Raw genomic sequence first — 72089 nt, 5'->3', positions numbered from 1 at the left:
AGGTGTGTGTTTTCACACTTCCATATATTTTTCCTGATGGGAAAGGGAAGAAGAGGGAATGGCCAGGATGCGATATAATTGATTATGCTGTTGGCCATGTCGAGGCAGCATGAGGTATAAATTGAGTAAATAGAAGGGAGGTTGGTTTGTGTGATGGTCAGGGCTGCGTCCACAATTACTCTGCAATTTCTTGCGGACTTGGATGGAGCTGTTCCCAAACCAAGCTGTAATGCATCCCGATAAAATCCGTTCTTTGCCGTGATAACAGTGTAGGGAAGACAACACAAAGGCTAGCTTTCCTCTGGGTGGAACATTCTGGTGAATAGCAACAAACCTACATTACTTTAGGCTGGCAGGGAGAAGCCTGCTGGGTGTCCCAGCTCTGATTTATCTGCTCTCCACGGCGCCTCTAATCCTCATCCAACGCATATCATCACCTGGGAAACCCCCGCACATTTCCCTCTCTCCAACAGCATGGAGGATATTGGCTTTCACATGTCTAATAATTTGCTTCCAGCCTCATTATTGACTTGTCAGGTACAGCAGACAATTCCTGCGCCTTGCCACTGCCGTGAAATTGCCTCTTTCCATCAAGTTAATAGAACTCGACTGAGCACGAAGCCGTAAGTTGACCTCGGATACAGCCGTCGCCTTGTCTCTTAATTCTGCGCTGATCCACTGCTGTCGTGTTTGCAAGTTGCTGATTAGATGCAGTAATATATCCTCACTCGGTTTATGTGCACATGCCTATTTGCAAGCACAGACGTTAATGCCAAGTGCAATAAAGCTCTGATAATATGGCACCTTTGGGACTTTAGTAGAGCTGGGCAAGCAAGCTTTCTCAAGCTTTGGATATTACTCCTATTAATACTCAACACACATTTGATTCACATTTCGTTTTAGAACACATTTGGGGGTGGCATAGCAGCGCAGCGGTAGAGCTGTTGCCTTACAGTGTCAGAGACCGGTTCGATCCTGACTATGAGTGCTGTATGTACAGAGTTTGTACATTCTCCCCGTGACCTGGTGGGTTTTCTCCGGGTGCTCCGGTTTCCTCCCACATTCCAAAGACGTGCAGGTTTGTAGGTTAATTGGCTTTGGTAAAATTGTAAATTGTCCCTAGTGTGTAGGACAGTGTTAGTGTTAGATCGCTGGGCAGCACTGTATCTCTAAAGTCTAAAGATATCATGCATTTATAGGGTAGTAATGCCTGAATAATGGGCCCTTCAGCTCACCATATCCATTTCCATTCTATAGTCCATTAATAACAACCCCAGCAGCCTGCACTACATCCATATCTTTCTCTGCCTTGTCTATTCAAATTCCTTTCTAAATTTCTCTTAACCATAGTGATTCTACCTGATTCTACCACCTCCTCCAACAGAGCATTCCAGACTTCAACCACACGGTGTGAAAAAAATTGTCTTCTTATCCCCTAAAGTCTTCTTTAAAGTTTTTCTCTCACCTTAAACCACCGCCCTCTGGTTTTTGATACTACAACCTTGATGTAACCCTGTTGCTCTGTAGAATAATACATTTTCCAGTGGACCCAAGAAGTTTATAGGGAGCAAAGGAAATATGCCCGTTAGTTTAAAGGGAGAAGGGACATCAGGATATTGATGAGTTAAAAGGGAGTTTGCGAAATTGGTCCCAGGTGAGTTTTTTATTTCCATACCGTACTTTCTTACCACAGTCACTGCTGTCTCACAGAGCAATCCCATTCCGCCACTAGGTTTTCCTGTATCCGTTCCTCTACAAATTCCCAGCACCTCTCTGCAGATGCTACACAATCTCTACCTGCTACAAATGATCAATAGTGAATGCAATCTCGCTGCCTCTCTGCTCTGCACTGTACCACTTGGACAATAAAATATGCAAATTTGCAGGCTGCTGTTCATTGACTGCAGCTTGGCATTCAACACCGTTATCCTCTCCAATCGTATTACCAAGCTCAGGGAACTGGGTCTCCACACGTCCATTTGCAATCGGATCCTTGGCTTCCTCATCAACAGAGCACAAGCGGTACAGATAGGCAACAAGGCATCCTCCTCGATAATCAGCATGGGTGCACCTCAAGGCTGTGTGCTCAGCCCCCTGCTCTACTCACTCAATGCCTATAACTGTAGCCGGATAAAATTCCAACTCCATCTTTAAATTAATCAATGACACCACTGTTGTTGGATGAATTACGGGCAATGAAGAGTCACAGTATAGGAGTGAGTCAATCCTATGATTGAATGGTGTCAGAACAACAACCGATCTCTCAATGTCCGTAAAACCATGGAGCTCGCTGTTAACTTTAGAAGACAAAGGCTGAAGATCCACAAACCTATCTTCATTGAGGGGTTGGTGCTAGAGAGAGTCAACAAGTTCCTGGACATGCATATCTTTGAAGATCTGTCCTGGACCCATCACATTGATGCAATCATAAGAAAAGCCCATAAATGTTGCTACTTCCTTAGAATATTAAGGAGATTTGGTATGTCAATGAGTACTCTCCAACTTCTACAGGGGTATAGGCAACACGAACGCACAGGAATGAAGAAGATTGCAAAAAGTAGTGACCACTGCCCAGTTCATCACAGGTACTGACCTCCCCACCAGTCAAGGGATCTCTATGGGGCGCTGCCTCAAAAAGACAGCCAGCATGATCAGAGACCCACACCACCCTGGCCACACTCTCATTTCACTCCCGCCATCGAGAAGATGGTATAGGAGACTGAAAACTGTGACCTCCAGGTTCAGGAACAGCTTCTACTCCACGACCATTGAACAACTTCAAACAACAAGCTGCTTTCATTGTTCAAAGGATTGTAGGCTTTTGTTTTGTTTTACACTATATTGGAATTTTTTTAGTTTATTAAACATCTTTTTTGATTTATTAAGTTATCTATTGAGTGCTGTGTTTACAAACCTGTTGTGCTGTTGTAAGTAAGAATTACATCTCTCCAGAGATGCTGCCTGAACTGCATTCTTCAGTTTTGATACATATGACAATTAAACACTCTTGACTTTGGGATATGGGGGATCTCATGCACACCGGGAAACTCAAGTGTTCATAGGAAGAAGTTACAAACTCCACACAGAGTTCAGGATTAAACCAGGGACTCTGGTGCTCTGGGGCAGCAGCTCTATATCTGCACTACTTACCTTAAATAGAGTTTGAACATGGAATTGAGCCAAGTGCCAAACCATAGAGAATGCTGCATTATTGCATATCGGATCATTGGAATTTTTCAGCAGTACTTGTACATGTCAACTCCTTCAGGGTAGAGGGAGAGTGAATGTGTAGAGACCTCTCAATCTCGTTACAAATCTGCATAAAAAATTGACATTTGAATCCACTCAACCACATTTTCACAGTGTGAAGAAAGCATTGGGATAAACCCTGACTACTGCAGGAGAATGTTAAACGAGCTGAGGAACCGGTACAGCACAATATTGTTGAATAAATAATCCTAACCGAATAGCAATCTGGAATGATTTCAGATTGATCTTGGACATTGCTGGAATGGCAAGCTACCTTAATTCATTCTGAATCTGAGATTAATAAATCAAAATATGAAATAAAACTACAACATGTAATTGAATTCAGTCGTGATGTTACATTAAATCAGAGTTTGGGTGTAGTCTGGTGTGCTCTCTATTGATCATACATTTAAATTGCCATTGATTCTGATCCAACATTCAGGCTAAAGTCCAACCAAAGTGTACAAAGCAGCCTAGGATTTGCTAAGAGTGTGCTTGCTTGAAACGTTAGGATTTTTTTTGTACTGGTGAGAGTTTCCCTTAACTCTGCTCTCTTACTTGGATGTGCCTGTACCCTTTTGTGCTAAGAATTGAAAATGCAGCAGATATAGGTTAATTGTATCTGCAATCTCTATACATTTTCAGCTCCATCCAGTTTAACCACCACCTTCTGACTTCTTCTTTCTTCCTTCTCTCAAATGCTAAAGGGCCTGTCCCACCAGCATGAGATTGCATGCGTCTAGCGCGACCAAACGTGGTGGCTTGAGGCATACGGCCTCGCGGGGCCGGTCCCACTTTGAACCGTGGAGGCGTATGGAGTTGTGCAGGGCTGGTCCCGACATCATACTCACCAATCAGCTGGGCAGGAAGCGGGCCGACTGAATTTGGACGTCGAACGGCATCGGGCGGTGACGTCATCACGCAACGGCACGCAGGGCGGTGACATCGTCGCGCAACGCCACGCGCTAGGTGTACGCCGTCGAGACGCTGCGTACGACGTCGAGACGCTGCGTATGCCCGTCGAGGCGCTGTGTACGGCCTCAATGCGGCTGCGGGCCGACAGGCCGTTGTCGCGTGGGATTTTCGGACAGTGCAAGATTTTTGAAGCCCCGCGCGATGTCAGGACCAGCCCCGCACAACTCCATACGCTTCCAGCAACCAAACTGGGACCGGCCCCGCGAGGCCGTACGCCTCAAGCGACCACGTTTGGTCGCGCTAGACGCATGCAGTCGCATGCTGGTGGGACAGGCCCTTAACTCTTCCATCAGCTGCCACCCTCCCCCTCCCCACCCCACATTACTGAACACTGACCTCACTGACAAAAAATCCACAAAATGCTGGAAAAGCTCAACAGTTCAGGCGATAACTGGAAGGAAAAATAGTTAATATTTTCAGATTAGAAACACTTCAGCAGTTCTGAACAGACAAGAGGTCTCCAGTCTGAAACCTTAACTCCACCTCTCTCCACAAGTGATTCTTTCCAGCATTTTCTGATTTCATTTCAAATTTCCAGCATCTGCAGTTTTACTTTTATTGCCGTTAATCCTTATTGCAAAAATTATGGATAAAGATTTGACCTCCATAGTTAAAGTCCCCTTTTAGAAATTACATTGTGATCGGTTGATTAAACCTACCATTTCAGAGATTGTGATTTGACCAGTTTTTAAATAATTGCCTCCAATTAAGTTAATTACCATCCCTTGATCTTTTGTAGCAACATCACTGTAGCAGAAGCTTATTATTATTTGGTTTGTAGCAACATCAGTACAGCATAAAAATTATTATTATTAAAATCCTTTATGTAATGTGTGATGTTCAGTAAAGTTCATCCACGTACTGTTTGGAGCTTGAGTTCCTGAACATCTTGTTCTTATTCTGTAACCTGTAAATGCACTCTTTACAAGTTAGCTTTGCACATCCAACTGTGGGAGAAGGTGCCAGGCAGAGGATTAGTAAAGTGTGTAATATCTCACACATACCGGCATTGGTGATGCAAAGGATCCAGTTTTCTCTTGCCTCTGGGACAAAAAATTGTACAGAATTTCAATGTAATAGACGACACCCTTCTCAGCATCCAGCGAGGCTTTTCACAATCCCTCCCGCAAAGACTGATGTTTTCATAAAGTTTGAAAATATGAACGTCAGATCACTGTTGCCAGTCACAGCATGATATACCCCATTCCATTTGCTTACCTGGTGTATAATTTGTCTGCCTTGCCTGCAATACAACAAGTGTTCAACATTGCTTCACTGCTAACCATGGGGTCCTGCCGAGGACTGAGAGCCTCTTTGCTACCTCTGGTGTTGCGGGAGTGCTGCACTGCTAGATGCATCAACTTTAAGTTGTGAAACTATTGCTCTAAATGTCCTCGTGCATGGATGCATCTTGCAGCATGTGTTGACAACAATCAGAGGAGTTATCCTCAGCACCCTGGCAAATAGTTCTCCCTTCACAGAAATGATCAAAACAAACCTCCTGACCATTCCCACATTTCTGTATTGCATCAGCTCAAGGGCAAGATCTTTAGCAACAGAGTACCTGGGCTGCTTTCATGATCAGCATGGCACAATATAAACACCACCTTTCTTGTCTCTCAACTTCATGGATGGAAGTTAAACATGGATTAGTAAACCAGCTCAGCAAAAGGCTTGCAGTGCCCCAGTGCATGTTTCCAGCACCCATATGTGCTCACCAGCTAGAGACATCACAAGCCTGTTTCCATGCACTATGACTATAATTCCCTTCACTAGCTTATGCCCTGACCAAGAAGAGATTTGAATGTTGTGCAGACGGCACTTTGATTGCTTCCCCAGCGCCTACCACTGGGGTCTGTCTGTGTGACGCACACCACAATGCCATCAACCTATCAACCCAGTGGGAATCCAGAGGAACAACCCAACTCACTCTATACAAAGGTTGCCCTTTGGATCTTCTGTCTTGGGAATACTTCTTCACCTTCTCTCACAACAGCAGAATGCTCATGATGATCGGCACACTGCCTAATCTTTGGAGGTGATTGGAATCCTACCTAATGACAACAGAGCACCCATCTGCAGACCGGGGAATACTTTGCTCCAGGGTTTAAATGAGCTTTAAATCCCCTCTCTCCAATCTGGTGAGATGCGGGGAAGTTGTTCTGTTGCGCACAGTCACATTGGTGATTGCTGTGTTGCATCTCTCACTGGAAAGTCAAATATTGCAGATGCTGGAAATTTGAAACAAGTACAGAAAATGCCGGAAACTCTCAGCAGGTCAGGCAGCATCTGTGGGGAGAGAAACAGAGCTGACGTTTCAGTTCAGAGACCTTTTATCAGGTTGAGGTTGGATCGAGATGTGTTTGATTCAAGACAAAATAAAACATACATAGGCAAGAAAGATAGTTCAGGATTGTGCAGGAAGCTGAATTATTTCCGCTTTCAACTGTTGCGGCTGTTTTAATGTTCTCCTACCAGGTGGCAGTACAACTTCTTCAAACACTCACGTGGAAAAGATCATCATTTTGCAACAGCTCAGTATCTTTTCAATAAGCTCCACATCTCCCCTTGCCACCTGAGAGCCACGGGCCAATGGTTAGACACCAGCGAATCCCACAATACCATTCATTGATCCGTCTAGTCATTCATTTTGCAGGTGTAGCCTCTGGTCTCGACCCAAAAGGTCACCTATTCCTTCTCTCCAGAGATGCTGTCTGACCCGCTGGGTTACTCCAGCTTTTTGTGTCTCTACTCTGACAGAAGCTGTTCCAGGGAACAGTTGATCTAGTTTTGGTCAAAGAGCAACCTTTAGTCAAAATGCCGGAGGGAGCTACCTTCTTGCAGCTAATGGAGAAAAGTGGCTCATCATGTGCAGCTGACTGATTGGGATGGGGAGTTCCATATCTTACGTTAGTTTGTGATTCCCAGATCCAGTCAGTTGGAAGGACTACAACTCCGGCATTTGGTTTACTGAGAGAATCAGGCTAGCAACCCCTACACCTGAGCATTACCTGGCGATGGATGCGCAAAAGGCATTGACCCTTCCTGCTTTGTACAGGTAAGGAACTCTCCCAAGAAACCGTCACAAGGTGTTATTTACTTTCAGTGCTGTTTTGGCGAATCACTGAAGCTGTGTTATTAAAACGACAAAGTGATCGGTCTCCGAGTGCATAGCTCCGCAACCCATAAACTCTGCACGCCTTGCACTCTGTCCTTTCAAATTTAATGACTCTCAATCAAACGCAAGAGAAAGGAGCTAATTATTAACCCCAGGATCAGGGTGGCACATGCGCCCCAGTCAGCACCAATGGCGCAGAAGTGGAGATGGTCGATAGCTTCATGTTCCTTGGTGCAAATATCACCAATAATTTGCCCTGGACAAACACCATTGAATCTGCAGCCAAGAAAGCACACCAACTCCTTTACTTCTGCAGAGGACGAAGGAGGTTCGGCAAAGCTCCAACGACTGTCGCCAAGTTAGAAGCACAGAACAAAGCATCCTATCAGCTCGGTTTGGCACAACTCTGCCCAGGAGCTGTGCGTGTGGTCCAGTCTATCACATAATCCAGCTTCCCCACCATCAACTTCATCTACACTTCACACTGCCTCAGGAATGCAGCCAACGTAATCAAGAACCATTTACACCCATTCCCTCTTCTTCACTCTCCTGTCAAGCAGAAGAATCACAGGTTTGAATGTATGTACCACTAGATTCAAGAACAGCTTCTTCCCCACTGGGCAACTCATAAACTAAGGGTGTAGTTTACCACTGGGTGGCGCTGAGATGGCAGCGTGTTATTTCGACATTTTTTTCTAGTGTGTCTAAATTGTATGTTTTAATGGTTCTCGGTTTGTCTTATGTGGGGGTGCAAGGGGGGAGGGGATTAGGGGGAAACCGTTTTCAGTCACTTACCTCGACGGAGATGGATATTTCTCCATCCCCCTCTTTGCAGCCTAACAACTGGATTAGTGCGGCCTTTCCTGGAGACCGGCCTGGAGCTTCAAGCCACAAGCGCGGCGCGGACTTTCCATCGTGGACCGGGCGATCCTTTACCGAGGATTGCCGTGGAAGTGCTCTGACCACGTGGCCTGTGGACTTTAACAACGTGAAGCCGCGGTCTCCGGTAAGAAGCGGCCGACTCGGGAACACCATGTCCATGTGGCAATAAATGTGAACTTGAACATTGAACTAGTCCCTTGCACTTTATATTATCTGCACTTTCTCTCCAACTAATGCTATCACACTATACTCTGCACCCTGGTGTTTTTCTCTTTGTACTACCTGTTGTATTTGTGTATGGCGTGATTGTACCTCCGAAGTATGATTTGACTGGATAGCATGCAAACTAAGTTTCTCACTGAATCGTGGTATATATGACAATAATAAACCAATAATTCATGCAAAATACAAGCCTGTATCAAGTGCTTCAGTTTCCTCCCACGAACCCAAGATGAGTGGATGACAGGATGATTGGCCACTCTGATCGCTTCCCATCTGTGGTACAATTTGGTGGGTGAGGGGGGAGTTGGTGGGAGTGTGGGGAGAATAAATTGGATTGGTGTAGGAGTGTAAATGGATGAGCGGTGATAGATGGTGGTGGGAAGGCCAGTTTCTCTCCTCAGTCTCTCTATGGCAGAACTACATTTGATTTTAAATATTCATTATTAACAATACTCATTTAAAAAATCTGCAATTCATCCACCACAATCATTATAATTCAAATAATAGAATCATAAAGTTGTACAGCACAGAAATGGGCATTCTGTCAATTATGTCCATGTCGACCTTCTCTCCCATCTACAGTGCATTCAGAAAGTATTCAGACCCCTTCACTTTTTCCACGTTTTGTTACGTTCCAGCCTTATTCTAAAATGGATTAAATTCTTTTTTTTTATCATCAATTATTTAATACATCAGTTCATGACGTGGATAGATCTACATCTCCGAATATAGATTTGAAAAATTCTCTTTTAAGGGGCCTTCTCTTCTATTTCTACTTTCCACCTTTTCTTTTTTCTTTTCTTTTTTATTTTTTATATACACACTTCACATTTTTCTACTCTCTACCATCTATTTTTCCACTCTTTCCCCTTTCTATTGTTTTCTTTTTCTTGTTTTGCTTACTTCCTTCTCATAACATAAAACTAGAGGTTGTACATGGAATGGATTACGGTATGACATAGTTGGCACCTAAAATTAGGTGCCACTGTATTGTTTTGTATTGTATTAACTTCTAATAAAATAAACAAAAAACAAAACAAAAAAATGTTTTTTTATTTAATACACACAATACCCCATAATAAAAAAGCAAATACAGGTGTTAGAACTTTTTGCAAAGTAATTAAAAAGAAATAACTGAAATATCACATTGACATAAGTATTCAGACATAGAAACATAGAAAATAGGTGCAGGAGGAGGCTATTCGGCCCTTCGAGCCAGCATCGCCATATAATTATTTATAATTATTTTATCTTAAATATATTTAGAATGAAACATCCTTAATTTGAACATATTTTCATTTACGGCGGTGGTTGTGGGGGGAGGGAGGTGTATTGGTGGGGGTGTGAGGACGGTGGATGTGGGGCAGGTGGGGAGTTGAGGGGGGAGGGGGTTTTGTGTGGGCTGGGGGATTGTGGGTGGATGGGGCTTGTGTGGGTGGGGAGGATGTGGGGGTCTGCGGTTGGGGAGGGGGTGTGGGGGGGAGAGGAGGGTGGTATGGGAGGTTGTGGGTGTGGGGGAGGCGGGCTGTCGGGGAGGGGGTTTGTAGTGGGCTTACTGGTTCCCGGCCCCGTCTCCGACCGCACTCCTGGCTCCAGGACCCGGCTCCAGACTCATGTTCTCCAGAGATGCTGCCTGACCCACTGAGTTACTCCAGCACTCTGTGAAACATCACCTATCCATGTTCTCCACAGATGCTGCCTGACCCACTGAGTTATTCCAGCACTCTGTGAAACGTCACCTATCCATGTTCTCCACAGATGCTGCCTGACCCGCTGAGTTACTCCAGCACTCTGTGAAACATCATCTATCCATGTTCTCCACAGATGCTGCCTGACCCGCTGAGTTACTCCAGCACTCTGTGAAACATCATCTATCCATGTTCTCCACAGATGCTGCCTGACCCGCTGAGTTACTCCAGCACTCTGTGAAACATCACCTATCCATGTTCTCCACAGATGCTGCCTGACCCAGAGTTACTCCAGCACTTTCTGTCTATTTTCCCTTCACCCATCTGCCCAAGCCCACTCTCCCCCCTCCTTTCCTATGTTCCTTTCCACCCATAAACCTCTCTCTGCCTTTACATTTCACTCCTCTTTCAAATCTGCTCTACTTATCTGTCCTGTTTTTTGTTTGTAGGGGATATGGTCTTTTTAATGTGGGGGGTAGGTGTAAACTTTATTTCTAGGTCCCTACCTGGTCGGTGTGGCAGCCTTTTCTCCGGGCTGCCCGTTGACCCGTCCTCATGGCCTACCTGCGGGCTTGGAGCGCCGTTTCCTGGCGGGAACCGCCCAGCACCTCGGCCTCGGCGGCGGCACAGCATTGGAGCGCTGGAGCGGAGCGGGCGATCCCTTGCCTGGGTCGCCGCGCTGGAGCTCTGGCGAGCTGGACCGCCAAGAGCAACAACTCCGGGCTGCGGGTCTGCGGAGCGTAGAGGCGGCAGTGTGGAGAGGCGGCGCCAACTTTATCAACGGGAGCCTGGGTGCTCCAAACCGGCGCGGCCTTGTCGGCTTCGGCAGCCGCGGGCTCCAACCAGGAAGCGGCCGTTCCAAGTGGCCCAGCCGCCAAAAGGACTCTCCCGACGCCGGGGCAAGACCACCCGGTGAGAACGGCCAGGAACATCGGGCCTCCATAGAGGCAATTGCGGTGGCCTCAATAGGCCTGACTTTGGGGTGAACATGGGGTGGGGACTGGACATTGTGCCTTCCTCCACAGTGCTATCCACTGTGGGGGGATGATTTTGTTGTCTAATTGTAGTCTTGTAGGTCTGTGTCCAAGATGGCTGCCGTGAAGATAGAGTGGACGCTGGCACGATTTGGTTGCCGCTGCTCCCTCTTCACACTGTGTTTTTGATTTTCTGTTTTTGGATTGAATCCTGTTTTTAATTTGTGTCTCTGTGATGTCTTTATTACTTGTTATATTCCGATTATATGTTATTCCGATATACTATGTAAGGTGTCCTTGAGATGTTTGAAAGGCGCCCATTAAATAAAATTTATTATTATTATTATTATTATTGTGATCATGGCAGATCGTCCCCTATCAATAATCTGTGCCTGCCATCTCCCCATATCCCTTGACTCCACTAGCCCCTAGAACTCTATCTAACTCTCTCTTAAATCCATCCAGTGATTTGGCCTCCACTGCCCTCTGTGGCAGGGAATTCCATAAATTCACAACTCTCTGGGAGAAAAAGTTTTTTCTCACCTCAGTCTTAAATGACCTCCCCTTTATTTTAAGACTGTGGCCCCTGGTTCTGGACTCGCCCAACATAGGGAACATTTTTCCTGCATCTAGCTTGTCCAGTCCATTTATAATTTTATATGTTTCTATAAGATTCCCCCCTTATCCTTCTAAACACCAGTGAATACAAGCCTAGTCATTTCAATCTTTCCTCATATGACAGTCCCGCCATCCCAGGGATCAATCTCGTGAACCTACGCTGCACTGCCTCAATCACAATGATGTCCTTCCTCAAATTAGGAGACCAAAACTGTACACAATACTCCAGATGTGGTCTCACCAGAGCCCTATACAACTGCAGAAGAATCTCTCTACTCCTATACTGAAATCCTCTTGTTAAGAAGGCCAACATTCCATTAGCTTTCTTCACTGCCTACTGTATCTGCACGCCAACTTTCAGTGACCGGTGTACAAGGACACCCAGGTCTCGCTGCACCTCCCCCTTACCTAACCTAACCCCGTTGAGATAATAATCTGCCCCCTTGTTTTTGCCGCCAATGTGGATAACCTCACATTTATTTATATTATACTGCATCTGCCACGCATGTGCCCACTCACTCAATCTGTCCAGGTCACCCTGCAACACCCTACCCCCAATACCATGTGCTCTAATTTTAGTCACCAGTCTCCCGTGCGGGACCTTATCAAAGGCTTTCTGAAAGTCTAGATACACTACATCCACTGGCACCCCTTCATCCATTTTACTTGTCACATCCTCAAAAAATTCCAGAAGATTAGTCAAGCATGATTTCCCTTTCATAAATCTATGTTGACTTGGACTAATCCTGTTACTGCTATCCAAATGCCCCATTATTATCTCTTTAATAATTGACTCCAGCATCTTTCCCACCACCGAAGTCAGTTAACTGGTCTGTATTTCCCCGTTTTCTCTCTCGCTCCTTTCTTGAAAAGTGGGATAACATTAGCTATCCTCGAACCTTTACTCAGTACTTTGTTGAGGCACCTTTGGCAGCGATTACAGCTTCAAGTCTTCTTGGTTATGATGCTACAAGCTTGGCACACCTGCATTTGGGTAATTTCTCCCATTCTACTCTGCAGATCCTCTCAAGCTATGAAAAAGTTACTTTTATAACAAATTAACAGGTTCTCTTCTTAATAAACAGACAACACAAACGTTTGGTAGACCAGTTCAAAACTTTACTTATTATCGGCCGATGGAAGGGAGGAAGAACTCTAGTCAAGTGACCAATATAAACACTTCACTGTCCTCAGTCCACTTCTCTGAACAACAGTATTACATCGTATTATATAGTGTTTTTTTGTCACCTTAGCACATTCCACAGACATTAGCCATGGTCAGAGGTACAGGAGAATAAAGGTTTCTACAGAATGCATCACATCAAAGGCATTTTGTCACAATCCCTTAGATCAATCTAGCTTCTCCTCTCTCGTCACCTCCTCCCTCATAAACATCGGACATTTGGTATCAAAGAGATCAATCTAGCTCCTTCTCTGCTCCCTCTCTCGTCACTTGGGAGACAATGTTATAGTATTTATTATCCCAATACACCGCAACCTGAGGCAGGCCTAGACTTGCCTTTCTGTATTAATCTATTGGAGAAAAGCCTAATTTGGGACTAAATATAAGCTGTAAGATAGCCCAGGAACCAATTTAATATCTTCTTATATTTTTAACTTAATTTGGCCTTATCAGCTCTGTCAGGTTGGATGGGGAGCATCGATGCACAGCTATTTTCAGAGATGTTCGATCGGGTACAAGTCCAGGCTCCGGCTGGGTCACTCAAGAACATTCACAGGCTTGTCACGAAGCCACTCCTGCGTTGTCTTGGCTGTGTGCTTAGGGTTGTTGTCCTGTTGGAAGGTGAACCTCCGCCCCAATCTGAGGTCCAGAACGCTCTGGAGCAGGTTTTCATCAAGGATCTCTCTGTACTTTGCTCCGTTCATCTTTCCCTCGATCCTAACTAGTCTCCCAGTTCCAGCCGCATAAAAACATCTCCACAGCCTGATGCTGCCACCACCATGCTTCACCATAGGTATAGTATTGGCCAGGTGATGAGCTTGTGCCTGGTTTCCTCCAGATGTGACGTTTGGCATTCAGGTTTCATCAGACCAGAGCACCAGAGAAAACAACCCCTTTGGCAAACTCCAAGCGGGCTGTCATGTGCCTTTTACTGAGGACTGGCTTCCGTCTGGCCACTCTACCATAAAGGCCTGATTGGTGGAGTTCTGCAGATATAGTTGTCCTACCGGAAGGTTCTCCCATCTCCACAGAGAAACTGTGGAGCTCTGTCAGATTGACCATCGGGTTCTTGGTTACCTCCATGATGAAGGCCCTTCTCCCCCGAATTGCTCAGTTTGAAGAGTCCTGATGATTCCAAAGTTCTTCCCTTTAAGAATGATCAAGGCCACTGTGCTCTTCGAGGCCTGCAATGCTGCAGAAATTGTTTTATACCCTTCCCCAGGTCTGTGTCTCGACACAATCCTGTCTCGGAGGTCTACGGACAATTCCTTTGTTTTCATGGCTTGGTTTTTGCTCTGACATGCACTGTCAACTATGGGACCTTATATAGACAGGTGTATACCTTTCTAAATCATGTCCAAACAATTTAATTTACCACTGGTGGACTCCAATCAAGCTGTAGAAACATCTCAAGGATAATCAATGGAAACAAGATGAACCTAAGCTCAATTTTGAGTGTCATAGCAAAGGGCCTGAATACTTATGTAAATGTGATATTTCAGTACCCTGACCCATAGTCAGGATTGAACTTGGGTCTCTGGCGCTGTATGGCAGCAATGCTACCACTGCGCCACTGTGCCTCCCAACTCTGACAGTGATCAACCTTTGGAATTCTATGTCCAGGAGGACTCTGCAAAGTTTATCAAGATAGAGATGGATAGCTTTCTGGACATGAAGAGAAATGCAGGAAAATGGTCCTATGATGTTAGTTATGCCAAGGAATGGATGAGGAAGAAGGAGAAGTCAGAAACAAACTACTGCTCTTTACTCTTATGATATCTTCTCATACAAACTTAGGTAGGATACTTAGTCGTCCTGAACAAGTTAGGGTACTCTTATGATTCTATGACTCTAATCCATCTCATTTTACCCGGACACAAAGTGCTGGAGTAACTCAGCAGGTCAGGCAGCATTTCTGGGGAACATGGAAAGGTGATGTTTTGGGTTGTGATCCTGCTTCAGACCTCATTCAATCCATTTACAGTGTATAGATACATGATAAGGGAATAACGTTTTGTGCAAGGCAAAGCCTGCAAAGTCCGATCAAGGATAGTCCAAGGGTCACCAAAGCGGCAGATAGTAGTTCAGCACTGCTCTCTGGTTGTGGTGGGATGATTCAGTTGCCTGATAACAGCTGGGAAGAAACTGTCCCTGAATCTGGTGGTGTGGATTTTCACACTTCGATACCTTTTGCCTAATGGGAGAGGGGAGAAGAGGGAATGGCCGGGGTGCGACATGTCCTTGATTATGCTGCTGGCCTTGCCGAGGCAGCTAGAGGTATAAATGGAGTCAATAGAAGGGAGGTTGGTTTGTGTGACAGCCTGGGCTGCGTCCACAATTGTCAAACGCAAAGTCTGCAGTGTGCCCAACATTGCTGTTAGGTCTTCCCACATATCTCTTCTCTATTTTACATCCACACAGTGTATAAAACCCTGTTCAAACTCCTTTCAGTAAATGCAATTTTACTCTCATGGACAGCTCCTTGTAGAACAGTCAGTAAATGCACAGTAAACATCGGTGAAGTGAATTGGGCCATAGGATAGCGATGGAATGTTACTATCTATCAATATAGTGCTGTTGTAAAGCCCAAGCAAAGACCTGAAGCATACTTGTAATGACCAGGATCACAGGCACAGGGAACTGTTGACAGACTCAGTGCCTTGGTTTGAAGGGAAATAGAATGGTTACTTTTAGAAGACTGGGTTTCAGAACTGTTTACAAACCAGTTGGCCTTGAATAGCTTAAACTCTATTTGCCCTCTGTTTAACCAGCAGTGGTAGGATATGGTCTACATAGAACACAGGAGACATTAGTGCGAGCGTTTATTGAAAGCTCTCTATTGTTGGAGTTTTCTTCATCAGACTTTTAGAGGTAATATTAGACAGGACATGGTCTGTTGCTTTCTTCTGTAACGGAGGTGGGGAGAGGAAGATGCCAGGTGGGGAACCATGGGCATGGTGCCATGGGAAGGTGGAGGTGGAATGTGCCTGGGGTGTATGAAGTGTATGAAGAGCGTGAGGCTGGAGAGGTGACTTTGCTTAGCCTTGGTCAGCTCCATTGACGGGGTCAACAGCATTGGGCCAGGAATGGGAAAGGAGAACACTGGCAGAGAGGAAGGACCCACCTGTGTGCCAAATCATGCCCGTGGATCCTGTTCCCACCATTATCCCTATTCTGTGGAGCAGGATGGAGGGGGCGGAGGTGGTAACACAAGGCTGAGGCCATTCCCCCGATCACTTTACCAATCCCTGATGTGTGGTCCCGGATCAGAGGAGGAACTGTGCTTTTAATCAGAAAACTGACACCTGTTTTCTCACCCTCTGCTATAAACACGAGTCAGGCCAACCAGTAGGACTGGTTTTCCTGTTGATACAAGGAGCTGGTTAACAATTAACCATTTGTCCTACTGCCACTGTAAAGATTTAAATAGTTAAGACATTGCACTAGCACCTGAGGCAGAGCCAGGTACATCCCTTTTATTTTAGTCTTCTATTTCCTGCACTGGAGCAATATTTATAGAAAATAAATAATTTTCTCCAGTGAAGTTTGGCGCCTGATTGTAAAAGCCCGGTGCCTTGTTTACAATGACCATGTCGAATACACCATCTGCAGTGATCAGGTAAACTAGCATTTTATGTTAAGTATAAAGGATGCAAATTAACAAGTTCCTTGTTGTTTTATTCATAACTGTGGCCAATCAAATTAAAGGAGGTGAAGGCGGGGAAACTCCCCATGGAAGGCAAAGTCCTTAAGAGGCCTCTGAATTATTTAAATTACATCTGGCCCAATTTGTCTCATCTGGTTACGCAGAAAAAGGGATAATCCGAATCGTGAAACAACCTGCTCACCCACTATTACAGGGTGCTCTGTATCCATAGGTTAATCCATTGCCCGGATGCCATTGGGGAGACACATCAGGACCTGCTTCAGGTAAGTTCCACAACCCTTCAATTGCTCACACCTTCTGCTGCACCTGTCCTGACCCAATCTTAGTAGTTTGTCTGTCAATATCCTGTTGTCTGTTCAACAGTTCAAGAAGCTTTCGAAATTTTGATTTAATAAAAGTTGGCTCAGAAGTTGGTGGAGTAACGTCTAAGTACTTCGTCAGTCAGGACAGGTAGGGATAATTCTGTGGAGCCCCTAGTGGGTCGCATCTCGGCTCCCGACCCGAAGCTGCAAATGTTCCTTTAAGAGATGCGGTCCTTCGATGTTGCATGGGGAGGTTGTGGGAAGAGTTAGCTGTTTTCTCTCTGCATAATAGGGTGGGAGCTATCTTGGAGAGGATCACAGTTAAATAGATGTTACTGGGTTCAGACTGTGAGGTGGGGGGGGTGGTGGGGGGGTGGGTGGGGGGGGTGGGGGGGGGGGGGTGGGGGGGGGGGGCAGTCTGGGGTGACAGGTGCATTCTCCTGAGACATTGTTTAAAAGGGCAACTCTGACCACTACAATTCTCAACTTTCAAGAATGTGAAGTGCATCTATGCCATGATTGATGCTGCCGGACCTGCTGAGTATTCCAACATTTTTGGTTTTTATTTATGTTTTTGACATGCAGTGATTAAAGTAGTGTATGGAGATGTAATATAAAGGGTCTTCCTGCAGGCATTTGATAAAATCCCTCGTAAGAGATGCCTGATTCTGAAGACAGGTCAATGACCTGACCAGGAAGTTGACTGTGTGACAAGAGACAGCGATTAGGAGTAAAAGGGCAGGTGTTCGGATCTGAGGGATGCGACTGGTGGGCCAGGCAAGGATCTGTGTTGGACCACAATGTACAGAATAGCTTTGGTGACAAGGACAGAAAGACCTTTGTTTCCAGTTGCACAGAATGAATTCAATGTGCAGTGTGGAGGAGAGGATTATAAATTGGGGGCAAAAGTAGCAAATTGTTTTAAATGTAGGTACACTTATGCTTTGACTTTTAAAATATTGTGAAAGTACTTTCTAAAGAGTGGAACATTGGTGATGGTGGGGCAACTGTGAGCCTTCAGGAGTAGGGTGCAGGTGAAGGAGAATGCGGAAGGGGAATCCATGACTATGAATCATTAATAAATCACGAAGTATGCATGAAATCGTTGAAAGGGGCAGGGAATGGCAATCTTTTTCCTAGACAACTGTTTGAAGGGGGTGGAAACATTGCTACAATGACACAGAGTTTTGGATAGATCACACCTGGAGTACCTGGTCTTCACATCTTCGGAGGGATAATTTGATTCCAGTTCAAGAGAAGGGTTGGTTATTATAATGCTGCCCAGACGTCAGAATATTATTTATGGAAAGAATTACAGAATCCAGGGCTGCATTTCCTGAAACTTTGGAAGGTGCTTTTTGATGCTTTTTCTATCACATAAAATGGGTAATAAATGGGATGATCGGAATAATGATTTCTGCTGTTTGGTGATTTTAGAACTAGAGGTGTAATGTAAAAAATCAGACTAGTTCTCTCTGGGATAAAGTTTGGGAATATTTCCACATGCAGAGGAGGTTTTGAATTTGTCTCCGGAAGAGACAATTGACGCTTGACAAATTATTTATTTTAAACTAAGATTGATGCATTCCCGTGGTGAAATATTTGAAGTAAAATTTGGCAAAAGGTGGCGACATGGAACAAGGTCAGAGGTCAGTCGTGATATGAGTGAAGTGTGGAGCAGACTCTAGGGGTCTCCTCAGTTTCCATCCCCCATGGTCTTACTGCCAGTTGTGTGATTTGGCTGAGCACTTGTCCCGCGCCAGCTAACAAAGGATTATATTGCCACAATCCAACTAATTGTTAACTACTGGGCACACCTTGCACGTCTGGCCTCCTCGTGCCCCAATATCGCGTCAGTGTCATCCAGCAACAATGCAATCAGAAACACTATGACCGCCCAATGCTGCCGAGAGCTCCTACTGCCGTCCCCCCCCCCAGAAGGTCGTGACTGAAAGGGGCAATGGCATCAATTTCCCCGTGGTTTAATCCAGATCCATTGATCAGTATGGCAGAAACTTGGCTAGGAAGTGAGGCAGTATGCTGAAGGGTACGCTGACACAGATATAGCTCCAAAGATGTGGCTTTGGTTTCCAATTCGCGGGTGTGCATTCACTGTCTTGGTTGATCTAGTTCTCTAGTTTGAAAATAATTTGAAAATAAGAATTTGAAAATTTGAAAATGAGAATTTGAAAATAAATTTCAGGCCAGAAAGCAAGTCTTCAGTCTGGGTTCTTGGATTCCTTTAACATAGTGGTAAGGATATCCTCTTGTTATTGAGGATCTGTTGGGCCTTTGTGGTTTGCAGTTCCTGTTCATCCAAATGCAAATACTGTCTTGTGGTTGTAACACATGAGTAGATAATACCTTTGCGATGAGCTTTTCCGTCTCACAGTTGAAGGAGGTGAAAGAGGGGAGGTGACAACTGAACAAAAAAGACCAGCTTGTTGTGTGGTGAAGGAGAGGGTCAAGCATAATATTTCTGGACTCACCTGCGGTCCTGTTCACTGCCCTGTCAATGATCTGGTAGCAAGAGTTGCTCAAGTCGTTGGGGTGAAGTTACTTCAGAGCATAAGCCAAACTCAGAGAGACCATGCCATGTTTACCCACTGTCTTTTCTTCATCTTCTTTCTCAGCCCAGCTCGGAAATCCATTCAAGAGTCAAGAGTGTTTTATTGTCATAAGTCCCAAAATGAAATTCTTACTTGCTCTGTAAACAATATAATAAATGAGAAAACAAGTTCAGTGTATATATATAGTTATATATTTATATACACACACACACATACATTCACATAAAAACAAATAACCAAACAATAATATTGCAAAAATACAATACCAATTCCCCCAAGTCTATGTGGGTCAGAGCTTATTTTGTGGTTGCAGTGTTTAATAGTCTGATGGCTGTAGGGAAGAAGCTGCTCCTGAACCTGGACGTTACACTTTTCAGCCTCCTATATGTTCTTCCCGATGGCAGAAGTGAAATGAAAGTGTGACCAGGGTGGTGTAGGTCTCTGATGATGCTGGCTGCCTTTTTGAGGCAGTGACTCCTGTAAAATCCTTCAATGGTGGGGAGGTCAGTACCCGTGATGGACTGGGCAGTGTTCACCACTTTTTTGCAGTCTTCTTCGCTCCTGGGCATTCAAGTTAGAATAGAATAGAATAGAATAGAATGCTATTTATTGTCATTCAAACCTGGGTTTGAACAAAATTCAATTTCTAGTTTTTTACATTACAAACACAATCCAAGACCCACACTTAACACAGTTTACATAAACATCCATCACAGTGAGTCTCCAACATCTCCTCATTGTGATGGAAGGCAAAGTCTTTATCTCTTCCCCTTGTTCCTTCTCCCGTGGTCCAGCAGTCCAACTGCAGTGTCGAGGCGAACTGGGGCTCCGATGTTAAAGCCCCCGGCGGGCGATGGTAAATCCTGAGGCCGTTTAAGCCACGCCGGGCGACGTTAGGCCCCGGTTCCATGTCCTTAAACCCACGATTCCAGCGGGAGAAGTCGCCGTTGCGGAGCTCGGAAAAGCGGTCTCCCACCAGGGACCTGCGAGCTCCCGATGTTCCCGTCCACCGGGTCTGCGGCCAGTGCCTCCGAACTCCAAAAGTCAGGTCGCAGCCGCACGCCACCACAGCTCTTCCCGCTCCGAAGTTAGCCAGCTCCGCGATGTCCGTTCCGCAGGCTCTGCAACTGGAGCCCTCAGGTTAGTCCCGGCCGGAGGTAGCCGCCGGCTCCACGATGTTAGGCCCAACTACATCCGAGACCCGACAGGGAATAGTCGGGTCCCCGCACAGGGAAGAGATTAACAGTTTCCCCCACAGCCCCCCCCCCCCCACCACCCACATATACACAGCTAAAAAAATAAATAAAAACTGACTCAAAGACATACATTTAACAAGACAAAAAATAAAAAAAGACAGACGACTGTAGTCGAGCCGCTGCCGTTAGGCGCTGCCACTCCCAAGTTGCCGAGCCAGGCAGTAATGCAACCGGTCAATATGCTCTTTACTGTACACCTGGAGAGGTATATCTGTAGAAGGATACCTTCAGTTGTATTTCTTCAATGCCTGCTGGTTTGCTCGGTATTCTGCCCCCCAACTCCCACCATCTATCATTATAGATGAGTTAGTTTCAAATACCTCTCCAAATTAGAAGCTCATGGGTTCGAGCCATCCTATTGCACAGTGTGGGTGAGTTGTGGAATTTGGGGGAAGTTAATAAATGTAAAATTGTATTAGATTAGTGTAGGATTAGTGTAAATGGGAAGTTGGTGTTTGGTACGGACTTGGTGGGCTGAAGGGCCTGTTTCCATCTGTATCTCTCTCTCTGGTAGCTGAGCTTCACTTGTTTGAGGAGGAGGGTTAACCTGTCTCTTGCTGCTTGTTCAGGAGAATGGAAGCTCTCCCTCGGTACCAAGAAGATCAAGGCGTTTCTTCACTCTTGAGGTCAATAATAAAAGGCAGATTACTTCACGATGCATCTCATTGCTAATGCGTTTGATGTGTCCTCAATCTGAATGCAACATTTCCTACACTGCAGTTGTAGCTTTCCTTCAAAAGGGGCAAGGAGGCCAGTAGGAGGTTCAGTGGATAGGAAGAAACTACAGATGCTGGTTTACACCGAAGATAGACGCAAAATGCTGGAGTAACTCAGCGGGACAGGCAGCATCTTTGGATAGAAGGAATGGGTGACGTTTCTGGTTAAGAATAAGGAGTAAGCCATTTAGAACGGAGACGAGGAAACACTTTTTCTCACAGAGAGTGGTGAGTCTGTGGAATTCTCTGCCTCAGAGGGCGGTGAAGACAGGTTCTCTGGATGATTTCAAGAGAGAGCTAGATAGGGCTCTTAAAAATAGCAGAGTCAGGGGATATGGGGAGAAGGCAGGAACGGGGTACTGATTGGGGATGATCAGCCATGATCACATTGAATGGTAGTCCTGGCTCGAAGGGCCAAATGGCCTACTCCTGCACCTATTGTCTATTATCTATTGTCTATTGTCCCTCCTCCTTAAGTCATAAGATCATAAGTGATAGGAGTATAGGATTTGAATACAGATGCTCCCCGATTTACGATGCTTCGACATATTTCGACTTTCCGATCAGCAAAGGCACCGAGCCGCACGCCACTTCCGGTCACGTGATGTCATTGTATTAAATGCATTTTCAACTTGCGATATTTTCGATTTACGATGGGTTTATCGGAACGTAATCCCATCGTAGGTCGAGGAGCAGCTGTATAGGAGTAAAGAGGTCCTTCTGCAGTTGTACAGGGCCCTGGTGAGACCACATCTGGAGTATCGTGTGCAGTTTTGGTCTCCTAATTTGAGGAAGGACATCCTTGCTATTGAGGCAGTGCAGCGTAGGTTCACGAGGTTAATCCCCGGGATGGCGGGACTGTCATATGAGGAAAGATTGGAAAGACTGAGCTTGTATTCACTGGAATTTAGAAGGATAAGAGGAGATCTTATAGAAACATATAAAATTATAAAAGGACTGGACAAGCTAGATGCAGGAAAAATGTTCCCAATGTTGGGGGAGTCCAGAACCAGGGACTAGAATAAACAGGCTAAGAATAAAGGGAAGGCCATTTAAAACTGGGATGAGAAAAAAAATTTCACCCAGGAAGTTGTGAATTTATGGAATTCTTTGCCACAGAAGGCAGTAGAGGCCAATTCACTGGATGAATTTAAAAGAGAGTTAGATAGAGCTCGAGGGGCTAGCGGAATCAAGGGATATGGGGAGAAGGCAGGCACGGGTTACTGATTGTGGATGATCAGCCATGGGGGGGGGGGGGGGGGGGGGCAGACGGCAGGGGATTGATGGCAGGGGATTGATAATTATCTAAAATTGGAGAATTCAATGTTCATATCGTTGTGTTGGGTTGTAAACTACCTGTGATATATAAGGTGCTGTTCTTCCAGTTTGCATGTGGCCTCACTCTGGCAATGGAGGAGGCAAAAGATGGAAAGGTCAGTGTGAGAATGGGAAGGAGAGTTACGATGGTTACTAACCTGGAGACCCTGCAGGCCTTGGTGTGAGAGGCGAGGGAAGGCTGAGAAGGAAATATAATGACTGCCGGCAAGTGGGGTTAGTATAGGTGGGCATGATGGTCGGTACAGGCACAAAGGGCCAAAGAGCCTGGTTCTATGCTGTACAACTCCACGACTCAAATCAGAGAATAATGCAGCATGGAAACAGGCCTTTCAACCCATTGTATTTGGGCTGGCCATCGTTTTTCAAATCCTATATTAATCCCACTTTTAATCTCCCCTCAACTTCAATTTGCAACAGCCAATGAACCTGCCAACCAACACAGCCTGTGGGGTACGGGTGGGACCAGAGCCCCAGGAGGAAACTCACATGGTCGCAGGGGGGGAAATGTGCAAATTGCACACAGGCGCAGAACCTGAGGTCAGGATTGAACCCAGATCACTGCACTCATGGGGCTGTAGCTTTACCACTATACAACCCCTCTCACACAATCACTCCCGCAATCTACCCTCAGCTACTCCACACCACGTTAGGCACTTTGTTTAAGCAACAATACGCCCAAATTAGGCAGTTCAGAGACAAGTGAACAGACTGAGATAATACAATAGACACTAGGTGCAGGAGTAGGCCATTTGGCTCTTCAAGCCATTCAATGTGATCATGGCTGATCATCCCCAATCAGTACCACGTTCCCGCCTTCTCCCCATATCCCCTGACTACGCTATCTTTAAGAGCCCTATCTAGCTCTCTCTTGAAAGTATCCAGAGAACCGGCCTCCACCGCCCTCTGAAGCAGAGAATTCCACAGACTCACAACTCTCAATGAGAAAATGTGTTTCCTCGTCTCCGTTCTAAATGGGTTACCCCTTATTCTTACTGAACTTTCGAAAAATGTGAAGCGATTTTATTGAAACCTGTAATATTTTGAGGCAGAAACAAGGAACTGCAGATGCTGGTTTACAAAAAAAGAAACAAAGTGCTGGAGTATCAGGCAACATCTCTGGAGAACATTGATGGGTGACATTTCAGGTCGGGACCTTTCTGATTGTGAGGCGGGGTGGGGGGAAGAAAGCTGGGGGAAAGGAGGGGCAGGACAAAGCCCAGCAGGTAATGTTGAAACATGGTGAGAGGTCCGATAGGCAGATGGTTGTGAAAGTGTGAAAGTGGTCCATCCATGGAGAGGCTGAATGGACATGATGTTGCTGTTTCTAACATCACCGTTTAATCTGTGGTGACTAGACCGGCCCCAGCGTAATACAATGGTTGAGAGGAATGACACATCCACACCACACATAAGTCTACACAGCAGTCTGCAAATCTGAATCTTCACCCATCCTTGTCATAAAGTCACAATCCAAAGACATACAGCACCTCGCTGTGTCTCATAGATCCACAGACCCTCCCACACAATATTGATTCCCAGCCTCAAATGCATCTGCTGTGGGATGTCAGCTGTTAGTTATATATTCCACATGCTGTGTGGGGATATGAAATATTAGATTAATGCCTTTTCGTCTGCAACCACTCCCTCTGGAAGTGTAAAATATTGCTCAACAAGTTCACTTAACATCTCATTACTCAATGAAACAGGAACTAAATCACCATATGCAAATAATGCAAGTCAAATATTTTTGCCACGTAGCACCCTGAAATACAATTGCTGAGAGATGGGTTGCGTGCAGAATTTCCTCAGGGACAGGTCTGTGTGAAGCATAAACATCCTATTTCAATCCTACCAGAGTGTGGTAGATACAAAATGCTAGAGTAACTCAGCGGGTGAGGCAGCATCTATGGAGAGAAGGAATTGGCGACATTTCTGGGTCAAGACCCTTCTTCAGACTTCTTCTTTCGAGACCCTTCTTCAAGACTTCTTTCGAGTCTTGTTACAAATGTTAACATCGCTGTCATCGTCCGTCCTGAAAAGGACGCAAGCTTGCGGCGACAATCAGTGGGAGCCACCACTTGTTGCAATAGATGATGGTGGTAGCAGAATTAGCTCAGGATACTTCCAGTTTCCAGCCCCGCGATGTGGATGCTTCTGCTATGGGGCGCTTCAGACTGATGTCAGGAGAGGGGGGGTAGGACAAAGAAAGAATGTAGGTGGAGACAGTGGGACTAGTGGGAGGACTGGGAAGGGGAAGGGGATGGAGAGAGAGAGAGAGCAAGGGCTACCTGAAATTAGTGAAGTCAATGTTCATACCGCTGGGGTGTAAACTACCCAAGCGAAGTATGAGGTGCTGTTCCTCCAATTTGCGCTGGGCCTCAGTCTGACAATGGAGGAGGTCCAGGACAGAAAGGTCAGATTGGGAATGGGAGGGGGAGTTGAAGTGCTGGGCCACTGGGAGATCAGTTTGGTTAAGACGGACTGAGCAGAGGTATTCGGCGAAATGATTGCCGAGCCTGCGCTTGGCCTCGCCAATGTCGAGAAGTTGACACTCGGCACAGCGGATGCAGTACATGAGGTTGGAGGAATGTGGAATGACCAAGATAGGGCTTAACTTGGTATAACGTGAACAGTGATAATGGTAATAGTGAGGTAGTGAAATCAGATGCAATTGCTACATTTAAGAGGCATTTAGACAGGAACATTAATAGGCAAGGTATGGAAGGAGCAAGGAACTGCAGATGCTGGATAATGCAAAAGGATACAAAGTGCTGGAGTAACTCAATGGGTCAGGCAGCATCTCTAGAAAACATGTGTGGGAAAGAACTGCAGATGCTGGTTTAAATCAAAGATAGACACAAAATGCAGGAGTAACTCTGCGTGACAGGCAGCATCACTGGAGAGAAGGAATGGGTGACGTTTCGGCTCGAGACCCAGAACATGTTCTCCAGAGATGCTGCCTGACCCGCTGAGTTACTCCGGCACTTTTTGTCTTTTAGGGTATAGATGGATATGGTCCTAGTGAGGGCAAAGGGAATTGGTGCAGATGGGCAAAAAGGACACATTTCCCTGCTGAACGAGTCTATGACTATGACATCAAATAACTGGTCTGGCATGTCTGGTTAAAAATAACAAACAGTGTGTCTGATTTAACAACGCGCAAACTACTGAGGCAGCATTCAGGTGAATCTTGACATTCATTGTCGTTTTGCTAGTTATGGTGAATTGAATTCTGGAATTCATTGCCAAAATTAACTGGCAAATTAACGAAAACAACAAAATAAAAGAATGTTGTAAATACTCTGGAGGTTAGGCAGCATGTGTGGAGAGAGGAACACATCAGTGACCTTATTGTGGTCGAACAGTCACTCTGGTTCTGGAGCCATAGATGCAATTCATCTTTGTATAATTGAATGGGCAATGGAGACAAATCTCACAGGAATAAAAATATATTGTTTTATATATCTTTTTAGATATGGCAATAATTGACAGATGCATGACACCCCATTAAATGTAGCTATCACTAATCTTTGGTGAGACAGAGTGCTCCGGGAGTTACCTGGGATTTCCCAATGTTCTACATAAGATTGAATCAGAGAGCACTTGTGAGTCATAAAGAGAGTCACAGAAGCTGTCTCTTTGGCCCACAACAGCCATCAAACACCCATTTACACTAATCTCACAATAATCCTATTTAATATTCTCTGCACATTTTCTTCAACTCCCTGCAGCTTCTACAGCTTCTGCAGCCCGTGCAATTTACAGTGAGCAATTAACCTATCAACTCCCATGTTAACCAACCAATTCCCACAGGATGCGGGAGGAAACCGGAGCACCCAGAGGAATCCCACAACATTACAGGGAGAAGGTGCAGACTCCACACAGGGAGCTCCGGAGATCAGGATTGAGCTTGGACATTTGTCTCTTTGAGGCAGTGGTTCCACTAGCTGCACCCACCATGTCTTAACGGTGACAAATATGTTGGATCGAAAATGTGCAGCGGCTCCAATGACTGATGCATTGATTTGGTGTTCTCACTGATCTCATCAGTGGAATCTCATCAAACTGGAAAGTGTGCAGAGAAGATACATGTTGCCAGGACTCGGGGGCCTGGGCTATAGAGAGAGGTTATGACTCTTTTCTTTGGAGCACAGGAGGATGAGCAGTGATCTTATAGAGGTGTACAAAATCATGAGAGGAATAGATCGGGCCTCTTGCCCAGAGTAGGGGAATCAAAAACCAGGGGCCATAGGTTTAAGGTAATGGGGAAAGATTTAATAGGAACCTGACGGGTAACTTTTTCACACAGAGGCTGGTGCGTGTATTTAACGAGCTGCCGGAGGAGGTAGTTGATGCAGGTAGTATCACAATGTTTAAGAACCATTTGGACAGGTACGTGGATAAGACAGGTTTAGAGGGATATGGGCCAAACACAGGCAGGTGAGACTAGTATAGATGGGACATGTTGGTTGGTGTGGGCAAGTTGGGCCGAAGGACCTGTTTCCACACTGTATGACAATGACTCTATGACTCTCTGAGTGTGTCATGTCTTAGAACATCAATGGCTCTCAATGGAGTGGACTGGATTCTCCTGCTAACTTTCTCCATTGTCTCACCCCCTCTCCACATCACCTTATATGTTCCCTGCACATTTGGCCAATTGTCCCTGAATGCCTCAGTCTGCGTTGTCTGAATTTCGAGCAGATACATGCCGTGGAGCCAATCATTGCCTGTATAATTACTGTGGTTAACTTGCTGGGTGACATGAGCCACTGTATGTGGGTGCCTGCTGAGATAATCCCGCATTTTGTGTCTATCTTCGATTTAAACCAGCATCTGCAGTTCTTTCCTGCACAAGGTGTTTGGCATACTTGTCTTTATTGAGAAGGGTACTGTATAAATGTTGAGAGCTGCAGAGTCATTGGCAAGACTACACATGGAGTAGTTGTATCTCAGCAAGTCAGGCAGCATTTGCAGAGAGGGAAGCACCTGGAACACCTGGTGCAGCTGTACAAGTCGTTGGTGAGACCACACTTGGAGTACTGTGTGTAGTTCCGATCACCCAGCTACAGGAAGGATGTCATTAAACTACAGTACAAAGAGCGCAGTAGAGATTCACCAGGATGATGCCTGGGCTTGTGGGCTTGAGCTATAGGCTGGACTAGATGTTTTCTTTGAAACACAGTAGGCTATGGGATAATCTGATTGAGGTGTATAGGATCAAGAGAGGCATGGATAAAATGAACACTCACAATTTTTTTCCCCAGAGTAGAGAAGTCTAGAGGGTCTAGACTTATAGTGAGAGGGGGAAGTTTTAAGAGAGACCTCAGGTGTAGCTTGTTCACCCATAAGATAGTCTACATCTGGAATGAGCTGGTAGAGGTAGCTACAGAAGCAGATACCAAAACGACTTTTAAAAGATATTTTGATAGATGTATGGATAGTAAGGGTTTAAACAGATATAGGCCAAATGCAGGCAAATGGGACTCACCCAATATGCAAACTTGGTTGTCATGGACTAGCTGGGCCAAAGGCCTGTTTCTATGCCATACAACTCTATGACTGCATGGGTCCTGGCTTGAATTGTCAACTGCCCATTTCCCTCCACAGATGCTGCCTGACCTGCTGAGTTTCACCAAAGTTTTCATTTTTTGCTCCTCGATCCAGTACCTGCAGTCTTTTGAATTTCCGTTCTTATGTACTCTTTGACTATGTGTCTACTTCCTGATAGAACCTTCATCAGAATAAGCAAGTTCGATATCTCGCGCGTGCAATGAATCATGGGATTTGTCAAAGGTCATTTGGGATAAACAAAGAATCTGTGCGAGATTTTTCCCCATCTTCAAACTATTGAAACATTTTCTTTGTCATCAGCACAAGGTGAAGAACAAGAATGTATTTCACAAATTTCAGAGGGGTCTTGGATACTTTCTCATGCACGTGTTATATTTTAATACACACAATACATGTCTTTCTTCTTCCGATTCTGCGGTTTACTAAATAAAGGATACTTACCATCCCCCGCAACCATGTGCAAACGTGAACAGCTTTCTGTGGGGCGAGGGAGGGATGTAGCACCCTATCTATCTCCGTACGCAGGTCGCTAGGTCCAAAGTCAACGAGGCAAAGGGGGGAGAGCTGTGACTTGGGCAAAACAGCAGCTATGCAGAACATTTTGATGCGCCCACTGAAGTGGGTTCCCCACAATGCAAATCTTACCTGTGCCAACATGCCAATGTGGAAATATACTCTTTATGTTGGGATAACTATTACGTTTAGTCTAAGTGGCTCCCATGAGAATGGAAAAACGGAAGAAAATAGTAAGTTTAGGTAGTGGTTAAATATCATTATCCACCTCTGTGAGCTCGTACTGATTGCTTGCCTTCATGGTTAAATATTTACTCTGCTGCAGCAGCCACCAGCCAGTAGGTATTAATCAGAAGTCCTGTATGATTAGGCCAACTAATTTCCTTCCACGACTTGACTAGCCCTGAGCTAATCAACTGATCAGTCAGGAGACTCGTGACTATGTTTTGTACGACACAACTTTACTTACACATGTACATGCAGAAGTCAACAAACGTGCATGCAGCCCGTGGCTGTGGACTAGTGCAGTAAGAGGTGAAAACCCCACAAATACTTTTCATATTATCTAATGATAGTTATAGAAATCATACATTTCATTTCATTCTTCCCCCCCCCCGCCTCTGTCTCTAAAATAAAAACAATAAAAAATGGTTATTCATCGTCACGATCTCGCTCACTCACTGAAGCGGGCCAGCAAGCGACCAAGGAAAAGCCAATAAAACCACCAAAATCATCGTAGTTTTGTACAAATGAACCTTAAATACACCATGTTAATAGTTTTTACAGCAGTATTTTCTTGCCTCGAAGAAGCCAAACTGGAAAATACGTATGAAACGCAGGTCAAAACAATTATCAATCGTAATGTATACACACAGTAGCTCAGCTGGTGAGAATGTTTATCCCGAATGACCCATGACCTGGGCAAACTCACGCATGTGCAGTTGTAATACCGAACTCGCTTATTGGATAAAGTTCAAGATCAAACAAACTATTATTGTAGAGAACCAAGAATAAAACTTAAGACTAGAATGAAAAAAAGTGTAGGTTCTGGAAACCTGACATGGGAGCAGAAAATGCTGAGATACTCAGTAAATCAGGCAGCAACTGGAGAGAAAGAAGCGGTCGGAACTCTTATTCCTGTCTCCAGAGATGCTGCCTGACCTACTGAGTGTTTCTAGCATTTTCTGCTTTTATTTAAGAGATGTAAGAAATTCTCTGAAAGAGCAAATCGGTTGAATTATAATAGAAAGGTACAAGGTCAGAGGACTGGTATTGTGATGAAGAAAGTATGATCATTGGGTCCAATAGGGGTGTCAGAACTCATACCTGAAATTATGAAACTAGTAGATGTGGAATTCTGTTTCTAGTGTATAAGTTGTTGAAACTACTTTCCAACACAGTAACATCCAGCATCTTTACAGGGACGCCATTGAGAAGAACAGGTCGCGAAGCTGACTCTCTCCATGTGATTCCAGATCATGATTGTGCAAGACAGAAGCATTATGAATGGCCAGTTCAGAAACCACCATATACCACAGCAATTACCACCAACTTGGAGCAATCACAACCTCGAATGCAATGGTAGGATTTTGTAATGACACTAAATAAACAAAACATTTCAAACACCCATTCCAGGTTTTGAATATGAATATGACAAAAATGTATTACTGGGTTATGAATGCCTGACTTATGGGCACCCTACATATGAACAAGCCACCATATATTATTAAATGCCATGTTTATTCCTATGTTTGGCAGAACTGGTTTGCTCTTTCCCTCCAAGTCCAGTAATTGTTCTTCCCTATCACTCTCATATATCTTAATGCCATTTAATGCAATACTATACCGAGTCCACATCGAATATCGATCACCCATTCGCACTACTTCTATGTCATCCCACTTTCTAATCCACTCCCTACATATTAACGGTGGTGCAGAAGTAGAGTTGCTGCCTTCCAGCACCAGAGACCCGGGCTCGATCCTGACTATGGATGCTGTCTGTACGGAGTTTATACGTTCTCTCCTGCGTATCCTTCCCATACTTGAAAGATGTACAGGTTTGTAGGCTAATTGGCTTGGTAATATTGTAAATTGTCCCTAATGTGTGTAGGATAGTGTTAGTATGTGGGGATCGCTGGTCGGCGCGGACTCCTGGGCTAATTTTGGGGATATTGGGGATAATTTTACAGAGAACAGTTAACTTATAAACCTGCAGATCTTTGGGGTTTGGGTAGAAACTGGAGCACCCAGAGAAAAGCCACGTTTTAACAGAGAGAACGTGCACATTCCACACAGAGAGCCCTTGAGGTCAGGATTGAGCCCGTGTCTCTGTGAGGCAGCAGCTTCACCAGCTGTGCTGCTCTGCCACGTGATAAGTTATGCAAAATAACTGAGTTACATTGCAAGGACTGCTAGAAGCAGCATCAAGCACGCCTAAAGGGCCTGTCCCACTTACGTGTCCTTGGCACGCAAATTACGCGACCTCGTGGTCGCTTTGAGGCGCATGGGCATTGTATAGCCGCGCGGGACCGGTCCCACTTAGAAGCGCGGATGGATATGTAGTTGTGCGCGACATTGCGTGGGGCTCTGAAATTTTTGTAGTGAACGAAATCTTCGCGCGCCAACAGCCTGTCGCGGAACTGACGGCCAAAGTGGGACAGGCCCAAGACCCTGGCGCAACACAATGTCTCACCTTCAACAGCAGCAGAAGCAGGCAAACGATCGCAAAAGAAGAGTCTCGACAAGAAACGTCACCCGTTGCTTCTCTCCCAAGATGCTGCCGGTCCCGCTGAGTTACTCCAGCTTTGTGTCCATCTTCAAATGATGTCACGCGCTCCAGATTGCTTTGCGTATGCATGTAATCACGCCCGACCTTCGCGGGACCATTGCGGCTCAACGCGACCACGAGGTCGCGTAATTTGCGTGCCAAGAACACGTAAGTGGGACAGGCCCTTAACAAAGGTGGTGCCAAGCGAGTACTGCAGCAAATGAATCACCTTCCAAAGATATCAGTCAGGAGTTTGATGGATGAATACAGCTGACTCCAACTACACTTAACAAGCACAAAACCATCTTCATCTATGAGGTGTTGGTATGTTCTCTCTGTGATCCTATGGGCTTCCCTCCAGATGCTCCGGTTTTAGTTTAGTTCAGTTTAGTTTAGTTTAGTTTAGTTTAGAGATACAGCGCGGAAACAGGCCCTTCGCGCCGACCAGCGATCCCCGCACATTAACACTATCCTACACCCACTAGGATTGAAGATCCGGTGGGTGGCGCGACTCATGTCGCAGCGGCCTCTGCAGTCCGTCTGTCTTTTTGTTGTTTTTTGTCTCGTTTGAATGAAGTTTTTATTTTATTTTTTGTGTATGTGTGTGGGTATATGTGTGGGGGGCGGGGGGCGGGGGGTGGGGGAAACTTTTAAAATCTATCCCCTGCACGGAGAACCCGACCTTTTCTCTGTCGGGTCTCCGTTGTCGTTGGGGCCTAGCGCCGTGGAGCGGCCTCCAGCAGGAATGACCTGGGGCTCCAGTCACGGAGCCTGCAGACCTACTCCGGTGGCGCTGGTGCCAGCAGCCTCCACCTACAGCCCGGTATCTTTTTGTTTTTTTGTTTATTTAGTTATGTAAAAGTGTGTTTTTTTGTGGTTTTTTTGTGTTTTGATGTGGGGGAAGAGGGTACAGTGCGGGGGATACCGTCCTTCAGCCGCTTCCTGGTGAAGACGCGACTATTATTCGAGTCGCGTCCTCGCCCCCACCCCCCCCCCCAGTGGCCTACCTACTGGATTGGCGTGGCCTTTCCTGCCAGGATCGACCAGAGCTCCAGCAGCGGCGGGACAGCGCTGTAACATCGCGGGGCTGGCGATGCCTTACCGGGGGTCGCCGTCTGGAGCCCGGAGTGCTGGGCCTGCGGCACCGACATCATGGAGCTGCGGTTTGCGGGCTCCCAACGCGGGCGGCGCTGATGGACAGCGCGGGGTCCTGTGACTCTGCCCGGCTCGGCCTGCGGACTCGGGAGCTGCGGACTCCGGCTGCGGGAGGTGGCTGATCAGGAGGTCCGGGCCGCTGAGGAGGAGGATGTTCACCGTCGGGGTTCGGCGTCGGCGTTCCACCAGCCCGGCGTGAGGGCCTGAACATCGGGCCACCTGGGGCGGCGACTGCGGGTGCTAGGAAGGCCTCGACCACGAGTGAACATCTGGGAAGAATGGAGGGGAGGCTGGCTGGACTATGGTGCCTTCCTCACCTTGGTGCCACTGTGTTATGTTGTGTCGTGGACTTTCAGTGTTTGTGCTTTTTTTTTAAATTCTATTTTATTTTTAATATGTTTTATTATTTATTATTATTTATTTTGGGTTTATTTGTATGATACTGCCTGTAAGGGAAATTCATTTCGTTGTCTCTAACTGAGACAATGACAATAAATTTGAATACAATACAATACAATACAATACTCACCATCGCGGAGCTGGCCGAGTTCGGAGCGGTAGTGGCGCGCTGCTGCGACCCGACCCCGGGGATTCGGAGGCTTACCGCAGGTCTGGTGGACAGTGACACCGGGAGCCCGCGGGTCCCTGCTGGGAGACCACTTTTCGGGGCTTCCGCAACGGCGACTTCACCCGCCCGAGTTGCGGGGTTGAAGAGTACCTGGAGCGGGGCCTTACATCATCGCCCGGCGTGGCTTGGAATGGCTGCGGGACTTTGCCAGCGCCCGCCGGGGGCTCCAACAACAAGACACAGAGCGCGGCCTTACATCACCCGGCTCGGCGTTAATGGCCGCGGGACAATTGCCATCGCCCGCCGGGGGCTTTGACTTTGACTCTGACATCGGGAGGGGAATGGGAAGTGCAGGGGAGAGATAAGTCTTTGCCTTCCATCACAGCGAGGAGGAGATGCGCTGTGATGGATGTTTGTGTAAATTGTGTTGTGTCTTGGTTCTTTCTTGTGTGTATGACTGCAGAAACAACATTTCGTTTGAACCTCAATGGGGTTCAAATGACAAATAAATTGTATTGTATTGTATTGTATTGTACTAGCGACAATTTGTACATTTACCAAGTCAATTCACCTACAAACCTGTACCTCATCGGAGTGTGGGAGGAAACCGAAGATCTCGGAGAAAACCCACGCAGATCACAGGGAGAACGTACAAACTCCGTACAGACAGCACATCTCCCACATTTTCTCCTACATAACAAAGGCTGGCCAAGTTAATTGGCCACTGTGTGCAGGTGGATAATCAGTATGATTTGATCAGTGTGAGCGAGAAGATAAGGTTCAGGGAAGTAAGCGGGAAAATTAGATTAATGGTTTGCTCTGAGAGTCAGCAGAGACAAAGGGCTCATTCACCTCCTTCTGTGCCCCAAAGAAAGATGAAAAATTTATAACATATAATATAGGACAATGCAGCCCACTTGGTGGTCACCCATTACATCGCTCTGCATGTTCAGTTACTCTAACACCAGCTCACCGTGCCCACAGTCTGACATCTACAATAGATGATAGTGACTCTCAAACCCCCAGCTTCAACCATCAAGAAGGACAAAGACAGCAGGTGTATGGGAGCACCACCACCTGTAGGTTCCCCTCTGTTGCACACTGCTGTGATGTGAAAATGTATCACCGGGCCTTCATCGTGACTGAGTCTAAAACCAGTAACTTCCTCTGCAATAGCCACACGGGAACACCTTCACTGGAAGGACTGCAGTATTTCAAGATGGCCGTTCACCATCACCTTCTCAAGGGCATCGAGGGACCTTGCCTGTGATATTGTCATTCCCATAAATGATTAAAAAGAAGTCCTGGCAAAGCATTTATGAAGGACTGCATGCTTGTTAACCAGCCAAAGCCACACTGGTGGACAGAGCTAAGGGATTCCACAACCAACACTGCCAAATCCAGTTGTGATTAAAGTCAAACAATTAAGCAGGAAGTGAAGATTTTGAGATTGTCGCCATCTCCCAAGCCAATGGAGTCCACCACGTGATTAGCAAAGACAGCCCTGTTCCTTCAGATGTGTCGTGCATGATCAATCTCCTTTCCTTTCCTCGATCACCACATCGGAGAAGTCAGTCTCCAGCCTTTCCATGTGATAACAAGAATATATCCTGAGCATTGGATCCACAAATTCTATTCGGCCGGCCAAGATCCTTGCTGTAATCAAAAATCAATTAACTCCAGACATCTGAAATAAACAGAAACACTGGATAAACTTAATCGGGTCAGGCAACTTCTGGGTCTCGACCCAAAACCTCACTATCCCTTCTCCCCAGAGATGCTGCCTGTCCCGCTGAGTTACTCCAGCTTTTTGTGTCTATCCTGTGAAAATGGACTGGATGGAAGGAAGGGCAAAGGCTCTGATGAACTGGGCTGTGTTCACGACTCTGCAGGTTCAGGCGATTGAGAGCAGAGCAGTTGCCATAGCAGGTTGAGATGCATCCGGTGAGATGCTTTCTATAGCGCAACTGTAAAAGTTTCACAGAATCATGCAATTTGTCTCATGATTTTTTTAGATCCAACTGACACCAGCGTTATATTCGATGAACTTAAAAGATCGATTTGGCTGTGTACTTGGCTACACAGTCATGGGTGTGCAGGGAGTAGACCAAAGGACTGAGCACACAACCCTGGGGAGGGAGGGCATCAGTGTTGAAAGTCAGGATGGAGTCAATGTTATGACCAAACATTGACTGAAGTCTGCTGGCAGGAAGTCTACAAGCCAGTTGCCGATGAAGGCTCCAGAATTTTTTTTAAATTTATTTTAAATATATTTTTATTAGAAGCATATACATATCATAACCAAAACACGATTTGTTTACCAGTTACATATTAACACAGCGCCTGTTTTTTTTAAATAGATTTTTTTGAAAGATAGAGCTATAGAGAGAACGGAGGGTGAAAAAAAGAATAAAAGAGATTACCAATAACACAATTTTGGAGATTGTCCGTACATTATAAAGTATAATTATTCATCCAATCCTGGATTCAACTTTCAGTCAAGCTTCTGTGCTGCACCAATTTACCCTTTCGGAAAATCAATAAATGGAGACCATATTCTAGCAAATAGTTCTGATTTGTCAATTAAGACAAGTCTAATTTTTTCCAAATGTAAGGTCTCAGACATTTCCATAATCCACATTTTAATTGTGGGGGTTGTTGGGTTTTTCCTAAATTTTTAATATTGATTTTCCCCCAATTATTATACTATAATCAAGGGAATTTCTTGTAAGTTTTATGCTTTGTTCTGATATTCCTAATATTATTAGTTTTGGATCAGGATCCAATTGGATATTAACAACTTCAGAAATAATTTTTAAAATATCCATCCAGAAATTTTTAATTTTTGTACAATTTACAAAAGTATGAGTTAAATTAGCTTCTAAATATTGACATTTGTCACAGATAGGAGAGATATTTGGAAACATTCTGTTTAATTTTGTTTTAGAATTCTGCAGTCTATGTAGTACTTTAAATTGTATTAAAGAGTGTTTGGCATTTAATGAGTGATGTATATGTTGTAAACTTTCATCCCATATATCTTCCATTATGGGTTGAGCTAATTCATTTTCCCATGCTTGTCTATATAGTTCCATCGACGGGACCTCACTATCTAAAATAATATTATAAATGTGAGATATTAATTTATCTGTGTTAGGATGTTTATTCAAACATTCGTCAAGGATTTCTGGCTCCCTAGTTCTATATTCTTGTGTATGTGATTTAACATAATCTCTAAGTTGTAAATATCTAAAAAAAATATTTGAGTGTAGTCCATAATTCTGTTGTAACTCCTGAAATGAAAGAGAAAATACCTTTTCTGTAAAGGTGTCCTACCTTTTTAATTCCATAGTTTTTCCATTGTACAAAACCTTTATCCAACACAAAAGGTTAAAATGAAGGATTATTTACAATGGGGAGAAGGAGTGATAAATTATCCAATTTTAAAGTCATTTTTAAATGTTTCCAAGTTCGACACCACTATATATTATCGGATTTTCACTATGTTTTTATTCAATTTTGTGGGGGTTAACAAGATCGAGCCAATTTCAAAAGGTAAACAATCTTCCTTTTCCATCTTTAAGCAATCTGGTTGTTGATCCATATCTTCCAACCAGAAGTTCATATTTTTAATATTAACTGCACAAAAATAAAGTTAAAAAATTGGTAAAGCTAATCCTCCATTCATCTTAGATTTACATAAATGTTTTATACATATTCTATGGTTCTTATAATCCCAAATAAAACTTGTAACAATAGAATCAAGTTAAAAATAAATAAATTTGGGGAGATATATCGGAATTGATTGAAATAAGTACAGTAATTGTGGAAGGAAAATCAATTTTTATGGCATTAATTCTACCGAGCATTGAGATGGGAAGTGTTTTCCAATACTGAATATTCTTGCGCAGTTTATTAAGTAAAGGAGGCAAATTTAATTTAAATAAAGAAGTATATTTCTTAGTTACATAAATTCCAAGGTATTTACATTTTTCATAGACTATTTTAAAAGGAGATTGTTGCAATGTATGTGGGTTAAGTTCTGTTATTGGCATAATTTCACTTTGATTCCAATTAATTCCCGAAAATGAGCCAAATTGAGTTATAAGATTTAGTAAGTTTGGAATACTAGTTTCTAGGTTTGTAATGTATAGCAATACATCATCTGCATATAAAGAAATGTTATTAACTGTATCTTTAGTATTATACCCATACATTTCTGGGTGGGCTCTAACACTTTCTGCAAGTGGTTCGATAGCTAGGGCGAATAATAACGGAGATAATGGACATCCTTGTCTACAACCTCTAGACAAATTGAATTTGGGTGATAACATTTGAAAGGTCGAGAATTTTAGGGATGAGATTATGCTGCTTTATGGTGTTGAAGGCTGAGCTGTGATCAATGAATGGTTTCCTGATATAGGTATCCTTATTGCCAAGAAGATCCAGGACTGCATGTAGTGCAAGGGAGATTGTGTCTTGTGTAGACCTATTTGTTCTTTATACAAAATTGGGATTCCAGATTCACCAAAAGACAGGTACCAATGCGGGCCGTTACCAGTCTTTCAAAGCATTTCATTATGGTCCATGTTAGAGCTACTGTGCGGTATTGCTTAAGACCGGTCACTTTACTTAACTTGGGGACTGAAATAATGGAGTTTCCCTTGAAACAGATGGGGAATGTAGACTAATTGAAGCCGCAGATTAAATATGTTAGCAAAGACTGTAGCCAGTTGATTGACGCATTATTTCAGAACTTGTCCAGGGACTCCATCTGGGACAATTGCTTTCCAAGAGTTAACTCTCATGAAAGGAGAACTGCCGGCAAGATGTAAGGAACAGATCCTGCAGGGGATGAGGGCCGTATTTAGGTGGCCTTTTTCTTGCTTGTTCAAAATAGGCATAAAAGGCATTGAACTTATCCAATGGACATGCTGCATTGCCAGAGATTTCCCCTGATTTCAGCGTGTAGCCCGTGATAGTATTCATACCCTGCCACAGTCATCTGGCATCCCCTTGATGGAATTGGCCCTACATCTTGTTTCTGAGGTCTAATCGCAAATTTCCAGCAAATACTGGAAACCTGAATGAAAGGCAGAACAAGGTAGAGATACTCAGCAGGTCAGGCAGCATCTGTGGGGAGAGAAATTGAGTGCATGACAAAGATTCTTGTCAGAACTGCAAAACGTTAACGCTGAAAACCAAAACAAAAAGATAGTTCTCGTATAATACTCCCCCTGATGGTTAGCAGGAATGTTGTGAAGTTCCATCGTTAATTCCAGGATATTCTAGTAAAGTCCTGGAAATTTGATAAGCCCATTGCCAAAACAAGACATTAGCGCAAGACACAATTAGAAAAGAAGTCCATGGTAGTGCAAGAGGTGATTCAGAGTGTTCCATTGCTGGGGCAGGGTTAAGGTTGTGCAGATCGATTCAAGAACCTGAAGGGTTTGTAGGAAAGTAGCTGTTCCTGAACCTGGCATGTAGGACTTCAAATTCTGTACCTCCTGCCCGATGGTAGCAGCAAAAAAAGGGCATAGCACAAATGGTGAGATTCCTTGAAAATAGATGCTGCCTTTTTGAGACAGTACCTCATGTAGATGGCTTTGATAGTGGGGACGGCTGTGCCTGGGATGGACCAGGCTTAGTCAAGTACCAGGCTGTACCAGGCCACAATGCAACCAGTCAGGATACTTTCTACAGTGCGCTTGTAGAAATTATTTTGTGAATTGGTGACATGTTGAATTTATTTTTTAATTCTAAGAAAGTCGAGGCATCTTTTGGTGAGACAGTGATCCACTGTGTGTCAGTCTATGTGCTCTGGAGTGTGACTTGAATACAGTCCCACCAAAGAGGAGCCACATACAAGACCACATCAATAAGCTAGTGATTCTGGTGACAATAGACAATAGACAATAGATGCAGGAGTAGGCCATTCGGCCCTTCGAACCAGCACCACCATTCAATGTGATCATGGCTGATCATCCCCAATCAGTACCCCGTTCCTGCCTTCTCCTCATATCCCCCGCCTCTGCTATCTTTAAGAGCCCTATCTAGCTCTCTCTTGAAAGTGCCCAGAGAACCAGCCTCCACTGCCCTCTGAGGCAAAGAATTCCACAGACTCACAACTCTCCATGAGAAAAAATGTTTCCTCATCTCCGTTCTAAATGGCTTACCCCTTATTCTTAAACATGTAACATCTTCCTAGTTTTGTGAAGTCTGGTTGTGGTTGCCTGGCCAACTAGGATCAGCTGAGCAGGCCAGAAAATACAACTGAATGGAAAGCAAGAGGGAAAGGAATGGTAGCATGAATATTGCTCTGAACTAAACAGAAAGATAGAGCTGAAGTCTGAAGGGTCTCAACCCAAAACGTCACCTATTTCTTTTCTCCAGAGATGCTACCTGACCCGCTGAGTTACTCCAGCATTTTGTGTCTATCTTTGGTGTAAACCAGCATCTGCAGTTCCTTCCGACACAGAAAGCAAGAGCAAGTTATCTGACGTTGGAAACTTCAACAGACTGCAGTGTGCCCAGACAGAAGATGAGATTTTGTTTCTCAAGTTTGCATTGTTCAGAAGGCCCCAAACAGAGTGGGTCCATGATGGTGAATTAATATTGCAGGCAATGGGAAGCTTAGTGTCGCTCCTGGGGCAGGTGGCAGGTGCTCCGTGTGGTCTGCACGTTGACATAACATTCCCATTCCTTTTGTATCTCCCAGCTCCAGGTGGGTATTGTGGAGGCTCGTGGCTGCAGGCACCTCCCCATCTCTGGACCAAGTACCACGTGTGGGAATGGCTCCAGCACACGCTGGACGCCAACCAGCTGGATGCCAACTTCATTCGCTTTCACGACTTTGATGTGACCGGGGAGCAGCTGTGCGCCATGTCCTTTGAGATCTTCAGCCGTGCGACCGGTCCTCTGGGCCCACTTCTCTTCAGCAGCCTGGAAAGCCTAAAGTGGAGCAGCAAGTTCCTCCCACCAATGGGGCAGCCACTAATGGCAGAGCAGAGAGGCAAGTATCACACTCTGAGTGTTGGCTCACTCGAAAACTCGGAATCAGTTGTGCGAACACAGCCACTCAGCTTCACAACCTGTACCTTACCACCAACTATATCTGAGATGATATACGTTTAAAGAGAGGCAACACTATAGCAGATTGCCATAAAGTGGATCAGCTCAGGTAGGCAACTTGGGCGGCATGGAAACGATGGGCCGAATGGTCTGTTTCTAAACCGTATAACTCTATGGTTCTATGGCCTAACAATGTCCTCATCATGTCATGCCTTGTTAATTGAATGCTATTGACCTGGGATTAGGCTGGTGATTCTAGCCTTTATTGTACTGTTTATCTGTACATTTTGTATCCCCCAAACCTATCCCGCAAACACTTTGCCCCACAAGCTGCCTTACTCTTGTGCAGTAATTAGTGTTGTGGCAGGAATGAAAAGGTTCAGAACTTGATTGGGTGGCCTTTGGCACCTCCACTAAGAATATTTCTAGCCCTCTTGGCAAGTAACATTATACATTAGGTCTGGAGCCAGGAAGCTTTCACCATACAGCTTCAGGAGCCCCAACAACACAACCCACGTAACAAAATCTACTAAATTACGGAAACAGATATTGAGCAGATAATGCATCATGCATCCTAATATTCTTACGTAAGCTGCTTAAAAAGACTGGTGGTTATGTTTCTAAACATCATTCTCACGGCCCCAGCACCCATTCCCCAACTTGCCACAGTCCTGACAATTACAATGTTTTGTCTCCAAATAGGTCCACGTTCCCAGAATATGCTGGGTATATGTTTGAGGATGGGTGACGTTTTGGGTCAGGACACTTTTTCATGAAGAAGAGTCCTGACCTGAAACCTCATCCATCATAATTCTCCAGAGAAGCTTCATGATCTGCTGAGTTACTCCAGCCATCTGTGGGGAATGCAGTGGAAAGTTCCCTTGTAGAACTAGTGTTAAAAATGCCTCATAGGTGACTAATGGGCACACCACAACAACTCTCACCATCAGTTAAGATGAGAGATCATGGCAGTGGAACATAAAATCCAGTCAGTCTAATTCAATTGCACTCAATCTCTCCAGGAGATTTCATTTGATCTATGTGAGATAACATTAGTAATCAGATATTTTATTAGGGCGAATTGAACACCCTCAGATGAAGCACAATGTTAGAGCACCCTAACCTCATCCCGTGGCTATTATCGAAAAACAGATCATAGCAGCTGCACGTAGACACAATCCCCCCCAAAAAACCCTGTGCTTTTAAAAAGGGGCGTTACCTGGAATAGAGCAAATTTGGGCACATTCTGGAGTATTCTACTGTCCTGGAAATTCGTCTCCATTCTTGGTGGTTATTCTGTTCACCTTATCATTTTTCTTCCTGGCATAAAAGTTGCCGAATTGACCTATAGTCGTGCAACAGGCAACATTCTCCTTCAGTATGATTTCCATTGTTCCTTATGACTTGCAATTGGCAGAGTGTTTGTTGCATTGAGAGATGGCTACAGATTACACGTACTGGGCATGACATGCTGACAGCAGCGAGAACTTGCAGCATATCAATGCAAAACTTTGCACCGAAACCAATTAAGTTAATGAAAGGGCGGCAGAGCGGCACATTGGTAGAGTTGCTGCCAATTACAGCGCCAGAGACCCAGGTTCGATCCTGCTGACCGTATGGAATTTGTCTGTTCTACCTGGGACTGTATGGGTTTTCTCTGGGTGCTCCAGTTCCCTAATACACTCCAAAGATGTAGGTTAATTGGCTTTGGTAAAATTGTAAATTGTCCCCAGTGTGTGTAGGTTAGTGTTAAGGGCCTGTCCCACTTGCATGCGATTGCATGCGTTTGGCGCGACCAAACGGAAGCGGAGTTCACGCGAAGTTCGCGCTAAGTACGCGGTAAATACACGCTAAGTATGCGCTAAGTTCGCGGTAAATACACGCTAAGTATGCGCTAAGTTCGCGAGTGACGTCATTTGCGTCATACTCACCAATCAGCTGGGCAGGAGGCGGGCCGACTGAATTTGGGCGTCGCAAGGCATCGGCGGTGACGTCATCACGCAACGCCACGCCGGGCGGTGACGTCATCGCGCAACGCCATGCGCTAGGCTAACGCCGTCAAGTCGCTGCGTACGCCGTCAAGACGCAGTGCAAGACCGCATTGCGCCTACGTGCCGACAGGCCATTGGCGCGCAAAGATTTCGGACACTGCCAGTTTTTCGGAGCCCCGCGCGATGTCGGGACCAGCTCCGCACAACTCCGCGCTTCTAAGTGGGACTGGCCCCGCGCGGCCATACGGTGCCCGTACGCCTCAAGCGACCACGTTTGGTCGCGCCAAACACATGCAATCGCATGTAAGTGGGACAGGCCCTTTAGTGTACGAGGTAATCATTGGTCAGCACGGACTCGGTGGGCCAAAGGGCCTGTTTTCGTGCTGTTTCCCTAAAGTCCAAAGTCTAAAGTCAAATTAAGGTTAACACCAAAATTACCAAGTTTTGACCAATGCCAATTTCCAGTCTATATCAGTAAATTTGTTGAATTTGTCCTCTATCAAAGAATTGCAAATCAACCAAGAGTTGTTCTCTTGCAGAAGCATTTTTTAGTTGGGCATCTCCCGGTGAGTTAAACAGAGCACAGACCAGGCCACTGAGACACCAGACATCATGGAATTAATTCTGGTGGTGGCTCGACTTATTTTACATTGGAGCCTTAAGGTCTACTCTCAATATATTTATGTTATGCAGTTATGTTAAAGAGTGGGATGGCCACTTAGCAGGTGTTCACCAGAGATAAGGACACGAGTGGACAAGAGTAAGTCCATTATGTCTACTCATCCTACATTGAATAACCCATCCCCGACTCTACCACAATTTCCACCCGACAATATCATGGAGGCAATATATGTGGTTGCTTCTCGCCCCTCCCCTCCCCATTCAAACATTTCACAGGCTAAAAGCAAAATAAACTTTTAAGTGTTTTGCAACATTAGCAATATCTGCTGCACCCCTCAGCACACAGAGATTGAAGGTCTCACAAAGGGTCTTTGATCTGAAACGTTAGCTGTTTCTCTTCCCACAGATTTAGTGCTGAATGTTTCCAGCTTTTTCTGGTTTTATGTCAGATATCTAGCAGCTACAGGTTTTATTTTTGATTTTCACCAAGAAAGAACTAGTCTTGTAGTCACCAGGCTACATCGCCGTTAACCTGCTCACAGCAAACTCCCAGAAACAGTAGTAATTATTTTTCATATGTCCATATGACATAGAAGGAGGACATTTGGGCCATTGAAGCTATACTAGCCCTATTGTCCCATCATCCCATAACCCCACTATAATCCTGTACCTCATCTTGTTGCATATGCCCATTGCTCTGATTCTCCAATAAAAAACAAACTGTTGGAGGAACTCTGTGGGTCAGGCAGCATCTGTGGAGGCAAATGGGAAGACCACTTTTCGGGTCGGGTCCCTTCTTCAGACTGATGGAGTTAAGGGGCAATAAATGATAGAAAGATGGGAAGGGGTGGGGCAGAAACTGGAAAAGGATGGGTGGATATAGGCAAGGATGGGTAGATGGGACAGAGAGTCAGGTAGGGGGGGAGAAGGCTGGAGATAATAACCGAGGCTGGAGGTGACGTGGAGAAGAAAAAAGAATGCAAACGGTGGAATCTGATAAGAAATGGAGGGAGGGAAGTAAAATGTGGAACCGGGCGAGTTATGGTGGGCGGATGGGAATGGAGAGGGAGAAGAGTTGGAAGGAATGTAAAAAGGGAGACGCGGAGTAAGGAGGGATGTGTGATGAACAAATAGAGGAGTTGGAGGAGGGTCTAGGAAATGGATGACAGGGGCCGGGAGAGTGGAAAGAAAGATGTATGGGGGTGGAGAGCTGGGTAGATGAGAAGGAGAAGGAGAAGGAGAAGAGGTTTTACCTGAAATTAGAAAATTAAAGGTTCATGTCCTTGGGTTGTAAGCAAACCAAGCGAATATGAGATGCTGATCTTCCTGTTTGCATGTGTTCCCACTCTGACGGGGGAGAAAGCCGAGTAGAGAGAAGACGGTGAGGGAGTGAGAAGGGGGATTGGAGTGGCTGCCACTGGGAGCTCCAGCAGGTCGGGGTGGACAGAGCACGAGTGTTTGGCAAAACAATCACCTAGTCGGTGCTTGGTCTCACTGATGCAGAGGAGACCACTTAACAGCACTGAATGCAAGAGATGAAGTTGGGGGAGGTGCATGTGGATCAGTCCCATCTGGATGGGCTGCCTGGGTCCCTGAATAGAGGTGATGGATGTTGCATTTCCTGCTGTTGCAGGAGAGAGTCTGGGGAAGGGAAGAAGGATGTGCAGAGATGAGCAAACCAAAGAATCACAGAGGTGGTGATCTCGGTTGAAAGCAGATGGGGAAGGGAAGATGTGGTGGGTTCACTGGTGGCGATCACGATGAAGCTGGTGGAAATTTCAGAGAATGATATTGTATGTGGAGGCTGGTGGGTGGAATAGGTTTCACAGTCACATCTGGCTAAATGCACAGACACGTTGAAGTTTGGCTGGTTCCATGGTGGGAGGAGAGGATGACAGGATGGAATGGAATCTGTAACATGGAAGCTACAAGCAGCACTGGCTGGTCCATCTGTCTTCATTTAGCTCCATGGCCAGAACATGAATGTGGGCCTGAGAGAGCCTATGAGCAGACTCTCAGCCATTCTCTATCAGGAGGGATGTGAATGAACTCAGCTCCTAGCCAGAATGAAGTGCCGGGGTAATTCAATTCTTATGACAATCCAAAAAACTGCAGATGCTGGCAATAGTAAATAAAACAGAAAATAATGGTAAGGCTCGGCAGGTCAGTCAGCATGAGCGGAAAGAGAAACAGTCAACGGTCCATGAAAGGAAGAGATGCAAGTTAGTTTTATGAAGGAGGGAAGATGGGGGAGAGATGGTTTTAACAAAGAGAATGTTAGGGTGATAGGCTGAGCCAAAATGACAAAAAAAAAAGCTCGAGAAACTTAGCAAGTGCGGCCGCCCTGGGTGGAGGGAGATGGACAGATGATGTTTCAGATGGAGACGGTACATCAGGGCTCCACAGATGCTGCTTGACCTACTGACTTCCTCCAGCAGTTTGTGTTTTGCTCCAGATCCCAGGCTTTGCAGTCTCTCACGTCTCATTATGATTCTTGGTCTGTGTAATGAGCTGTTAATGTTAAAGTGGTGAGACCTGCCCTACAGACTTGCACAAACAAGAGAGGAAAATCTGAATCTTATTCTTAAGCAAATTCCAAGCAATAAACAAACACAGCTTGCAAGGTGAAAGTAAATATGATTACTTCGAATGTGGGGACTGGACCTGGGGTTGCTTGCCAGTGAAACTAACCTAGGCTGCAGTTGAATTTGGATTCATACCAATAATGCTCACTTCATTTTGCAATCACTTGGTTCATAGGTTCATAAGTTATAGGAGTAGAATTTGGCCATTCTGTTCATCAGGTCTACTCCGCCATTCAATCATGGCTGATCTACAATATACTTTCCTCTCAACCCCATTCTCCTGCCTTCTCCCCATAATCCCTGACACCCCTACTAATCAAGAATTTGTCAATCTCTGACTTTAAATTATCCATTGGCCTCCACAGCCTTTTGTGCCAATTAATTCCACAGATTCACCACCCTCTGACTAAAGAAATTCCTCCTCATCGCCTTTCTAAAGGTAAGTCCTTTTATTCTGAGGCTATGGCCTCTAGTCCTAGACTCTCCCAGGTGGAAAAATCCTCTCCACGTCCACTCTATCCAGGCCTTTCACTATTCTGTAAAATTTCAATGAAGTCCCCCTCATCCTTCTAAACTCCAGCGATTACAGGTCCAGTACCTGGTTTCGGAGAAATGTGTATAGGAAGGAACTGCGGATGCTGGTTTACACCGAAGATAGACACAAAATGCTGGAGAAACTCAGCGGGACGTAGCATTTCTGGATAGAAGGAATGGGTGACGTTTCGGGTTGGCAAGTTCTGCTATTTCTGAAGAAGGGTCTCGACCCGAAACGTCACCCATTCCTTCTATCCAAAGATGCTGCCTGTCCCGCTGACTGTTACTCCAGCATTATGTGTCTGTCTCAGGAGAAATGTGTGCCTGTGTTGGATCTTTGCAGAAATCAATTGAACTCATCAAAGATTTTAATCACAACACAGGCTAAATCATCTTTAGAGCAGATATCAAGAACACTTGGAGATTACAGTATTTGTCATGAACCTCCATTGAATAATTAACTTAATTTTGTGCCTTTACATTCAGGTTCTTTTGTCACTGACATGGTATTCCCAGTGAATGACACCGTTAAATCGTTTGGTAAGTACCTGTCCATTCATTCAATTGATTCAGCGTTATGGAGTCTTATTACATTTATTAAATTAGAAAAAATTAACATTCTTATTAAAATACAAAGAATATATCAATCAAAACACAGGTGTCACCTGATTCCCCACTCAACTACAAATCTACACAGCACAATGTTGCCACTGCATAGAACAAACCTCTCAATCCCCACACAACCAACATCCCAAGGGCAATGTTCCTAATGCCCGCACCCTGCACCTTCCCAACCCACAGACTGTCTCCTCTCACTTGCACAATGCACACCCCTCCACACCCACAGTTCCCTCTCCACTCACATACTGCCCCCTTCCCACACACACTGCTCCTTCACCAGCCACATACGGACCCTTCCCCACACACCCACACGGCTTGATCCCCACCCACACATTGCCCCTGTTCCCCCAAACACTGCATTCTTCACACCCACACACATTCACCTCACCCACCATGATATTCCATTGACAATAGCATTCTGCCCAATCCTTTACCTGCACGAAGTAGCTGCAGATGCTGGTTTACACCGAAAATAGACACAAGCTGCTGGAGTAACTCAGCGGGACAGGCAGCATCTCTGGAGAAAAGGAATGGGTGAAATCACGGGTCGAACGAATGATTGAAGAAGGGTCTCGACCTGAAACGTCACCCATTCCTTCTCCCCTGAGATGCTGCCTGCCCCGTTGTGTTACTCCAGCATTTTGTGTCTATCTTCGGTGTCTCCTTTACCTTTGCTGGGATCAATCTTCTGCCCCACCTGCCCAGCTTTTTATTGCATAATGTTCATATCTGCGTTGTTTGTGGGTGAATATTCGTAGCAATAGATTCCTTCACTCCGATCATCCGCTCTTCCGTTGAGCAAAGGTTACAAAGGCTTGAAACCAGGTATCTTCAAATTCATGAACAGCTTCTTCACCGCTGTTCTCAAATAACTGAATGCTTCTCTTATAAGCTGGGGTGAGGTCTCCGATCTCCAAACCTACCTCATTGCGGCCCTTGCACTTTTTTAAACCTGCACTTTCTCTGTAGCAGCAACGCTATAACACTGAAACATTATATTCTGCACTCTGGTATTTTTCTCTGTTTGCACTACTTGTTGTACTTATGTAATGGCTTGAGTGCCATCATGTGTAGCATGATGTGACTGGATAGCACACAAACAAAGTCTTTCACTCTATCTCGGTACACATGACAATAATAAACCAATACTTATGACAAGAATAAAACTAACACTTAACAGATACCATGATTGATCTCTGCCATATCTGAAAGAAATGGACTCCCATGTGTTCGTTACCCATCATGGATCTTACATACTCGGTCAGAGGTTGTGCATGGAGCTAAGGGCAACAAGGGCTTGTTGATCAGGAGCCTCAGCTCTTTCTAATCACTACCTAGGAATGGATTTGGAGAATTCATGCCTTCCTTTGAAGAATGCATGGAACAGACTCATGTTTGGCTTTCTCTGAATTTTAACTTTTTTTAAAATTAACTAGCACTCACCAATCTCCCAATCCACCTCCTTGCAGCTCTTGCACTTTTTATTAGCACTTTCTCTGTAACCTTAACAATATATTCTACACTGTTTCCTTACTCTTTTTGCACTACCTGGTCAAGAGTCAAGAGTGTCAAGAGTGTCTCATTTCACTGCTACCATCAGAAAGGAGGTGCAAGAGCCTGAAAACCATCACTACAGGGTTAAAGACAAAAGCTTCTTCCGATCAGGCTCTTGAACACTACAGTACACTAACCTCAACAACAATGATCTTCTTTGGACTGTGTCTTTCATTGCACTTGTTTTGCACTTGTGTGGTTACCTCATTTTACTATTTTAGTATTCTATTATTTATGTACCAGCAACAATACAATGAAATTCTTACTTGCTGCAGTTTAACAGGCCTGTAAACACAAAAACACACAGAGATATATGTAAAAATAACATAATACATTTATAATCAGTTACAACATATTTCTGTGCTCCATTTTTCTTACATGTCCCATAAGTGTGCTGGTTGATAGCGACATTTTCAACCGTAAATTATGCCTGGTGCCGGTAAGTTGGCAGACAGAATCAAATGATAGTTGACGGGCACGTGGGACAGAATAAGTTGCAAGGCTAGAGGGAAACAAGTGGAGGGGGGAACAAGACTGCTGGGATTGCTCTGATGGGAAGCAGCATGGATCTGATGGGCTGAATGCCGTCCTTCCAAATTGCAATGATTAGTTGCACTTTGTCTCATTAGTTAAATTATCATGCTCATGATGACCAGTATTACATGGCCTTGCCACACCTTATGCAATTACAGAAGTCTATAAGCAGATGAAATAAAGGAGAAATACACTGCCCCTACATCAATGTCTTTTTATGTCTGTTTCGAATTTCCTAACAGTCAACATGATTTAGAAGGAAGATGGATACTTAACAGTCACAATGGCCAGCATAGACCACAGTCCATAGAACAGTATAGCACAGGAACACGCTCTTCAGCTCGTAATATCTGTGCGTAACATGATGCAAAGTTGAAACGAATCTCCTCTGTTTGCACATGATCCATTCCCTCCCATATCCCTTAATTCCTTATTATGTTAAATTTTATTGCTGGCTTTTCATGCTGGAAGCCTAAGCCCTGGCCTGAGGTTTAGTATTCTTATTGTTCTAGATGCTGTTGACGAGGGAGATGTGGGAAGACAAGAGATTACATTGACGTCTGTCCCCCAAGACACTCAAGGTAATACCAGGTCAGGAAGTTGACATGAGTATCAAATCTAAGGAGGTGAGATTCGGTAGGTTGTTGCTTAGATATGAATTAGTTGAATTATGGATATATACTGTATCCATTTACACTATCAGATATGTATACCTGACATTGTTGTCTGCCATGATGTTGGTGAGAATAACCTAAAGGGTGGTGGATGGATGGGCGGGGAAATGGAGATGGGACAGGTCTGTCATTGCAGGGGGCAATGAAGACCACATGGTTCCTGACATAAGACCCTTCATGGTTGGAGGGTGTGGGACATTGATCCCAAAATTATGGCATCATGATGGGGGGAGGAAAGAAGAGATGAAGAGTCCTGAGGCTTTCTTCCTGCTCTGACAAATGTCCACCGAACATGGCTCCATCAGCTGCTCCACGGTTGACAACAGGCATTGTGGGAAGCATTATGATGTCATCAAGGAGCGACATCCAATGACGTCAAGCCCAGGCATCCGGCAATGGAGGCATTGTCAGTGGAGATGGATGTCACTGGGTGGGAACGGCCTTTGGCTGATTATTTGACTCCATGTTTGCAGTGATTGGGCTTGAGTTAGTGGATTAACCAACTGAAATAAATAAAACTGTTCCCATAATAATCATGTCCTTGCAGATTGTCAAGATAAAGATCACCAGATTCAGTCCCAGAGAGGAAATGGGAAGAAGCACAGTAAGTAAATGTCTAAACTTGATCCATTATTAGGCTTCAAGCATCTTTGATGAATAAGTTTATCAAATACCCAGAGAAAAGGTGAATCCTGGCTGCGTGGAGCTCAGGGGCAATTATCAGTGTAGATTCTTAGATTGGATTCAACATTCATAGAGGTTTGAGTATAGGAGCAGGGAGGTTCTACTGCAGTTGTACAGGGTCTTGGTGAGACCACACCTGGAGTATTGCGTACAGTTTTGGTCTCCTAATCTGAGGAAATACATTCTTGCCATAGAGGGAGTACAGAGAAGGTTCACCAGACTGATTCCTGGGATGTCAGGTCTTTCATATGAAGAAAGACTGGATAGACTCGGTTTGTACTCGCTAGAATTTAGAAGATTGAGGGGGGATCTTATAGAAACTTACAAAATTCTTAAGGGGTTGGACAGGCTAGATGCAGGAAGATTGTTCCCGATGTTGGGGAAGTCCAGAACATCTAAGGTCACAGTTTAAGGATAAGGGGGAAATCTTTTAGGACCGAGATGAGGAAAACATTTTTCACACAGAGAGTGGTGAATCTCTGGAATTCTCTGCCACAGAAGGTAGTTGAGGCCAGCTCATTGGCTATATTTAAGAGGGAGTTAGATGTGGCCCTTGTGGCTAAAGGGATCAGGGGGTATGGTGAGAAGGCAGGTACAGGATACTGAGTTGGATGATCAGCCATGATCATATTAAATGGCGGTGCAGGCTCGAAGGACAGAATGGCCTACTCCTGCACCTATTTTCTATGTTTCTATGTATCTTCCAGAGGCTTGACTGGGCAGATAGTGCTTTGGTGATGGTGGGGGCAGTGAACAACTAACTGAGGCTGTGAGTTAGTGACACCATAGCCAGATTCATAATGTCCATAAACTCGAGCCCTTAGTTATTATTGACCTGCATTTATTCTAAATTGTTTTAAAAGCATTCCATGGCCTTGTCCCTCTCTGCCTCTGTAAGATTCTCCATAGCACAACCCTGCAAGATTTCTGCATCTTCCAAATCTGACCACTTGACCATCACCCATTTCAATATTTCACTGTTGACAACCATGCTTTCAGCTCAGGAACCTCCTGAATCCTTCATACATCGTACAATACTCTCTTCTTTAAAAAGTTCATTGATATCAGGTCATCTTGGCTTCTTGCTATGTAGATCTTGTTATGTAGCCAGATTCAAATTTTGTTTGCCAATATCTGTGACACACCTTGTTTTCGTTGAAGGCTCTTTATAAATGCACATTATTATTGTGGTTGATGTTCATCCGGGAAGCTCCCTTTTCTTTAAGCTGCACTGAATAAACATAAGCTTTTATTTATTTACCCTTTCAATCCTGTTGCACAATTCTGACCTGAAACATCAACATCCACATTTTGTGTCTATAAATGTTGCATGACCCACTGAGTTATAGAGTCATAGTGTCATTGAGTCTTACACACAGAAACAGGCCTTTTAGACAAACTCATCCATGCTGACCAAGATGCGCCATCTAAGTCAGTCCCATTTCCCCATATTTGGCCCATTATTATGTCTCTAATCCTGTCTAAGTGTCTTTTAAATGTTTTTATGGTACCTGCCTCAACTACCTTCCCTGGCAGCTCGTTCCGTACACCCACCACCTTCTGAGTGAAAAACGTTGCCTCTTAGGTTCTTATTAAGTTCATATTAGGTTCATATTAAGTTGATAGACGGTCTTCCAATGTTCTGTTTCTTGTTCCAGATTCCAGCATCTGTAGTCCCTTTTGCCTTCACTGTGATGTGGCCTGGTTTGGAGGACTTTAGTTATGGGGAGAGATTGGATAGGCTGGGTTTTCTCTAGCATGAAGGAGGCTGAGGGGTGATCAGATAGTGATATAACATTTTAAGAGGCATAGATGGGCTTGATAGTCTGAATCATTTTTTACCCCATGCGGGGATTCAAAAATAACAAGCAAAAGTTTAAGGAGAAAGGAAATAGTTTTTAAAGGGATTTGAGGGGAAGGTTTGTTTACATAAAGTTAATACTATCTGCAAAGGGAGATAATGGAAACAGATACAATCTCTGCATTTAGAAAATATTTAGACAGAGACTTGAATAGGCAAAACATAGAAGAATATATTCCTTACATGAGCAAATGGGGTTAGTGTAGCTGGGCAACAAAGTTGGTAATGGTGTGGTGGGCAAAGGGCCCATTTCCATGCTGTCCAAATCTAAGTGTGTGATTCTATACTGTGATCCAGCAGTCTGCTCTACCCAATACAATGGTTCACAAGTTTGTATGTTCTAGGAGCAGAATTAGGCCATTATGCCCATCAATTCTACTCCACCATTCAATCATGGCTGATCTATCATTCCCTCTCAACCCCATTCTCCTGCCCTCTCCCATAACCACTTCTAATGAGTAGATCACCCAGTAATATGTCACAAAAAAAGCTGTTTTTATCACGTTCAAATGCAATATATGGATTTTTCCAAACATTCCTGGGAAATTGGGTGATATTCCAGATTTCTTGCTTTATCTATTTTCAAACATTTAAGGCCTTTTGACAACTTCAGCAGTATAATTTCACTGGTTTTATCGGCCTATTATGATGTATTAGGAATCTAAGAAAGAAAGAGTGAAGGGCCTGTCCCACGAGCATGCGACCTGCATGAGGCAAGCGTGACCAAACCAGAAGCGGGGGCCGAGCGGAGGTTGAGTGATCCCCGTACAGGGCCGGTCCCACCAGCATGCGACTGCATGCGGCGAGCGCGACCAAACCAGAAGCGGGGGCCGCGCGGAGGTCGAGTGAGTGACGTGAAGTTCGAGCGAAGTCCGCGGGAAGTTTGCGCGTGATGTACGGCGTCAAGACATGCGTACGGCATCGAGACGCCGCGTATGCCCGTCGAGGCGGTGCGTACGACGTCGAGGCGGCTGCGGGCTGGCAGGCTGTTGCCGCACAGAATTTTTGGATACGGTAAGTTTTTCGGAGCCCCGCGCGATGGCGGGACCAGCTCCGCACAACTCCATACGGCTCCGGCGATCGAAGTGGGACCGGCCCCGCGAGGCCGTACGGCTCAAGCGACCACGTTAGGTCGCGCTTGCTGCATGGAGTCGCATGCTCGTGGGACAGGCCCTTTACTGTCCCTGTAAGTTTTAGTCAGAATTGAAGTGTTGCGTAAAAGATAATATGTGGCTTTCCCAGGAAGCATCTAATTTCACATCACAGCATGACACAGGTTTTACAGCAGAGGAATAGATCATTTCATACAGGCTGGTGTTTATATTCTACAGGAACTTCTTCGCATTCTACTTCATTGAACGCCATCTGCATATTGTTAAAATCTATTAGCACGATCCTAAAAACCTATAATCCAATTTAAACTGCATCAAACCAGTGGTATCTTGGACAATCAATTGCGGAGAGATGGAGATTGTGATGATCAGTTGCAGCGTTGTTCTGTGCAGTTGCATAATGACTCGGAATTTCAGATTAGCCTTCAGGCAAAAACAGGAACACTGTATTTTTGAGGTTTCTGATTTAATTCAGCGACTGTTTCCTGTTTGGAACATTTCCCATAAATATAATATTCAAGACATCTTGAGCCAAATGTTTCCATTGTAAATGCAGTCATTGGGTTGCTCATTATTTTTTTTTCCCACTCAAATTTACTTATTTCCTTGTAACTCTTTTTACTGGCAGAAGTGTTGCGGAGCCAGATGACACAGATTTAATGAATAGGGTCAAGTGAATTCAGTAACTTCATGGCTTGTTACCAGCAGCATAATCAATGACGAGTCGCACCCTGGCCACTCCCTCTTCTCCCCTCTCCCATCAGGCAAAAAGTATAGAAATGTGAAAATGCACACCACTAGATTCGGGGACAGTTTCTTCCCAGTTGTTATCAGGCAACTGAATCATCCAACCATAACCATAGAGCAGTGCTGAACTACTGTCTACCTCTTTGATGACCCTTGGACTATCCTTGCTCGGACTTTGGTGGATTTACCTTGCACCAAACATTATTCCCTTATTATGGATCAATACACTGTAAATGGATCGATTGTAATCATGAATTATCTTTCTGCTGACTGGTTAGCAGGCAACAAAAGCTTTTCACTGTACCTCGGTACATGTGACAATAAACTAAACTGAACTGGAATGCACAGGGCCTAAAGGGTGGCTAAAACAGATTTAACACAAACCCCTGAAAGAGAGTTAAACATTGACCATCTTTTAAGGGCCTGTCCCAGTTGGGCGTCATTTGCGCGTCACGCAGGTGGTGCGTGAGGATTTTGAGAATCCCAAAATCCTGGGGTGCCACATGCTACCGTGCGTCGTGACGCGTAAATGATGTCGCGTAAATGACGCGCAAATAACGCCCAAGTGGGGCAGGCCCTTTATAGTCGACTGTGAAAGAGCAGCATTGGTAACTCTTTCAAAGAGTTGGCATTGGTGTCTTGGGCTGGACTTTCTGTGCTTATTAAATCATGTTTCAAAAAGCAAAAAATGCCTTAGAGCCACTGACATATTTTAGTTGTGAAGGAGTTCATGTTTCATTTGTAACAACTTTGCATATTACCCAACTTTGTCAGAGCAACGATTTTAAAAGCTTGAGCAATGACAAATCTCCCAATTCTCGCCATAACAAAGCTCTTTCGATGCAAGATGGGCATCCATTGACATTGACCATAAGCATAGGATATAGGAGCAGAATGAGGCCATTTGGCTTATCGAGTATACTCCGCCATTCAATCATGGTTAATCTACCTTTCCCTCTCAACCTCATTCTCCTGCCTTCTCCATGTAACCTTTCATACCCTTACTAATTAAGAACCTATCAATCTCTGCTTTCAAAAATACCCAATATCTTGGCCTCCACAGGCTTCTGTGGCAATGAATACCACAGATTCATCACCCTCTGGCTAAATTAATTCCCCCTCATCTCCATTCTGAAGGTACTTTATTTTATTTTGAGGCTGTGTTCTTTGGTTCTAGACCCTCCCATTGCTGGAAACATCCTTTCCATGCCCACTCTATCTATGCCTTTAATTATCTGGTAGGTTTCAATGCGATCTCCCCTCATCCTTCTAAACTCCAGTGAGTACAAGCCCAGAGCTATCAAATGCTCCTCATATGTTAACCCAATCATTCATGGGATCATTCTCATAAATCTCCTCTGGACCCTTTCCAACACCAGCACTTCCTTCCTCAGATATAGGGCCCAAAACAGCTCACAATAGTCCAAGTGTGCCATATAAAGCCTCAGCATTATATCCTTGCCTTTATATCCTCCTCTCGAATTTGCCTTCCTGTCAACTTAACCTGCAAATTAATCTATTGAGAATCATGCACCAGGACTTCCAAGTCCCTTTGCACATCCAACTTCTGAACCCGCACACCTTTTACCCTTTTAGAAAATAGTCTATGCATGACCGTACACTTTGCTACAGTATTCCATTTGGCCACTCTCCCAACCTGTTCAGGTCCTTCTGTAGACTCTATGCTTCGTCAACACTAAGATCAAAGTGATAGGAGTAGAATTAGGCCATTCGGCCCATTGAGTCTACTCCGCCATTCAATCACGCTGATCTATCTCTCCCTCCTAACCCCATTCTCCTGCCTTCTCCCCATAAACCCTGACACCCATACTAATCAAGAATCTATCTCTGCCTTAAATATATCCACTGACTTTGCCTCCACAGCCTTCTGTGGCAAAGAATTCCACAGTTTCACCACCCTCTGACCACACCTCATGTCTTTCCTAAAAGAACCTCTTTAATTCTGAGGCTATGACCTGCCCCTCCACCTATTTTTGTATCATCCACAAATTTGGCCACATTATCCAGTTCATTAAAATATATCGTGAAAATTAACGGACCCGACACTGACCTGTGTGGAACACCTACCCCTGCGGCAACCAATCATAAAAGGCCCCCTTCATTCCCACTTTCCCTTCTGCCAGTTATCTATCCATGCTCGTAGCCCACCTTGGGCTTCCATCTTGTTTAGCAGCTTTACATATGGCACCTTATCAAAGATTTGAATGAATCAAACCTCTGCCTTCCATATCTTACACCTCACTCACTCACTCATCACACGAGTCTTAATGGTTCCCAGTCCAGCAGCACTGCAGTTGCCTAATTGTTATCCTGAATTTTCACTGTGGCTCTACTCCTTCCCACTCAATGCTGTAACTTCCCCTGGTTCTACACTAGGCATAGAAAAGCATATTTGTTCCTGTTGCCCCAGAAAAGTCATTAACATAGTCATAGTCTTCCGCTCAACTCCTCCATGCCGACCAAGATGCCCTATCTAAACTAATCCTAGTGGCCTTGCCAGGCCCATATCCCTCTGAATCTTTCCTATTCCTATCCATACCTGCCCATATGTCTTTTAAATGCTGTTATAGTACCTGCCTCAAATACACCCTCCATATACCACCACCCTCTGTGTGAAAACATTGGTCCTGGGGTTCATATTAAATCTTTCCCATCTCATCTTAAATCTATGCCCTAAAGTTATTAATTCAAAGGATTCATTCCAAGGAGTAAAGTCTTAGCTTCCTTAATCTCTCCATATGTATCACTCCCTCGAGGCCTGGCAACATCTAGGGACTTATCTAAAATTAAGAAAAGCTTTTTACTTTTTAGAAAGTTGTTATCAAGCAACACCCTGTCACAGTCATATCCAGAATTATCCTCATCAACTAATCACCCGGACCTCCTTCAATAGGATGCCTGGTTATGTCCTGCGTTCTTGCTAGAGATGCTCCACTATTTGCACCTCAGTTCTCAGTTCGTCTCAGTGACGGAAATCGCAATCAAAATATGGAGGGTACCGGGGGACAGGAGGCACACAATTTCTTGGCGGCCGCGCGCGCATGCGCACACTCACACACACACACGCGAGGCTTCAGAGGCTTCTGTGGGCCCTGTGAATGGTAATTACAGCTCAATCCAGCGCTAAATGCAGCTCAACTCTGCCTGGTTCGCTGGGTTAACCTACATCCCTGCCTGGACTTACGGAATACCCGTCCGGAGCCGTGGAGCTAGCGCTGCTTCTCCGCACTGGCTGTAAGCCTGGGCCATAATTACCTTAAGTCCAGGCAGGGCTGTAGGTTAACCTGGCGGGACAGGCAGAGTTGAGCTGGGTTTAGAGCTGCTTCTCTGCGCTGGCTGTGGGCCTGGGGGCACCGACGTCTCTGGCCACCCCCGGGCGTGGGGGGCACTTGGGTGAGGACAGGGAAGGTTCATCTGAGGTTCGGCAGCGATTGCAGCGCCGGAGAGCTGGGATCGATCCTGGCTGCGGATGAGGCACAGCTCTGTGTCCAGGGCTGCTGCTGTGACCCTGTGACCTGGGCACGTCTCCCTCCTCCTATCACCGCGCTCTATCCTCATTCCCACCCCCCTACTTTCGCCTCTGACCAACACCTCCCTCCTCCAATCATCGTACTCAATCATCATGTCCCGCCCCCATTGCCTGCTGACCGACGTCTCTCTTGTCCAACCGGCGCCCTCGATCAGCAGTCCCACCCCCAGTCTCACAGAAAGCGGAGGTTTCACAGTCAGTTTTAAAATCCGGATTACAAAAAATTGTGGGGGGGGGGGGGGGGTGGATCGTCCCCCACTTCTCAAAACAGAGGGGGGACATGTCCCCCCTGCCCCCCCGGGATTTCTGCCACTGGTTCATCTTGAGCTTCTCCAGAGGTCTCGACCATCATTAGTCACTTTGGCCAATTTACATTATTTTCTATGATTTCCAGACAAAATTGTTTGCAGATATAGAGATCTGCCTTTTTGGCACATACATCAGGTGCTCTTAGCACTAGGAACAGGAATATTCATGGTGTTGCCCCCTCCCAACTATCCAGCTCTGGATATGTTAGAATTGATCCCTTGGTTGTGTGTTTGCTTCACTCAATAGGCCTCAATGTTGCTGCATTACATGCATGTGTTCTTTGACTGTAGCTTCACTATCCGTTCCAGTTCCTTACATACTCTTCTATACTCCTCATTGTGAATAGCAGCTCATGAGGCCCATGCTGAGCCATGAGACAATAGCCTGTGAAGATATATCTCTCTGCTGCTACCGATGGTCCATACTGCTTTGTGCTAAACCAGTTTTGAGCTGCAATTTCTGTTTTGAATCTATTGAATTTAGCAAATTGATAGGGCTATATATATAGTTCCAGGAGAGACCACATAACCTGACAGGATGAGTAACCCAGGCAGATACTTTATACACTGCACTTCTACTGACAAGTCACTGACCTTATTTCTGCACTACACATAAGGAAATCATTGTCTGCTTTGAACAGTTGTTTTCGTACCTTACCCCTCCATATCTCCAGACTCCATCTTCCCTGACTCTCTGTCTGAGGAAGGGTCTTAACCTAAAACATCACCCATTCCTTCTCTCCAAAGATGCTGCCTGTCCCACTGAGTTACTGCAGCATTTTTGTCTATCTTCGGTGTAAACCAGCATCTTCAGTTCCTTCCTATACATCTATAGTAAGGGTTCTCCTTATATTGTGCCTATCAATTTTAGCTAAGGTTGGTAAACATCTACTTTGTCCCACTTTACTCCTTAAATCATGTTCTCGTTTAAATTGTTCAGGTAGCTTCCAATGCCTTGCTCCTCATATGATGAATTGCTTTGGTAGGATGTTGACAGGATATGTGCATTTATATTCATGCCATTACATTTACTAATAGAATTGGCCTAAAAATATTTCCTGTTTGATGACTTAAATAGGGCAGGTTATGCGATCTTTCCATCATCACCATTTAACAAGAAGTGAGAAAGCAATAAGTAAAACCAGTTAAACAAGGTCATGCCCAGCTCAAAAATGCTAAATATGAATTTGAAAATCAGGAGAGAAGAAGAATATTGTACTGGGACTCGGTTATAACTTGTTGATATATGGAGCACCTTCATGTGACTTAGATAGTTTTGATACTGGTGCCACAGATATAAATTTAGTGGTGCTAATATTGCTAATTCCACGATGCTGACTCAGAGGTGGGAACAGTGTGTTAAATTGAATTTGCATCATACTTTTCGGCCTAAGGTTTCTTCAAATGATTTTTAAACTAAATACATTCTTTCAAGGTGTAGTCAGCATTGTATTATGGGGAACATGGCACCCTTCTTGAACACAATATCCCACAATGTGTTAACATCCCGAGAAGTCTTTAAACATTTACAGGGGCCAGCCCCTCTCATTGACCGAGCAGTTAAAGTTACATTGTTGATAAGCAACCTTGCCAAATGAGTATATCTCAATGGTTCATTGAGTAGACTCCACTATCCCAGAAAAATGGGTTAAAGAAAATTGATTATTATGTATTAACATACATTTTCACTTTATGGTTCTTATTCTACCACTCCTCACAGATTTGAATTCAAAACACTATATTTTCCCACTGTTCATTCTTTCCTGGATCCCATTACTGGTGCCTTACATAATCGCACCTCGGCAACAGACTGATAAGGACCACCTCTTGCACCACCAGAGACTTGTTTCCTATTTGCGTTTAGTGCTAATGTCGTATTTTTTGCAGTCTTTTTACAAACTCCATTTTACCGTCTTGCAGGATTTTATGTGTAATTTTAGGTATGATTTATATTTTTGTGTGTTAACCGAGTCTGTGTGCCTGTGATGCTGACGCCAACAAGATTTTCATTACACAACCGTACTCATTCATATGACAAGAAACTCAACTCGACGTGACTTGACGTCACTCCTTCCACTCTTTCTATCCCCTATAATCCATTAGCTTTTAAAATCCAAGCTAACTATTGCTATACTTCATTTACAAAAGCCCACTGAAGTGCTTGTGAATTACTCCATACCTGCTCTTAATTCATCCATTTATAATATCGCTCTGACATTCCCCACATAGCAACTGATTTTAGGAGGTTGGTGTCTGGAGTTGGAGATAAATATTCACCTGGTTATGGTGCAGGAGGTTTACAGAGGATAAGAATGAATAGGCACTGAAGGCATGTCTCCGTCGTACAAAGCTACTGGTTAACCACAGCGGGAGGGCTTTATTCAGTGCTTGACATGCACCATAGATTCATCAGATATATACTGGAATGCAAGTATCATATTGACATTGTTATTTTTAATGGCAATTTGATCGACATTTCACAATGTTAGGTGAAAGCTTTTGTTGAATAAAGAGAAACTAGTTCTGCTGGTTGGAAGAAATGAATTTAGGCATTATGCGTACTGTTCAGAAACAGGCCCTTCAGCCCACAGTGACCAGTAATACCGCATCCTTTAACTTCCCCCTCCCTGCCACCAATTTTTTTTAAAATTATTTTTATTAGAAGTACGGTAAATTACAATAATACACAACACATATATCTTAATACATTTTTTGTACCGCTTCATTTTTTTGAGCTTTAAGAAAAAGATAGAAGTAAGGAAAGTAAAGAAAGTGCGCAAGAGTCGTGAAGTGCAAGAGAGTGTTGGGAAAAGAAAGCCCCTTAGAAAAGAAGTTAGAGAAGGAAGTAAAGTAAGAAAGTAGACCCTAGAAAAGAAAGAAAAAGAAAGTAGGAACATTCGCTCTATTATAACATTAAACTCCGCAGAAAGGGGACTACCAACCAAGTCTGTTTTTGTTGTTTTACCTCCCATTGCCAGGTCCTGATACCATTTATTTATTTATTTATTTTTTAAATTACTATTGCACCTCATGCTTGTAATAGGTCCAGAAACGTAGACCACGTCTTTTGGAATTGGTCTGCTTTACCTGCTAAGAGGAATCTCATCTCTTCCAGTTGTAATGTTTCAAACATATTTGATATCCACATTTTTATTGTTGGTGTGGGCGCATTTTTCCAGAATTTAAGTATGAGCTTTTTTCCCATTATTAGCCCGTAATTGAATAAATTCTTCTGATACACGTTTAATTCAGGGTTACCTTCCGATATTCCAAAAATGATCCATTCTGGTTTTGGTACCAGTTTTATTTTGATTAATTTTGAAAAAATATCAAATATTTCATACCAGAATTTTTGGGTTTTTGTACAAAAAACATAAGAATGCGCTATGGTAGCTTCTTGACACAGACATTTATCACAGATTGGTGAAACATTAGGGAAGATTTTATTTAATTTAGTTTTTGAATAATATAGTCTATGTAATGTTTTGAATTGGATAAGCTTGTGTCGTACGTTGATCGAACATTTATGCACCTGTAGTAAATGATTATCCCAGCTCTCTTTTGAAATTTTTATAGCTAATTCTTGTTCCCAGTCTCTTCTAATTCCATCTGTTGTGGGTATTTCTATGTTTAAAATGATATTATATAGGTACGATATTAGATTAGCTGATTCTGCCTTTGTCTTCATTGCTTCATCCAGTAAGTCAGAAGGCATATTATGATAGTCTTTTGTGTATTTTTTCAGATAATCACGAATTTGAAGATATTTAAAATATTGATTATTTTTCAAATTATATTTCAGTTGTAGTTGTTGAAATGATAGTAATTTTCCCAATTCATACAGATCTTCGAGCATTTTGATTCCCATTCTTTCCCATTGTATAAATGATTTGTCTATGATTGATGGTTTAAACGATGGATTATTGACTATTGGTATTAAAAGAGATAGGTTTCTTAATTTTAGATTCTGTTTTATTTGTTTCCATGTTCTAATTGTGCTATGTATAATTGGGTTTTTATTATAATTTTTATTATTCAAATTTATTGGTGAGAGGATAGTCGCTCCTATATTACTCGGGGAGCAGTCCCCTTTTTCCATTACAATCCAGTCCGCCTGCTGGGCAGAATTGTCCAGCAGGTGAATCATATTTTTAATATTTACTGCCCAATTATAATACATAAAATTAGGGAGCACTAGACCCCCCAACTCTTTTCGTTTATTAAGGTGTGCTATTTGTATTCTATGGGATTTATAATCCCATATAAAATTTGTAATGTCTGAGTCCAATTTTTTGAAAAACTTTTTTGGGAGATATATAGGTATTGATTGAAATAGATATAGGATTTGTGGTAAGAAAATCATTTTTATAGCATTTATTCTGCCTATTAAGGACATCGGAAGTGTTTTTCAGAATTTAATCAAATTATTTAATTTCTTAAGTAAGGGATTATAATTGGCTTTAAACATATCCTGGTAATTTCTAGTAATTTCAATTCCCAAATATTTGGATTTTTCTGTAGCTATTTTAAAGGGGAATTTCCGGAGGTGTGTTGAGTCTTTTGGTTTTATCGACATAATTTCGCTTTTGTTCCAATTTATTCTATATCCTGAGAAGGATCCAAAGTCCTCAATTAAATTTAATATATTTGGTATACTAATTTGTGGTTTTGTGATGTACAGTAGTACATCATCGGCATATAGGGATATTTTGTTATAACCATAAATATCCGGGTGTGTTCTTATTTTTTCAGCGAGGGGTTCAATTACCAAAGCAAATAACAGCGGTGATAATGAACATCCTTGTCTATTCCCCCTTGATAATTCAAATTTCGAGGATAATATATTATTAGTTAGTATTCTAGCCGTAGGTTTGTTATATAATAGTTTTATCCATGCAATGAAGTTCTCTCCCAATTGGAATTTTTGCAATACTTTAATCATATAAGCCCATGCTACTTGATCAAACGCTTTTTCTGCATCCAGTGAGATGATAGATAACTCTTGGTCATGAGATTTATGTGAGTGCATTATGTTAAGCAAACGTCTCAAATTATTGAATGAGTGTCTCTTAGGTATAAATCCTGTTTGATCCTCATTTATTAGTCTACTAACATACCTGCTTAGTCTACTGGCTAGTGTTTTCGCTATTATTTTTTGATCCGTATTTAACAAAGCAATAGCTCTATATGATCCTGGTTCTTCTATATTTTTATCTTTTTTAAGTATTAATATGATCGTTGATTCTGCTAGTGTTACAGGTAAGCTTTGCTCTTTAAAAGCATATGTATACATTTTCTGTAATCGTGGAGTAACTATGTCGTAAAAAGCTTTATAAAATTCATTACTGAATCCGTCTGGTCCTGGTGTTTTTCCATTCTTTAGTGTTTTTATTGTGTCTTCTATCTCCTTAGAAGTAATTTGTGCTCCCAGTTCCTCTTGTTCCCTCAGTTCTAATTGTGGTAGGTTACAATTATCTAGAAATTCTGAAATTTTATTATTGTCTATTAACGTTTTAGATGTGTATAGATTCTGGTAAAATTGAGCAAATCTTTTATTGATATCCTTGGGTAATGTTAATAATTCCCCTCTATCTGATTTAATCTTTAGTATTGATGACTTAAATAGGGCAGGTTATGCAATCTTTCCATCATCACCATTTAACAAGCAGTGAGAAAGCAATAAGTAAAACCAGTTAAACAAGGTCATGCCCAGCTCAAAAATGCTAAATATGAATTTGAAAATCAGGGGAGAAGAAGAATATTGTACTGGGACTCGGTTATAACTTGTTGATATATGGAGCACCTTCATGTGACTTAGATAGTTTTGATACTGGTGCCACAGATATAAATTTAGTGGTGCTAATATTGCTAATTCCACGATGCTGACTCAGAGGTGGGAACAGTGTGTTAAATTGAATTTGCATCATACTTTTCGGCCTAAGGTTTCTTCAAATGATTTTTAAACTAAATACATTCTTTCAAGGTGTAGTCAGCATTGTATTATGGGGAACATGGCACCCTTCTTGAACACAATATCCCACAATGTGTTAACATCCCGAGAAGTCTTTAAACATTTACAGGGGCCAGCCCCTCTCATTGACCGAGCAGTTAAAGTTACATTGTTGATAAGCAACCTTGCCAAATGAGTATATCTCAATGGTTCATTGAGTAGACTCCACTATCCCAGAAAAATGGGTTAAAGAAAATTGATTATTATGTATTAACATACATTTTCACTTTATGGTTCTTATTCTACCACTCCTCACAGATTTGAATTCAAAACACTATATTTTCCCACTGTTCATTCTTTCCTGGATCCCATTACTGGTGCCTTACATAATCGCACCTCGGCAACAGACTGATAAGGACCACCTCTTGCACCACCAGAGACTTGTTTTCTATTTGCGTTTAGTGCTAATGTCGTATTTTTTGCAGTCTTTTTTCAAACTCCATTTTACCGTCTTGCAGGATTTTATGTGTAATTTTAGGTATGATTTATATTTTTGTGTTTTAACCGAGTCTGTGTACCTGTGATGCTGACGCCAACAAGATTTTCATTACACAACCGTACTCATCCATATGACAAGAAACTCAACTCGACGTGACTTGACGTCACTCCTTCCACTCTTTCTATCCCCTATAATCCATTAGCTTTTAAAATCCAAGCTAACTATTGCTATACTTCATTTACAAAAGCCCACTGAAGTGCTTGTGAATTACTCCATACCTGCTCTTAATTCATCCATTTATAATATCGCTCTGACATTCCTCACACATAGCAACTGACTTTAGGAGGTTGGTGCTCTGGAGTTGGAGAGAAATATTCACCTGGTTATGGTTCAGGAGGTTTACAGAGGATAAGAATGAATAGGCACTGAAGGCATGTCTCCGTCGTACAAAGCTACTGGTTAACCACAGCGGGAGGGCTTTATTCAGTGCTTGACATGCACCATAGATTCATCAGATATATACTGGAATGCAAGTATCATATTGACGTTGTTATTTTTAATGGCAATTTGATCGACATTTCACAATGTTAGGTGAAAGCTTTTGTTGAATAAAGAGAAACTAGTTCTGCTGGTTGGAAGAAATGAATTTAGGCATTAAGCGGACTGTTCAGAAACAGGCCCTTCAGCCCACAGTGACCAGTAATACCGCATCCTTTAACTTCCCCCTCCCTGCCACCACTGGCAATTTCCAGTGGCTAATTAACCCAGTAGCCCACACATGAATGAAGGAAACCAGAGCACCTGGAAGAAACCCATGTAGTGACAGGGAGTAAATGTTATCTCCACACAGACAGCACCTGAGGTCTGTATTGAACCTGGGTCCCTAGCGCAGTGTGGCAGAAGCACTAAAACTCAGCTTTACTATACCAGCTGTTCAGTGTTCTAAGCCACTAGGCGGCACAGCAAATAGTGCCACTGCCTCAGCACATCATGGACTTGGGTTCAATCCTGCTGTCAGAGTGGAATCCTGATGATACTAAAAGAGACACAAAATGCTGGAGTAACTCAGTGGGTCAGGCAGGATCTCTGGAGAGAAGGAATGGGGACGTTTCGGATCAAGACCCTTCTTCAGAGTCTGACCTGAAACGTCACCCATTCCGTCTCTCCAGAGATGCTGCCTGGCCCGCTGAGTTACTCCAGCATTTTGTGTCTACCTTCGATTTCAACCAGCATCTGCAGTTCTTTCCTACACGTCCTGATCACACTTCTTCCCTCTCACCCCACACTCAGCCTTTTCTATGCACGTCCCACTGATAGGAAAAACCAACCAACTCACGTACGGCAATTCTCACCTAAACAAGCTGGCCCTCAAAACTGAATGGAAGTTTTCAGTTCTGAAGAATGTCCATGCTAGGTTCTGGTCAGCTGTATCATTGTGGTTGCTGAGTTTTCAGCTGCATTTGCTACATGCTAATAATAACTGTGTTTAAAGAGTTCTCTGATAGTTGCTCAGTGTTGTGGGGAGAGCTGATGTGCAAAGTTCCGCTGAAATCCTCTTTTCCTTCTGCTCGATCAGGTCCCCGGGGAACACACTTGTGGGAGTTTATCCGAGACATCCTCCTGGACTCGGAGAAGAATCCCGGACTGATCAAGTGGGAAGACCGATCGGAAGGGGTTTTTCGCTTCCTCAAGTCTGAGGCTGTGGCGCAGCTCTGGGGCAAGAAGAAAAACAACAGCAGCATGACGTACGAGAAGCTGAGCCGTGCCATGAGGTGGGAGCTCCTGAACTGATACCTGCACTGCTGGTCTCCATCGATCTCAGTGAGAGCCCAATCCCCAAGCCATCCCTCAGCCCAGTTTACCACCTCATCCACCAGTCTAGAAACCATTCACTATACCTAGCAATATCAGTGAAAAGGTCTTTGTCCAGGATTCCTGCTGTTCCTCTCACTCATTAAGTAAGAACCTGTAGGGCGGCACGGCAGTGTAGCGGTAGAGCTACTGCCTTACAGTGCCAGAGACCCAGGTTCAATCCTGGCTACAGGTGCTTGCCTGTACGAAGTTTGTACATTCTCCTCGTGACCTGCCTGGGTTTTCTCCGAGATCTTCGGTTTACTCCCACACTGCAAAGACGTACAGGTTTGTAAGTTAATTGGCTTGGTATAAATGTAAAAAAAACTGTCCCTAGTGTATGTAGAGTAGTGTTAATGTGAGCGGATCGCTAGTCAGTGTGGACGTGGTGGGCCGAAGGGCCTGTTCCCGCGCTGCATCTCTAAACTAGACTAAACTAAATTAAATTAAACTGTCCAGGCTGCAGAGAGAATCAAACCAGGGCCACTTCCTCTTGATGGAGCTGAGATGCATGAGTGGGAAGATCTTATTCAGAGAGCTGTCCCAGTTCAGCTTTCATGTACCCATATGAGATTACCACTGCATTACATTACCTTGCATTGGTTCGACAAATGTTAAACCTTACAGAACCAAAACGAGATCTTTTAAAATTCACTGTTCCCATGTAATGAAACTCCAAATTCTAGTAATCCCTTCATTGTTTGTCAATTGTTTATGGAGCCAAATTTAGAGGAAATGTATAAGAAGATTGATTTCCAAGCATTTATAGGATTAGAATAGTCTGTTAATGGATCTGCCTAACATGATCCAAAATAATTCAAGAATTCTCATCCACTGTGTACATTCTATTGACATTGGACATAATGGCATATATCAATATTTAGAATTGTTGTCTGTTTGTTGTGGGGGTTAGTGTCGGGCGTGTAATGGACATGGTCTGTCCAAGCAAACTGAGTGAGTGAAAATAGACGCAAAATGCTGGAGTAACTCAGCGGGACAGGCAGCGTCTCAGGAGTGAAGGAATGGGCTGACGTTTTGGGTTGAGACCCTCCTTCAGAGAGACTGAAGTAGGGGCTCATTGCTGGTGATGTTGATCTGAGGGAGCACACTGGCATCGATTCATTTAGCTGGGACTGCGTTGGCAGTATTATTTCCAGTACCTTGAGAAGCCTGCGGGAAGTAGTCCAGGACTCAGAAGCATGAATCAATATCAGAGTGTCTTCCCCAGGCATCACCATCACTGAGCCCTTGCTGCATTCAGCTGGAAGACAGAGATGGGGCAGGACAAGTCCTGGTATGTGATGGGGGATACAGGTGAGGGAGGTATGAGTGGCAGATGCATGGAGTCAGTGACAAAGGCTAGAGATATAATGAACACAAAAGGCTGTCAGATAAGGAGAGAAGAGCAGTGAAATGTAAAGCCAGAGGGAGAGATATAGGTGGAAAGGAGGAGAAACTGGGGAGAATAAAAGAGAAACAAGTGACTTGGGGATAGGAGGTGTGTGTATGGTGGGGGAAAGGAGCAGGGTAAGGGGGTGGGGGGTGGATTGTGAGAGAATGGGTGCGCAATGGGGCAGAGGAGCACAGTAAAGAAAGGTGGGATGGTGGGGGGGGGGGGGGGGGGGGTGTTTCTTACAATTGTTGAATTTAAACCAACATTATAGTCATACAACATAGAAAAAAGCCCTTTGGCCCAACTTGCCCTTGCCGACCAACATGCCCCTTCTACACATCCCACCTGCCTGCTTTTGGTCCATATCCCTCTAAACCTATCCTATCCAAGTACTTGTTTAAATGTTTCTTAAACATTGTGATAATACCTGCATTATGTTCCGAGCTCTGTCATGGGAGGAGATTACCAGGGGATTAAAGGACTGAAGAAGCGTTTTGTGTCTAAAAGATTCAAAGATGAATTCAAAGCTTCCTTGCAGAAATGCATCATAGGGTGGCACAGCGGCACAGCTGGTAGAGCTGGTGCCCCACAACGCCAAAGACCTGGGTTCAATCGTGACCTTGGGTGCTATTTGTGTAGAGTTTGTATGATCTCCCTGTGACCACGTCGGTTTCCCCCAGGAGCTCGGTTTCCTCCAAGATCCTCAAAATATGTGGGTTTGTAGGTTAATTGGCCTCTGTAAATTACTCCTGGTGTGCAGGGAGTGGATGCTTAAGTGGGATAGCATAGAACTAATGTGAACGGTTTGACATGATTGACGGACTCGGTGGGCCAAAGGGCTGTTTCCATGCTGTATTTTTCAATTCATCATCTCCACTGACTTCCCGGGGATCCCTGGTCTGCTCAAAGAGGGAGAAGGAGCAATCTGGGATGGGATTGAGAAGTATGATCGGGAGTGCACACAGGTCCTGCAAAGGCAGCAGGAGTGCACCATCTCATACATACTCATCTGCCCGTTATGTCAGCCACCTCCCGCCCCTTCTGTAGCAGAGTATGCAGCCCCCATGTTGGCACCATCAGCCAGCTCAGCTGCTGCAAGACTGGAGTGGTAATGTCACGCCCAATCATGAGGGCGGCCTAGGAAGCAATTCTCAAACCACTGCAATGTAGATGGTGAAGGGACCTACTTTATTAGTTAGACTTCCAGATTCTTTCCCAGCTACCATGGAACAATAGTCCAAGTCAGGAGGGGACCTTGGAGAAGAACGTTCCTGGGAACAGGTTCCATCACCATCTAGATGGAGAAAGTCAAGGGGCACTCATTAAAAAGGTCTTTGATGAACCTGATTTAGATTGACCTTTGGTGAGTGTATGTAACAGATAGGTTCCAATCTTTAGTTTGTTTCCATCTTGGAATTCATCCTGTGAAGAGATATTTAACATGGTCTGAAGAAGGGTCTTGACCCGAAACGTCATATATGCCTCTTCAGAGATGCTGCCTGATCCGCTGAGTTACTCCAGCTTTTTGTGTCTATCTTTGGTTTAAACCAGCATCTGCAGTTCCTTCCTACACATAACATGTTCAATAGGTATATTACACAACATTTTAATTGCTGATTTTCTCCTTGTTTACGTCAACTTTTTTCAGATTACAAATCCCGCTCGATATGTTGAAGCTGAATATGTGTGGGTTTGTTAAATAACATGAACCTGCACTTTACGGAATTGAAAGAGTTTTATGCACTTTACTGAGGTGTGACTCACTAAGGGAGTAAACATTTTCTTGGCGGTAGAAACAAAGAAAGGGCAAGGATGAGTCACTCTCCACAAAACAGAACCTTTGACCTCCCTTTGTAGAAAATAATGTCCTCCAACATTTCAGAGCGTTATGTTGTACAGAATTAAGTTATTGGAGCCAGCCAGTTAATTTGCATCATACTACCAAACTTGTTCAATCTCAATGTTACAAGTTATGTGAAGCAACACAGTGATGCAGCTAGTAGAACTGCCGTCTCACAGCTCCAGTGACCCGGGTTCAATTCTTACCACAGGTGCTGTCCATGTGGAGTTTGCTTGTTTCCCCCGAGGGTTTCCCCTGGATGCTTTGATTTCCTTCATCATCCGAAGGATGTGTGTGTTTGTAGGTAAATTGCTCCCAGCGCACAGAATGGGTGGTGGAATAACAACAATTGTTATTGAGGAGATGGCTCACAATTACACAATGGAGCAGTACTTTGTTTGAGGAAGAATTTGCCTGATTTGAGCCTTCCTACAACATGCTACAGCAATACAGCACCAGAGGCACAGGTTTGATCCCGACTCCTGGTGCTGAATGTATGAGGTTTGTACATTCTCCCCGTGACCACGTGAGATTTCTCCGGGTGCTCTGGTTTCCTCCCACACTCCATAGACATGCAGGTTTGTAGGTTAATTGGCTTTGGTAGAAATTGTAAATTGTCCCTAGTGTGTAGGAGAGTGCTAGTGTATGGGGATCACTGAATGGTGGAGACTCGGTGGGCCTAAGGGCCTGTTTCTGTGTTGTAACTCTAAAATAAACTAAACCGAACTGTACTTTTATTTGCCAGATATTATTACAAGCGCGAGATCTTGGAACGGGTGGACGGCCGGAGACTTGTCTATAAATTCGGAAAGAATGCCCGTGGTTGGAAGGCCTGCGACCAATAGGCGATTTCTTGGAGATGACAATGGGAGTGTTTTGCATCTGGTGAAAGTGACGCCAAGATGGTTGTTATTTATATGTATAGAAAAATGACGAAGCTCCTCATTAATCCTTTCCATTTGTCGATCAGCTGCCTCGTGTTTCCCAGAAATGAGATGGTCGGGGAGTGTGGGCTGGGAAGGGGGATAGAGTTTTCAGGCTCCAGCTGATGACAGCACTGGCAGTGAGTGCTCGCAGGTCTCTGCTCTGCAGGAAGACACCTGCTGGTCAGGTAGGAAGAAGGAGCAGGTAACGCACTTTCCAAAGCAAAAAGCAATGATTTGACCAACAAACACTAAGCAAGAACACCCGTCATCTCGCTTGTTGTTCAACAACTGCATTTAGGCAGCACGACCAACGTGATGAATCAAGCAAAGATTTCACTGGAATGCAATTCTCAACCCAATCTAAAAAGAAAAGGGAGTTAGGAACAGTTTGAACTGTTGGTCAAATGGGTAAATTTAAAGAATCGTCTCAAAGGAGCAAAATGAAGTACACAAAACAGTGTAGAAATTCCAGAGCTTGCAGCGTGGTCAGTCCATATGTGACAAGGGGAATCAGGATACCAACAAAGGGGTAATTGGCAGAGCAGATAAGCTTATTCCATCCCTAACGCAGACTCTGAGGAGAATGGGCAGTGCTTCACATTAGGGAAGCTGATGTGGAGTACTTCTTTCTGCGGGTTAATTACATTACACCAAACACACCTTTGGCAGACTGCTTAAGGCCACTAAAGTGTGTTTGAGCAATGGAGAGATCAGCATGTTAGCATCCCAAGGATTGAACTTTTACACAACCAGCATGTGATAAGATGCATTATTCTGAATCCAACATTTCAAAACAAATGGAAATGGTTAAAGATAGTTTTATTCCGAAGAATTCTTGTAAATTTGTAATTTTTTCTGGCTTTGAACTGTGTGACAATAATGACGTAAAGAGCCATTTAAATGTGGTATACTCTTGTTCATGACCATAGAAATTGTGCCCTGGTTTCCCATGCAAGCAGAAGTAGGCCAACATGGCCCCTCGATTCTGCTCCACCTTCAATGAGATCACAGCTAAACTGATTCAACCCTTGACACCATATTCCCGTCTGTCCTTGGTAACCTATCACCCCTTTTGCTAATCCATTGCATCTATTTTCACCTTATTCAAAGAATCCACTTTTGCATACCAAATCTTCTCAATCTTCTTACGAAGTAGAGGAGTTAATGGGCTTTCTTTATGATTTCATCACTGTGTGGGTCCAGGACAGATCTTCAGAGATATGCATGCCCAGGAACTTGAGGTTATTGACTCTCTCCAGCACCAACTTGCCGATGAAGACAGGTATGTGGTTCCTTGGCTTTCTTCTAAAGTCAACAATCAGCTGCTTGGTTTCACTGACGTTGAGAGTATGGTTGTTCTGGCACCATTCAATCAGACGATCATCTCCCTCCCACGCACTGACTCATCATTACCTGTAATTAGTCTAACAATGTCCACACAATAGAGGTGGTACCATGCCACAATTTGACCAACTATGATCATCATTGAAAGATATGAATCAGCTTCATCACGATCGTATGAAGGATGGAGCAGGTTTAAGGGACCTAATGGCCTACTCCTGTTCCTAATTTGTTTGTTCGCATGGGCAAAGTTTAAAGGGGATGTGCAAGACAAGTTTTTTACACAGACCATGGTGGGTGACTGGAACGAGCTGCCAGGGGTGGTGATGGAGACAGATCTGATAGTGGTATTTAAGAGATTTTTAGATAAGCATGGAATGGAGGGATATGGATTATATGCTAGCAGGGTTGGTCTTGGCATCATATTCAGCACAGACATTGTGGGCTGAAGGGCCTCCTGTGCTGTAGTGTTCTACGTTTATTAAAGCTCAGAGAGGAACTTCTCAG

The 72089-nt window shown here is 44.2% G+C and overlaps 1 protein-coding gene across 4 annotated transcripts; it reads left to right on the top strand.

Annotated features, from left to right (window-relative positions):
• Positions 1 to 16647: 16647 nt before the first annotated feature.
• Positions 16648 to 71883, top strand: ehf (ETS homologous factor). 4 transcript variants are annotated; one of them, XM_033039262.1, is made up of 8 exons: positions 16648 to 16839; positions 30321 to 30426; positions 40054 to 40347; positions 46624 to 46677; positions 49359 to 49427; positions 50068 to 50124; positions 65808 to 66003; positions 70061 to 71883. In XM_033039262.1, exons 2-8 carry the CDS (start codon positions 30324 to 30326, stop codon positions 70158 to 70160), a joined length of 873 nt encoding a protein of 290 aa, XP_032895153.1. In that variant the 5' UTR covers positions 16648 to 16839; positions 30321 to 30323; the 3' UTR covers positions 70161 to 71883. The 4 variants fall into 4 exon arrangements, with proteins under 4 accessions (XP_032895153.1, XP_032895154.1, XP_032895151.1 ...); XM_033039260.1 differs by having other exon boundaries at positions 16649 to 16839; positions 30267 to 30426; XM_033039261.1 differs by having other exon boundaries at positions 16649 to 16839; positions 30256 to 30426.
• The last annotated feature ends 206 nt before the right edge of the window (positions 71884 to 72089 follow it).

This window comes from Amblyraja radiata, chromosome 20 (assembly GCF_010909765.2).
Source record: "Amblyraja radiata isolate CabotCenter1 chromosome 20, sAmbRad1.1.pri, whole genome shotgun sequence".
In the NCBI taxonomy this organism is placed as follows: domain Eukaryota; kingdom Metazoa; phylum Chordata; class Chondrichthyes; order Rajiformes; family Rajidae; genus Amblyraja; species Amblyraja radiata.
This window is presented reverse-complemented; position numbering and strand designations above follow the sequence as displayed.

Excerpts from the sequence above, each read along its gene's own strand:
- ehf (XM_033039262.1), top strand. The coding sequence starts at position 30,324 with ATGATTGTGCAAGACAGAAGCATTATGAATGGCCAGTTCAGAAACCAC. Across the intron at positions 40,348-46,623 it reads ACTAATGGCAGAGCAGAGAG|GTTCTTTTGTCACTGACATG; the intron begins GCAAGTATCACA and ends CTTTACATTCAG. Across the intron at positions 50,125-65,807 it reads AGGAAATGGGAAGAAGCACA|GTCCCCGGGGAACACACTTG; the intron begins GTAAGTAAATGT and ends CTGCTCGATCAG.